Consider the following 71,338-nt stretch of genomic DNA (forward strand, 5'->3'; position numbering starts at 1 on the left):
AACTTCCTAATTTTCAACATCTACCTCTCTTCTTCATTTCTCTACATTATTTGTTGTCGCCTCCCTCTAGCTCTTTCATCGTCGTCATTGCCTCCCTCCAACTTCAACTGTCACTGTCGCCACCTCTATCTCTTCCTTAGCAGCTAATGCCTCTAACCCCATCCCCATTGTCGCTGCCTCCGACTTTCAACCTTCATCGTCCATCATCGTCAGGTGCTCACATCTCCTCCATCTCTGTGTGTGAATATATATATATATATAACACATATATATTATATTAATGTATTTTTTAATAATTGTGTATAATTTATTAATATATAATTGTTATAATTTTATCATTTTGATGTCAATTTATAATTTATTTTTATTAAAAATAGTATTTTTGATGATAGATTTTCGGAGGTGGTAGCCGCACGTTCCCTTCTTGCCTCTCTGAATGTACCTGCAATGGAGACGGGGCTCGTTCCCCCGGTCGATCTCCGATGATTAAGTTAGTCCTTTGATCCAGGGTTCCTTGTCCCTTTTAAACTATGTTCTCTTGAAAAAGATAAGAAGAATCCCCCACCTTTTTCTCTTACCTTTTCTCGGGATAGGGATCATGAGGGATCTTCGGGATCTTCCTTCCGCCTTCTTCGGGACTTCCCGATAAGGGTTTCGCGATCGCCTCCGTCTCCGAGGAGTTCGGGATAACTGTTGCCTCCGTGATCTTCGGTGGGTTGGCCTGTTCCTGAGATCTCGGGGGTTTCTCTATTGAGTGCTTATCTGATTGACGCGGCGATGCTTGTCTGTCGTGTATCTTTTGACCGCCATTAGGTATCCGTCTTGGTGTAATTATGGGACCGAGGGTGTTCTCCTCATCACTTGCCCCCCCACTCCTTGAGCCCTTCAGCTTGAAGGGCCCGAGGAGTAGTAAGGCTCCTGAGGCTCTTCCCTTTAACTTCTTTTTTCTTCTTTTTTTTTTTTTTTTTTTGCGCGTCTGGCAGACGCGAAAATCAATCAGTTTTGACGGCGGTATCCCTTCCCTATGCGCTGTCCGAGGCCTTTTCGTCTTTCGAGCTCTGTCAGTGCGGGATGATCAATGCTCATTATTGCTCGTCCTTTTGGTCTCTTATTCCCGCAGTTTGAACTTTTAAAATGGGAACCCTTCAGTCCCTCTACTTCTCTTTCCGTACGACTTTCCTTCAGTTTTAGCTTTTCTTGTGCCGGCAAGCGTTTTCCACCTCTTCCGCCTCTCTTTCTTCTAGCCCTTTACCATGGCGATAATTGGTTCTGGGAGGTTTAATCCCGCCGGCGCAGAGCTTATTGAGTGGGAAAAACATCCTGTTGCGTCGATTCCATGTCAATGGATGAGCCAAGCGGAATGCCAACAGTTCAGAGAAAAGTACAACGTCCCCGAAGAGTGGGAGGTAGAGTTCAACAGCCATCTACGAGCATGTCATCCCGTCGCCGGCCGCCTTTGCATTTATAAGTGTGCTTTTGACAGGGGCTTTCGGCTTCCTCCCCGAAGAAGAGTGATGACCTTACTTCAACATCTTACTATCGCTCCCGCCCAGCTGTCTCCCTTCGGATGACGATACTTGATGGGGTTCCTCCTTATTTGTCATTCTGGCAAAATTAAGCCAACTGGGGACCTCTTCGATTATTTCTTCACGACCAACCGCGACCCCGGAGGGTGGATCTCCATCTCCCCTCGGATCGTGAAAGATAGCCGTCTCCTCGCCTGCAAGGGATACTCCAATCTTGAGATTTCTGCCTCGACTCTCATGCAATCCGGCGGGTCGAAAGATTCTGATGATTGGAAGGAGCGTTTTGTCTTCGTCCGCCCCAGGCCATCCGGCTCTTCTCAAGAGATCTGGTCTGTCAGCAACGAGTGGACTCTGGACACTAAGCACAAGCGTCCGAGTGTCGAGACCATTGAAGATTTCGCCTGCCGACTTATGAAGAACAGTCGGAACTGGGAAGAAGGATGGCTCTCCAATCCCAGCCTTTCCCAAGCGGGTTTGGACGGCGAGAACTGTGAGCTCTTTTTCCTTCATCTTTTTCTTTTACTCTCTCTTCTTCCTTTGTCTGTATTTGATTTTCGTTGTTATCTCTTTCTTAGTTGAAGAGGTCTGGGGGATATCTTATTCTGCTATCACCAAAGGAATGATTTTGGACTTCCCTGGGAGTAAGGGCCCTTCGGCACCTTCCGGCAACCAGAGGGTGTTGGAGAGGACTGCGCCTCCCGAGCGAATTCCAAAGAGCAAGAAGAATAATAAGAAGAACTCATTACCGTCCAGGTCGCGAAGAGCGGTGGAAGAAGACCCTGGGACCTTCCAAGAGGCTTCCAAGAGGAGCGTTGCTGGGGGTTCGGGGGACCCATCTTCCCAGCTTCTCCCTTCTCAAACCAGAGACTCTCCGACCGCGCGGCGAGAAGCCTCCACCATGCCTGCGCCCTTGCCGATCTCTCACGAAGACGATTCGGCGACCATCGCACAGGTGCTTGCTGTAGCTCGCGCAGAGGCCCAGAAAAGGCAAACCATGGCAGGTACGGAGTCCAGTGCTACGCCTCCAAGCATGCCTATCAGTTCAATTTTTAAATGAATTTTAACGCCATTGGCACCAGCGGGGCGTTCGGAGCTGACGGGAGAGGCTTCGTTGGAGGAGGCTTCAGTGTTGTCGACGAAGGAGATTTTAGCACGCCGGACGAAGCGTCGCAGGATGGAGGCAGCCTCCCCAGCTGCTACTCCCTCCGAGCCTTCGGCTCCTGAAGCCACCAATGCTCCTTCAACCGCTTTAGTCTTACCGGAGACTCTACGAACTCCGAACGAAATCGACCATTGCGCCGAAATTCTAAGGGTGCGACCGTACTCCTTCCTCTTTTGATTTTTCGCTTTTTCTATGCGAGTAGGTCTTAATCTATACTCTGTTTTTACTTCCTCAGAACCTTACAGAGTTCCAAGGTCTGGTCTCTCGACGAGAATCCGAACTTCAAACCCGGATCATCTCCCTGGAGTCTGAGGTCGAAAGGCTTCGGGGGTTGGAATCTCTTTCTTCCCAACTGTCGAGTCTCGAGCACCGTGTTCATATTTTAACTAAGTCTGTGGAGCTGGCGCAAGAAGATGCCCGACTTGCCAACGAAGCCGAAGCTCAAGTTCGCGAGGATTTGGAGTTGGTCCAGAAGAACATGCTTGAGGCTAATCAGGCCAATTCCCGACTTGGGGAGGAGCTGGATTCTACTAAGGTTGTTAATCGCCAGCTTCAGGAGGATATAAAAAGACTTACTCTAGAGCTGAAGGAAGCCAAGAAGGGACAGGTCGAAGCGTTGGAGTCTTATTCCCGATGCAAAGAAGACCTTCGTGCCGCTCATGCCCAACTTCAGTCTGCCCTCAAGGATGCCCAAGTGGCTTTTCAGAATGGTCGCGAGGATTTCCGTTGCTCTGAAGCTTATGCCGCGGAATTAGAAGGAGTTCTTCGGGGTGGGTTTGAGCATATGAGAAAACTCATCAAAGAGCGCTTCCCGAATCTGGATGTAGACTCCATCCCCTTCGATGTTGTCGCCGCCTTGTCTTCTTTAGAGTAGACATTTTTTGTATTAAAACCTGTTGTCGTAATAATAAAAGTGTTTAGATTTTTCATACAATTTTCTTTCGAAAAACAAGAAAAAGAAGGCCGCTTGGGATCAGGCTTGATTCTTCCTTTTTTACCACCCCTGCTCATCGCAAGACTTGGTCTTAGTCGCTTGCTCAAAAGGGTTCGGCTTCGGCCCCCCAAGGATCGCGCCTGATCCTCGCAATCTTAAGCCTTTCGAGGATCATATCTGATTCCTTGCCTTTTCCGGGGGTTCGGACCCTCCAAGGATCACATCTGATCCTTTGCTTTTGTCGGAGGTTCGGGCCTCCCGAGGATCATATTTGATCCTTTGTTTTTGTTGGGGGTTCGGGCCCCCCGAGGATCATATCTGATCCTTTGCTTTTGTCGGGGGTTCGGGCCCCCCGAGGATCATATCTGATCCTTTGTTTTTGTCGGGGGTTCGGGCCCCCCGAGGATCATATCTGATCCTTTGCTTTCGTCGGGGGTTCGGGCCCCCCGAGGATCATATTTGACCCTTTGTTATAGTTGAGGGGTCTAGCCCCGTTGAAGGTATGTCAATTCTTTCCCTTTGCGCTGATGTGCCTTCCCAGATCTTTGGAAATGATGAGTTTTTACGCATAGGAGAAAAAAAATGAATTTATTCCTGGATAGCATACGCAAAGCAACAAAAAGAAAAGATGCCAAGACATATAATGTAAAATTATTACTAACAGATCATATGAAGATAATAAAGAGTTATCACTGATAGAACTTCCTCAAGTTCTGCACGTTCCATGCGTTTTTCACCGTTGTACCCTCGAGGGTCTGTAGTTTGTATGCCCCCGGGCTGAGGACTTCTGTTACTTTGTAAGGACCTTCCCAATTTGGTGTTAACTTATCTGTCTCTCGGGCTCCCTGAACGTCTGCTCGCCTTAATACCAAATCTCCTGGTAGAAAGTTTCGTGCTCTTACTCGTCGATTGTAGTATCTCTCTATGCGCTGATTATAAGCAGCTTGTCGAATCCTCGCCTGATCACGAAATTCATCAAGGAAGTCTAGGTTGTCCCTCAAACTCTGCTTTCAGGGTCGAATAGCTCTACTCGTAGCGTAGGCACTCCAATTTCAACTGGGATTAATGCTTCCGAGCCGTAGCATAGACTGAAAGGAGTCTCTCCCGTGGAGACCTTCGCCGTAGTTCGGTAAGACCACAGAATGCTCGATAGTTCTTCTACCCAGCTACCCTTCGCCTTATCTATTCTTGTTTTTAAACCACGCAACAGAGTTCTGTTAGCGAGTTCAATTTGGCCATTAGCTTGTGGGTGAGCTACCGAGGTGAATTGTTGCTTGATTCCCAACTCCTGACACTATTCCCGAACGGACCGATCAGAGAATTGAGTGCCGTTGTCTGAGATCAGCACCCGAGGGACTCCGAAGCGACAGACTAAATTCTTCCATAGAAATTGTTTCACCCGCCGAGAAGTAATAGAGGCCACTGCTTCAGCTTTGACCCACTTTGTGAAGTAATCGATAGCAGCCATGATATACTTGACCTGTCCAGCTGCTAGGGGAAAAGGCCCCAGGATGTCTATACCCCATTGAGCGAAGGGGCATGGTGTAGCGAGATGGGTTAGTGCGACTGCCGGCACATGGACCAAATTAGACGTTTTCTGGCACCGATCGCAAGTTCTGACTAGCTGCTCGGAATCTCGTACCATCGTTGGCCAATAATACCCCTGCCGCAGGGCCTTTTGACTAAGCGCCCGAGCCCCGATGTGGTTTCCACATATTCCTTCATGAATCTCCCGTAGGATATAGTCTGCTTCGCGAGGTCGGATACATTTGAGCAGTGGTTGTGAAAAAGACCTTCTGTATAGTTCCCCACCGACTAACACGAAATTTCGGGCTTTTCGTTTGACCTCCCGTGCCTCCGAGTCGTCTTCGGGGAGCTTTTCCTCTCTCAAATATGACAACAGGGGGTCCATCCAGCTAGGCTCGTCATCGATACAAAATTGGTCCGCGACTTCTTCGATACTCTTTTGTGGAAGAGATTCGATCCGAATTTCCCGAGAGCTTGTAGGGAAAGAGGAAGAGGCGATTCGGGACAGCAAGTCCGCCTCTGTATTCATGGCCCGAGGGACGTATTCCACCTTTACGTGTTGGAAACGCGCCATTAGCTCTTTGGCTAGGGTCAAGTATTGCGCCATGTGACTTTCCCGGGCTTCATATTCTCCATTCACCTGCTGCACTACTAAGTTAGAATCTGAACTCACCTCAACGTTTTGAGCTCCCAACTGTTCAGCCAACCTCAGCCCAGCCAATAAGGCCTCATATTCTTCTTCATTGTTAGATGCTCGGAATTCAAAATGTAGCGCATAAGGCCATATTTGCCCTTCGGGACTTTTTATCATTAATCCTGCTCCACCGCCGCCCGAGGTCGAGCTTCCGTCTACCGCCACTAACCATGGTCTCTGATTTTCTTCGAAACCTTCGGGAGCTCCTATCCCTTCGGCAATGAAGTCTGCTAACGACTGCGCCTTAATGGCCGGCCGCGGCCTATACTCAATGTCGAAGGCGGTGAGCTTTACTGCCCACTTCAACATTCGGCCTGAAAGCTCCGGCTTGCTAAGAACCTGCTTCAAAGGTTGGTTAGTAAGCACTATAATCGTATGAGCTTGAAAGTAGGGTCGGAGTTTCCTCGCCGATGTTATTAAGGCGAAAGCTAGTTTTTCCATAGGAAGATACCGAACCTCGGCTCCCGATAATCGTTTACTCGCATAATAAACGGGCCTCTGGATCTTATTTTCTTCTCGAATCAATACCGAGCTTACGGCCTCATTGGCCACCGCCAGATATATGTATAATGGTTCTCCGGGCTTCGGCTTGGTAAGAACCGGAGGCGTGGCTAGGTGCTCCTTCAGCTTTTCGAAAGCTCGCTGGCATTCAGAATTCCATTCGAAGTTATTTGCTTTCGATAAGACCTTGTAGAAAGGAAGACCTTTTTCTGCCAAACGAGAAAGGAATCTGCCAAGGGCTGTCATCCTACCCGTAAGGCTCTGTATCTCTTTCACATTCCTCGGGGCCGGCATATCCATGATAGCTTTGACCTTCGCAGGGTTTACCTCGATCCCTCGGTGGTGTACTATGTAGCCCAGGAACTTTCCTGCAGAAACGTCGAAGGCACATTTGACAGGATTAAGTTTCATATGGAACTTACGAAGGGTTTTGAAGCATTCCTCCAGATCCTCTGGATGACACTCGGCTACCATACTTTTTACCAGCATGTCGTCGACGTATGCCTCCATATTTCTCCCGAGTTGTTGGTGAAAAAGCTTATTTACCAAGCGCTGGTAAGTGGCTCCTGCGTTCTTTAACCCGAAAGGCATTACGGTGTAGCAGTAGGTTGCCTTGTTGGTGATGAATGCCGTCTTCTCCTGGTCCTCCGGGTGCAATGGAATCTGGTGATATCCCTGAAAAGCATCTAGGAAACTCATGAGCGAACATCCAGCAGTTCCATCAATTAGGGCGTCAATCCTCGGGAATGGGTAGCTATCCTTTGGGCAGGTTTTGTTAAGATCGGTGAAATCGATGCAAAGTCTCCACTTGCTCTGCCCTTTGGGAACCAGCACGACATTCGCTAACCAATCTGGATAATCCACCTCCCGAATGTGGCGCGCAGCTGCTAACTTTGCGATCTCCTCCTCGATTGCCCGTGCCCTATCGGGGGCGAAGCTTCGCTTCTTCTGCCTGACAGGCTGAAAACCTGATCGGATCCCCAGCCTGTGTGTCATTACTTCTGGATTTACTCCTGGCATATCCCGGGCTGTCCATGCGAAGATATCCGCATACTGTCTAAGGAGTGATATTATTTGACTCCTTAGCGGATCTTTTAACTCCATACTCACTCTTACGCATCGACTAGGGCAATTTTCTTCCAGAGGTACTTCTTCCAATTCATCCACCGGCTCCGCTGTTTTAGGATCTTCAGGTCCTTCTAGTAGAAAACTGACCTCCTTCGGGGGGTCAGCATCCTTCTGCAACCCTGCTTCTTTACTCTTCGCCATGCCTATAGAGGCCATGTAACATTCACGGGCTAAGCGCAAATCTCCCCGCACCTCGCCCGTCCCCCTATCCGTGGGAAACTTCATCATCATATGATATGTGCTTGGGATGGCTCGAAGGGCATTGAGACCCGATCTTCCCAGAATCATGTTGTAAGCCGAAGGCACGTCCGCTACCAGGATGTCTAGCATAACACGAGAAGTTCGGGAACCTCTCCCTACCGTCAATGGGAGTTGAATAATCCCTTCTGAATATACGGCTTCACCATCAAATCCCACCAAAGGGACCCTTGCTGCCCTTAACTGTGTCATTTCATACCCCATGCCTAAGAAGGCTTGCCGATACAAGATTTCCGAAGAGCTTCCTGGATCCACAAGGATCCGTCGAAGTTCCCATTTCCCGAGTTCAGCTGTTATCACCAGTGGGTCATTTTGAGTCGGGTATCCCGAGAGGTCGCTATCTGAAAAAGAGATTGGATCCACGTTCCTTGATCTTTTCAGCCGGGTCGCATTACTTTTTTCGTCCTTCATGACTGGGACCTCCCCTGCCGCGAGTGTGTGGAATATCGGAGGCTGAGGATGATCATCTTCTCTTCGATGTGATCTCTCCCGCTGGGCCCGATTTCGATCCTCCGTGCGGTCTCTCTTGGGGGGGCTTCTTGATCGCGACCGTCGATCCTTTCTCCCCTGAGAATCACCTGTCTCAGCCATGTAGCTCCTCAGGAAACCCCGATTGATAAGTTCTTGAATCTCCTCCTTTAATTGGTGACACTCCTCAGTGTCATGACCATGATCTCGGTGGAATCGGCAATATTTACTTCTGTTCCTTTTGTCAGATGGTGCCTTCATCGGTCGAGGCTTTTTCAAATAATCTTTTCCCTCAATAGTAGCCAGGATTTCTGCCCTCGGGGCGTTTAGAGGAGTGAAACCCCCCGAATCCCACCAAGGGCGATGTTTTTCCCTTCGGTCGTCACTCCTCCTTTCCTCGGGATGCTTCTTTTTATCCTTCTTTTCCACATGCTCCGCCCTCTTAGCCTGTATGACCTCTTCGGCATTTATGTACTTCGTGGCCCGGCCCAATATGTCCGTGAATGCACTCGGAGGCGTTCTGGAATGCCACCATAGCTACGTTGTGGTCAAAGTTCTCAATACTCAAGGCCTCCATATTAAATCGTGAAACGAAATCCTTCAAGGGCTCTCCTTGGTTTTGCTTCATACTCACCAAGGCCATGGTGGACCTTCGGTGTCTTCGGAGAGGTGCAAAGTGCGCCAGAAAGCTGCTCCGGAGTTGCACAAAACTTACGATGGAATGATGAGTCAGGTTTGAATACCACGCCCGTGCGTGCCCCTCCAGTGTGGCCAAGAAAACTCTACACCACATCGCGTCTGAGGCGTCCTGTACCATCATATGCGAGGTAAAGAGATCCAGGTGATCCATCGGGTCGGAGGTCCCTGCGTAAGGCTTAATGGCCGGGATACGGAGACGTTCCGGTGGTATGGCCGCCATGATTTTTGGGCTAAGGGGTTGATTTATCCTTGGTCCCTGAGCCTCTCCGGTCCTCGGCTTTAGGGTGGCCATCTCCTCCTCCAACTGTCGCAATCTCCTTTCCTGCCATTGCTGCATAAACGACAAGTCAAGAGACTCGGCCGCCTCGCCATCATCTTGTCCCGGCCTCTGCGGATTCTCGTCCCGTCGATAAGATTCCTCTTCTCTTGGGGGCTCGCGTCTTTCTTCCGCCCGAGAGTGCTGGGCTTGCTGATGCTGGCCATCTAGAAAACCCATGAGTAACTCCGTCAATCGTTGCACTTGACCCTCCAGGAGTGCTATCCGATCAGGGGGAGGCGGAGGGCCCTCCGGACTCCGAGCCCTCCCCGGCGGGCTTCGGGGAGGGTTCTGCTGACTCGGTTCTGGAACGGGGTTGCTCCCCACGGCCCTAGACGGCTGTCTTCTGGTTGCCATTCACGGTTGAGGGAAAGGCAAGATTGTCCGCTGCACTGGAGAGACAGAAGGGAAGAATGTGGGCCCCACGGTGGGCGCCAATTGATGATGGATTTTCGGAGGTGGTAGCCGCACGTTCCCTTCTTGCCTCTCTGAATGTACCTGCAATGGAGACGGGGCTCGTTCCCCCGGTCGATCTCCGATGATTAAGTTAGTCCTTTGATCCAGGGTTCCTTGTCCCTTTTAAACTATGTTCTCTTGAAAAAGATAAGAAGAATCCCCCATCTTTTTCTCTTACCTTTTCTCGGGATAGGGATCATGAGGGATCTTCGGGATCTTCCTTCCGCCTTCTTCGGGACTTCCCGATAAGGGTTTCGCGATCGCCTCTGTCTCCGAGGAGTTCGGGATAACTGTTGCCTCCGTGATCTTCGGTGGGTTGGCCTGTTCCTGAGGTCTCGGGGGTTTCTCTATTGAGTGCTTATCTGATTGACGCGGCGATGCTTGTCTGCCGTGTATCTTTTGACCGCCATTAGGTATCCGTCTTGGTGTAATTATGAGACCGAGGATGTTCTCCTCATCAATTTTATAAATTTTATTTGTATTATTAACCAATATATCAATTTTAGTTTGTTTTGTTAAGTTTTGATATCTTATCAATTTTTTAAAATCAACCATATGAATGATATCTTAAAAAATATTTATTTAAATATATTATCAATTTAAGTACTATGTAGTTTTTATTATTTACACGGAATGGCTTATAAGCCTTTGAAAAAAAGGATAACCCAACAAGCCTTAGGGGGGGAGGGGGGGTTTGTGTTAGCCACAGCCAGCAGCACGTTGACCAGAGAGTGCTTGTCTATGGTATACCGATCACGCGTATGACAATTACAAAAATTGACAAAAACTGATGGATCACTTGCACTAAACCACTCATCAAATTGGATTTTATTTGCCGAGTCTCATTTTCACACCCACCGCCCAAATTGGGAGGCCCAGGCCCACTACAAGTCATGCGGTTAAATTCATGGGCCCATTATATTAATTGTTGTTGGGCCATATTTTTTCAAGACCAGACAGCCCCCCCCCCCCCCCCCCCCCCCACTCCCCAACGTGCACCACATGATGATTATTTGTCAATTACTGACCACCAAATTTGACAGTTATTTCCCTCTAGAAAGAAAATATTGAATTTGCTTCTGTAAGCTTATATTCTTGTTGGTTAGTACAGACTTATTGTAAATTTTGTTTTAAGTTCATGGCATGACGCTTAGTTACTGTTAATTGTATATATATTTGAGTGGTTGCAAGCTTTGTTTATTATTAATTTTTAACTTAATTTGATGATTGCTTTATTAATTTTTAAATTTTATTTTCAAATGTACAATCACCTAAATTTGACGATTATAGTAATTTGAATGGTTTATTGAAAGAATGGGTGGCGGTGGAGTATATATATCCTATTAAACTATTGAATCCATGGATGAAATAAGTCAAATATAGACTTATCGTTTTAGACGTGTTAAATAGGCGACCCATTTTAGCATGTTATTATTTTAAAAAATAAAAATAAAACATTTATTTATAAAAAAAATAAAAAACTGTTTATTAATTTCAAAATAATTTTTTAATGGTATAAATTACATTAATATCTAACTGGGGCCCAATGCACCACCTCCCAAACTCTTGCAAGCTCAAGGCTTTTGCCTCTATATCAATCATTGGTTGAATTTCTGTTGAGATTTTATATGGAACATGTCATTAGGGTATGATTCATGTGTCAGGTTTGTACTATTGAACTATTTTGAGAACCAAATATTTTTAATAATCAAAGTATAATGCGCATGGTAATTCTAGATTTTCAAATGTATTTTATATTGATTGCTTGAAAATAGTCCACATCACTCTCAAATGAATCCATGTGTCTTTCTTAAATTAATCCGTTTGTCGCACTAAGATTGGTTAATGAATATTTTGATAACTCTCGTTAATATCATATAAAATTAAGTTAAATTCAAGAAATTTCAAACCCAAACACTTTTTGTTGAACTTTTTAACTGTTATATTCAAGTAAAAGTAGAGACACTAATCAATCACCACCAACATTTTTTTTATAAGAAAGTAGGAGAGGAGAGAATAATAGGTCATTTGGTAAGTGAGATAAATTAGTGATAGAATAAAATTAATAATGTGATAAAATAGTGATAAGATTATATAATGTTATACTTTATTTGATATGTGAAAGTATTGATTGGGGTTATTATATCCCTTGTATAGTATGATACTAAATTATGGTAACAAATTTACCATTCTTCCCTTTATTCTATTCCCACACAAAATCAACAACTATCTGACCATTTCAAAATAGCATAACTCTGATTTACTTGGTATCAATTTACTAAAAAAAAGTTATACGACTTCTTATATGAGATTTTACATACAGATAAATTTATTTAGAATTTTATAGATAAAAAAATAATATATACGCCTCAATTTCATAAAACTCTCACCCTTAATGCATTTAAAAAATTATTAACAAATAGTTTGATAAAAATCTTAGAATACTTTATAATTTTATGTTGATTATTTCATAAATTAATTTAAAAAATATTTTAACTTTATATTGCTCATTTTAACAAACGTTACCTAATGGATAGGATAAATTAAACCCAAAGTGCATAATAAGATAAACTAGTCCCATAAATAGGAGATAAAATATAATCTCAAAATTATTTAATCCCATATTGTTAAATTTCCAAATACGAGTGTATAAAAAATTATAAAAAATAAACTTTTTAATTACAAGTAAGCTACAACGTATTACCTATGGCTGCAATCCATTTTTTGCTGCTGCCTTGCGGCTTGCCAGCTCGCCGCTTGCAGTCATAGTCCATGCAAATCATGGGCTACCGCAAGGGATTACAAAAGCAGCCCCTGCATCTGCATGCGCGTTTACAAGGTTTATGGCTCGTGCTAGGCAAGGCATCACACTAACTACTTGACAATTACACTAACTTGCGTTGTCTTCTTGTCTTTACTTGGCAATTACATATATAATTAAAGATTTTAAAGGCTTTCTCACTCAGATCTCTAAGTCCTTGGAATGAGCAAAGGAGAGAGGATGAGATTGAACAACAATGGATTTAGGTGTGAAACAATTCATCACCAAATGCACCCACAACCCACACAACACAACAAGACAGGACAGAAGAGGAAAAGAAAGCTCAACAAAATCTATCCACATTGGTTGGAAATTGTCATTCTTGAATGGACACCCAATCCAATAAACATTCTGTTTTTTAATTTGCTAATCAAATTAATTATATTAACAAATTTTGAATTTATACCTTCTAAATATTACCTAATTTGTGATTAATTTTGCTAACTATATTAACTTTTTATTTTATTTAAAAATTTATCTAAAAAAGTAAAAAGAAAAGCTATAATCAAACATCACTTAATAAACCATTCATTTAATAATAATTATTTTTTTTTGTTTTTTTTTATTTTACACGTGCATAACACTAATCATTCCTTTAATCATGCTATAATCAATCTTATGCTTAGGCACACTAGAATTAGAGGTTTCTTTATGCCTACAATTACATTTTAAACATACAATTAATAAAATTTCTCAAACTTAAAGACTTAAAAATTAATCTGCCTAAACACAAGAGGTTTTCCATATTTCAAATTAATAAATTGTTGTCTAAGTAAAAATAAATTGATAATTATACTAACAAATTTTACTATTTTCAATTTAAATTATATTTATTTTTTATAATTTGAATTATGACATTTAAAACATTTCATAACTCCAACTAGACAAAATAAATGCAATCTAGACTGAAAGTAATTTTATTTATATATTTAAATTATTATTATTTTTCTTATTTACCAGATCAAACATAAATAAATACAATTAAATGACAAACCTAATTAATTTATGACAAGAGAAAAATATGTGAAAAGAAATAAAATACTTTTTACATATACATAATACAGACACGCGCGCGCGCGCGCACATACATATATAAATATCTGCCGATTCTATTAAGATTTTTCCTGCCAGCGGTCCTTTCCATCTATCGAACGCTCTCGCAAGTCTTCTCCAGTCTCCGTCTCTCTCTTCTCTCCGTTTTCCGGCAGTGCAATCACCGGCCCAGAAAATGAGGGAAATTTTGCACATCCAGGGGGGCCAATGCGGGAACCAGATCGGGGCCAAGTTCTGGGAGGTGATCTGTGACGAGCACGGCATTGACCATAGCGGCCGGTACGCCGGCGACTCCGACCTCCAGCTCGAGCGCATCAACGTCTACTACAACGAGGCCAGCGGCGGCCGCTATGTACCTCGCGCCGTCCTCATGGACCTCGAGCCCGGGACTATGGACTCCGTCCGCTCCGGCCCCTTCGGCCAGATCTTCCGCCCCGACAATTTCGTCTTCGGCCAATCCGGAGCCGGCAACAACTGGGCCAAAGGCCACTACACCGAGGGTGCCGAACTCATCGATTCCGTTCTCGATGTCGTTCGCAAGGAGGCCGAGAACTGTGATTGCCTGCAAGGTACTTTTTTCTTCAAGTCCACTTCTTAGATCTGTTGGAAATTGTTGGAGGAAACTCTGATACGCCTGTTAGGATTGGATAGCATCTATAGTGTGTACGCGGCCAGATAAACAGAGTTCCCAAAGTGTGTTTGACTGGTTATCTAAAATAGTCCAGATTGGGACGATTTTCAGCATGTTGGGGGTTTGTAGTTTCACTGTAAGAAAAACTTTGTTTGATAGATTATCTCCTTGCCGAGGAACTGTGGAAGTAGGCATTGAGGCCAAACCATATGGTAATTTTTTGTGTTTTCTTTTCTCTTGATTTTTATTTGCGATGAATGCAATCCTATCCTATCAAAGGGTAATATCATAGCAAGTGGTATTAGAGCTACCTAAAAGAACTAGAAGTCTGCCTTTTTTGGGTTTCTCTTTGTTTTAATTTTTAATTTTTGGTTTTTATTACACAAATTGGAGGTTCTGTAGTTTGATATAATTTAGGGTTTGATTGGTTCGTGGCTCTGGTTTTGGGTTTATTATGTTAAGATCTGGTTGTCATAGCAGGTTTTGGTTTGTATCATGGCTAATTCTCTTTATTTTGGAATTGTAAATATGCAATGCTGATTTCCTTTTTCTGGGCCAGTTTTTTTTTGGGTTGGGTTGAGTTGTGTGGTAAGCTACAGTTGGGATCTTATCTTGCATTGCATGTCATGGATCTGATCTAGCATTATATGAACATTAGGGACTTCTTGCTCTCTGTTGTTTGTTTTCACGTTAACATTAAAGCTAATTGTTGAAGAGACTGCTTTTTGTTTGCTGCTGGTGGAAATTGGGCTTCTTGGGTTTGTTTTGAACTCTCCCAGTGCCATTAGTGGAATGAAGTGGTTTGTGTTGCTTTGTGGGTATTTTCAGTTAATTTGGACTGACATGCTCTGTATTGAGTTTTTTTACGTGATGTTACGTTGGATTGCTTTTCATTTGAGATTAAACTATTCTTTTCTTCTCTTCATTCCATCAAAATTCTATTTGAGAACTGACAAAGGGTATTTTGCTTGGGAGCTTTATTCCCTTGGGAGAATGTTCTGCAGATGTTTTATTTGTATATTTGTATCATTACTTTCAAGTATTATTCCTATATTTTCAGTTGCACTGATTTGCATTTATTTACAGGATTTCAAGTTTGTCATTCTCTTGGGGGAGGCACCGGCTCTGGTATGGGCACCCTTCTCATTTCCAAGATCAGGGAGGAGTACCCAGATCGCATGATGTTGACATTTTCGGTCTTTCCCTCTCCCAAAGTATCTGACACTGTTGTTGAGCCTTATAATGCTACCCTCTCTGTCCATCAGCTTGTCGAGAATGCTGATGAATGTATGGTTCTTGATAATGAAGCTCTCTACGACATCTGCTTCCGAACTCTCAAGCTTTCAACTCCTACTTGTAAGTGCTTGATTTTTCTCCTCCGCTTGCGCGAGTTTGTTTTATCCATTTTCTTTGACACTCACTGTCAACTTCGCTGGACAAGTGGATGCATTCAATTTCTTCCATAATATTCTTTTTCCTGATAAATAGTGAAAATTGAACAGTAAACTGAAAATGATCAGATTAATTATGTGGCGTACCTGACAGTCGGCATTTCAAAGTACTTATGTATTTCGTTTTTTTTTAAAAAAATCTTTTATCTGCATAAATAGAGGTTGGCTGGTAAGTTAAAGATTGCTCAATACTTGTTGAAGTGTTTAATTCTCATAGTCATACCTTAAATTGGGTTGCTAATAAGTAGTTGTATTGAGTCTCTCGTTATTAGTTCTATTTTAGTCAGGTTGCATATCTCTCTATCTACATGTATGATTAGGAAGACATCTAATATAATCAAAAATACATTTCTATTATTATATTAAATAGCTCTCTTTTGTCCTTTGCTTTTCTGTGATTTCTAAGTTCTTACCATTCTTCTACTGGATGGTGCCTGTAATCATTCTAACTAATACATTCTAAATTTTACTTTATTCAGTTGGCGATCTCAACCACTTGATCTCTGCTACCATGAGCGGTGTCACATGCTGTCTCCGGTTCCCTGGACAGCTTAACTCGGACCTTAGGAAACTCGCAGTTAACCTTATTCCGTTCCCTCGTCTCCACTTCTTCATGGTTGGGTTTGCACCCTTGACCTCCAGAGGCTCCCAGCAGTATCGGGCCCTCACTGTCCCTGAACTGACCCAGCAGATGTGGGATGCCAAGAACATGATGTGTGCCGCTGACCCACGACATGGCCGCTACTTGACTGCCTCTGCCATGTTCCGCGGAAAGATGAGCACCAAGGAAGTTGATGAACAGATGATCAATGTCCAGAACAAGAACTCCTCTTACTTTGTGGAATGGATACCCCACAATGTCAAGTCTAGCGTGTGTGACATCCCCCCCAAGGGCTTGAAAATGTCGTCCACTTTCGTTGGAAACTCAACCTCCATTCAGGAGATGTTCAGGCGCGTGAGCGAGCAATTCACCGCCATGTTCAGGCGGAAGGCTTTCTTGCACTGGTACACCGGCGAGGGAATGGATGAGATGGAGTTTACCGAGGCCGAGAGTAACATGAACGATCTCGTGGCCGAGTATCAGCAATACCAGGATGCAACTGCTGAGGACGAAGAATACGAGGAGGAAGAAGAAGAGGAGGTTGGTGCTTGACAATGCTTTTGATGCATGGATTGCCGGTTTCTGGTAATTTTTTGTTGGCTCTGTTTGGGTTGTTTATTGTGTCTATTATGGTGGGTGGGGATCATTTAGATTGGTGTAGCTGATGTATGTGAATGTACAAGTTATGGGTCTTCTTCCAATGTGAGATGGGTTTCGTTCAGTGCCTTTTGTTGTTCGATGTAAACAGTTGAATATTTGCTGTACCAAGTGGTAGCTTGATGTTCTGGCTTTGGAGCTGTGTGTGTGTACGAAAGATGTTCTTGTTAAATACAGGATGCTTAGGTTATCAAGTGCTGTAATCAGCTTGACCTCTTAACCAACCAAAGCGTCATCAAATGGCTGCATCATTTTCCCAGTGGTTTAGAAGACAGACAAGAAATGGAAACAAATGACCCTTCTTCCGTGCTTAGTCAACTTCCTTGTTTCATTACTCAAATATTGTTAAGTAGTAGTCATTAGAAAACTTATTTTAGCGATAGAACTACAATATGCAGCAGCCCACAGTTGAGTAAATGAGCAAGTTTTATGGAATCTCGGGATGCCCCGATGTTTTGGTTTCAAGTTGTGTGTTGAAACAAGCATTTTTAAGTGGGAAGTTTCATGCAGTAGATCCTTAATATATATATTATACATATATATGTGCGTGTGTATGACGTTTAAAAGCTAATTAATATATATATATACATATGTATATGTGTATTAGGTAACTAGCTAGAAGAATACAATAATATTGTCGCTATAATTTGGATGATAAAGGACAAATCGTGATATATCAGTGTCATTTTGATGAGTCGTGAATTCGAACCTTAACCTTTTCGATCAATATTTTTTATTTTATTTCTTTCAACAAAATCAAAGAGTTAAACATTGGGTTCTCACAAGGAAGGGACATCTCAAGAATATAAAAATATTTGACTTTAGATATATATATATATATATATAGATGGAGAATTAAAATTTAGATAATTAATTTAAATAAAATTAAAACTTATAATTATTAATTATTTTTATTTAAAATAATTTATTCGTTACATAATCTATAGGTAAAATTCTCATATAAACTCTTCATTTTTGCTAACTTAATCTAGAGACACTTGTTCATCTAAGCTTTTAAGTTATGAGCATAAAATTTAACTGCCTTAGCCCAAGAACAATTATTCTGTGCCTTTTGAGATATAAATTGATGCCTTAAATAATCATTTATAATAAAATTATTCGTGTGAATATATTTAATAGAGTTTGTATTATTATTTATAAATTTATTTTTACCACAATCTTAAATAAATAAAACTAATTTTAATTTTCGACTGTACTAATATTTTGTAGTCTGAATTATATTTTTTTAAAATTTTCCTTAATAAAATTTATAAAAATAAAAAAAATATTTTATAACTTAAACTATAAAAAAAATAAATACAATCTAAATTGTTAATAAATAACCTAATCTCGAATACATAATAACAACGTGTAATTAAAAAGGTGCAATATACTTCTTCCTCACCCTGGCCTAAGCGGTGGCGAACATCAAAGTCAGGAGGACGAAACCTCCTTAAGCTGCGATATCACCACGTGTAGGTGCAGTTGCTACGGCCTAAGCGGTGGCGAACATCAAAGTCAGGAGGACGAAACCTGCTTAAGCTGCGATATCACCACGTGTAGGTGCAGTTGCTACCTGCGATGCATTGACATTTGTCCCTGCATATCCTCGACACTTGTTTCTTCTTTCCTGCGCCATGACTTTATATAATGGAAGCCAACAGCCCAACGGGGACACCGAATTATTTGTCCTTCAGTCTTCAGAGGGAATTATCATTTATCAGCAACATGTCTTCAAAAATGGGCGCCTCTGAAATCCTTCGAATGAAAGTATGGCTCTTGCTCCAACACCCTACTGTTCTTTTAGCTTGTTCTTAAAGATTAATCTGCTTTTGTTTTTTGGGTTTCAAGTGCCAATCTCCTAGTGGGTTTCCAGCGGCTTTGGGGATAGTGTGTACTGTTGTTTCTGACGAACTCGTCATTGTATTTGGATTAGTGATTTACGCCCTGTCCTCGTCTGCTTCACCTTCTTGTTCTTCAACTGAACAGAATCAACAGATCAATTATGTGGTACAGTTGTTTGATGAAATACTTCACAAAGAATTGGAATAAGTATGTATCCTCTTGGAGCAAGCTTAGTCAGAAGACAGAAAGACAGAAAGAAAGAAAGAAAGAAATGAATTAGAAGCAAGATGAGCTTTCTTCTCACCAGTAAGGAGAAATCATTAGAAGATGGGAGGGGTAAAGAGAATATCGAATTCACTGTGTTTGTTTAAAAAAGTTCAATCAACTTGGTTCTAATTAATTCATTTAATTGTCTAAGGCTCAAGGACTCATTTGCGTCTTTAGGCTTGTTAAATGGGAGGCGACATCATGGGTCATTTAACCGTTCAACAACAAAGGAAGAAGATGAGGATAGGGTTTGATTATTGTGATTTGTGAGTGATCCAGAAGGTAGAAAAATTCACATTGGATTTGGTTCCTTGTGTTGACAAGTTGGAATGGATATGCATTTCATTATTCAAATAACTAGTTCAAATTTTATGGTTGGTACTTTCTTGTTCGAGGTTTACCATATCAGCACATATGTTCTTTAGGTTGCAGAGGAGGTCGAAATTGAAAAATGAGGCAAACTCCCTTAAAATAAAGGTGAGCAATCTTCCCTTGTTCTTGTCTTGGGCTCGTATGCATGTATGTATGCATGTCGGTTTCCTCTTGTGATATTTTTGTGAGGTTACTTCTGTTAGAAAATAGGATAGAAATACGAGAGATGCTAATGCTAGACAAAGCTTTGAAATGAGTGTTGCGAAGTTAACGTTTTCCAAATCTGGCAGTTAAATAAATTTGCTAACAACTATCTTTCTATCACATGGCAAATGAATCTTTGTAAAAAAATAAGCACATGTAACGTTTAAAAGATTGTACCTGGGACTGGCCTTAAAATATTTGATAACTCTTTGCTCCAACTCTTGAGATTCCATGAAGCTGGTTCATATGGGGTAAGAACAAGTCATACAGAAGATCAATGAATGTAATGCTATCAATTAATTAAATTAGCATTATAAATATCCAGAAAACAGAAAGGGACTCTTAGTTGTTTAATTGATAATACTACGTTCATTGATCTTTTGTGTGACTTGTTCGTACCCATATGAACCTACTTCTTGGGATCTCCACAGTTGGCACAAACCCCTTTTCAAATCTTTTTCATTATGCCAGTTAGAATCTTTTAAAAATAAATTTCCTATCTTGAATAGTTAAATGTTACTACATGTGATTGAAAATTGTCTTATTTTTGACAAAGATTCATTTGCCATGTGATAGAAAGATAGTTCTTAGGAAATTTACTTTAATTGCCAGATTTGGTAACTTTCATTCTGTAACACCCATTTCAATGCTTTGTCTAGCATTTGTCCTTTCTTTGCGTATTGCTCCTCTCTAGTTTCTAATTTTAAGGAACACCTTGAGCATCCAATTAAGCTTGTGCATTGTGAGTGCACACTTGCACTCACATGATTGTTGTATCATGGAGAGTAAGCCATCACAAACTTGCTACATTTGGGTTTCCTACTTCAACGGCCGATCTACTCTCAAGGACAGTGACTACCTCTATTCAATTGCTTCTCAATTTCTATCCTATTTTCTAGCAACTTTATGGAGGCAATAGTTGGTAATCTCCACCCCAAATTTGATGTGGCGTGAACTATCAGTAAATCTATTACAATTGTGAGAAATAAGAATATAGATATCTATTCCTGTGATAAAGAGATCTTACTGAGTTGTTCATGTTGTTGCTTAAAAAGAAGAGAGAGCGGTTTCCAACTTACAGAACATTCTTGATAAAATGGTTTCCAACTTACTGTTAATCTTACTGAGTTGTTAGAAAGATTTGGTGGGGAGATAAATGGCGACAACTGACAACAGTTAGGCCAATTAAGAAAGAGGTTTGGATATCCTTACCAAAAAAATAAAAGAAAAACAAAGAACAAAGATGTTTTGATAATATAAAAAAATAAATAAAACAGAATGAAGTATGAAAGTGGCCAGTCATCCCTCTCATTGTTGTTTGAGAATTTGTTTTTTGCTTTTAGGGAGATGTGACATTGTTGAATGGGAATATTGCCATATAAATTTATTAAGATGCTATTTAATGAGTTTGACAATTCTTGTTTCTATTGGCAGAGGAAATCAAGTACAGAAAAGGATGTAGGCTCCCTTCGACAGAAGGTATACAATAATAGCCTCATTTGCTGATTGTTTTTCATTTATCTTGCTTAAACGTATGGAGGCATTTTGGAGGATTTTTCATCTGTCATGCTTCTCTATTGAAATTTCTGCTATAAACCCTATATCCTTTTTCCTCTTTCCTTGTGCTTCTGCATTCTTACAAAGTTTCATCTATTGCCCAGTAGACACATTTATGTTAAAAATACATGGTTCACTATCTGTGTGATTTGCAGTCTTGTTCATCTTCCTTCACTTGTCAAATCCCACACTATAAATCTGCTTCTGCAGAATTTGCCCTTATAATTCCTGTTCTTCTCAATCTCTGCCCAAGATAGGTTTTGGTGTCGGATAGCATCAAGGATAGATATAAAGATTACAGGTGGCCTCACACAAAATACTGTTCCACCATCAGATGCTTTCAGAAATAAGAATAGAATATAGAAAGTCGTTGGGAAAACTTGGAACTGAGCAACTAGTGAGATAATCAATAAACACTCAATACCACAAACCCAAGCAAGATAAATAACAATACACATGAGAGCCAAGTTCTTTGCTATGTGAGGAAAACAAGGACAAATAAATTCACTCTCTTAGAGTTAAACCAAACCCAATCCCTTAACCCCTTATACACACACTCAAATCCCAGTAGAACACTCTCTCAAATCCTCTAGACTCTGCATGATGATTTCTATGTCAACCAGGATTACGACCATGATGACATTGATGATGTTGACAAGGTTGACTACAGTGATGATGATAATGCAGGAGATACAGAAAAGCATGATAAGAAGCATTCACATTGCCGTGTCACCCATGGATTTCATTTGGTTGAAGGAAAAATGAATCATAGAATGGAAGATTACGTAGTGGCAGAAAATAGGCGAGCCAATGGCTATAAGCTGGGACTCTATGCCATTTTTGATGGCCACTCTGGTTGCAGTGTTGCAGAGTACTTGCAAAGCCATCTATTTGACAGAATATTGAACAAGGTGTCACATATTTTTTTCTTTTTCCTAAGCCTTTATGTTGGTTTTCTACTAGGCTTATTTTTATAATGTCATCCTGTTTTCCAATTGCTCTACGAGTAGCCTGATTTCTGGACACAACCAAAAGCTGCAATCAGGAGGGCTTACAGAGATACCGATAATGAGATCCTGGAGAAAGTTGTTGGCTCACGAGGAGGATCAACAGCAGTCACAGCTATTTTAATTAATCAGGAAAAGCTAATTGTTGCTAATGTTGGGGACTCCCGAGCAGTCATATGCAGAAGTGGTTCAGCAAAACAAATAACTGTTGATCATGATCCACAGAAAGAGAAGAAGCTGATAGAGAGTAGAGGAGGATTTGTGTCACAGAAGCCAGGTACTTTGAATGATATTGTCTTCTTTTCATTGAGAAAGTAAATTTTTACTACTTTCCGCTGAATCTACATTATTCCCATTTCTACATGGGGTTTGTTTTTAATAATGGAATGAGGGATTTTTATTAGAATCACAAGATGCCATCCAAAATAGAAACCAATTCAGTATATATAACAGCCGTGTACTTTATCCAAAGCTGCAAGCATCAAATGACTGCACATAGAGTGAAGGAAGTAAATATTTTCTACCTATAACACTAGTATGCCTTTTCTGGAACGGCAACTATCAAATGGCTAGAGCAAAGGAATATCTAATTCTGAATGACAGAGAAATATAAAATAACAGTTACATTGATCATTGCATGTTTACTGGATTGTATATGGTCCTTTCAAAAGTAGGAACAAAATGTGGCTCTTGATCATGGTACTCTCCAATTTTCTATGTCCAATGATTTTTTTTTTTTTTAAATTTTCCTTATGTTTCTATTTTGCGGAGTAAATTTAGAAACATAGTTGAGGACATGTTTAGAATTTTGAACAGCAGTTTCCTATACAAGGACGTAAGAATAATCTCAAAACTGTATTAAAATAAAATTATGTTCTGAAACAAAAGTCATTTGAATGCTGTCGTCAAAGAGACATTAACAAACCATCTTTTTTCTCAAGTGTCATGCATTTTTAAGTCACCCACAAAAATTAATGATTTTGAACTTCATAGAAAAATATATATCCAAAACCATGTATAGAATAAAATCATCTTTGACATGAGATTATATTGTGTATTGTTGTAAAATCTTTTTACTAGATAACCGTCTCTTGTATGCTTCAACTTGTTACAAGATTGTATTCGAGTATTGTCTGAAAGGTTCTGAACTTTAAGTCACCTGAGAAAGCGATTTTAGCCTTTTACCATCTGCGCTGAACTTGGAAGATGCTGAAAGCTTTGGTAAGGTTTCTGTTTTGGCAAAAAACTTGCTAGAGTTTTATGTATCCTCTATTTTCATTCTTGCACAATCATTCATTCCTCAACAGTTGTAGGAAAGTGAAGTAACATTCCAAATGCATGGCTGTCTAGCAAGTTTTTGGGATAATCCTCAAAAGTACGCAACGGATGCAGGTAATATTCCACGAGTCGATGGGCAGCTTGCAATGACAAGGGCATTTGGGGATGAGAGACTGAAGGAACACATAACTGCAGAACCGGATATAGTTTTAGTGACCATAGATACAGATACCGAATTCATAATATTGGCAAGCGATGGCCTCTGGAAGGTAAGGGCGTGAGGCTTAGGTTTTGAGTTATATATTTTTTTGGTGAATTGTGCCTTATTAATGCTATGTAATTAGTAACTAAAACATACAATAACAATACAAATGATATCTTCCACACCCATAAACCTAATCACCTATACATTTTATATACACACAAAATCACTACTCTCCCATTATTTAAAACCAAAAGAAATGAAAGACAAACAACCCATAAATTATGAGTCATTTGCCCCCTATTAGACTCCAGAATTTGGGGGATAATTTGTCCCTCATTTCCTACACTCCCCCTCAAGCTGGAGAATATATATCAGTCATTCCCAACTTGCTAATACAAATATTGTAGTTTGATTTTTGAAGAACTTTGATTAGAACATCAGCTTCTTGGGACTTGATAGGAATGTAGGACAAGGCAATAATCTCGTTCTCAATTTAGTTCTTGATGAAATTTCTGTCAATCCTCACATGCTTCATTCGATCATGTTGAACTGGATTATGGACTACACTAATAGCTGATTTACTGTTACTAAACAACTTCATAAGCCCTATTATTGGTATGTTTTAAGTCTGCTATCAACCTTTGTATCCAAATGAGTTCACATGTTCCTTGAGCTATGGCTCTATACACTGCTTCTGTACTGCTTCAAGCAACCACAGATTGTTTTTTACTTCTTCATGTCACTAGATTACCCCAAACTTTTATGCAATACTCGGTTGTTGACTTGCTATCATCAATAGCTCTTGCCCAGTCTGCATCTGAAAAACCAACGACATCCCTGACTTTAGTCTTTTTAAACAATAACCCTTTGCCAGGACTTCCCTTTAAATACCTCAGGATCTGGTTTGCTTCCTCCATGTGTCTTTTTGTGGGAGCATGCATGAACTGGCTTACTATGCTCACACTAAAGGCAATATCAAGTCTCGTGAGAGATAGGTATATAAGTTTTCCAACCAAACGTTGATAGCTCTTTTTATTCACTGGAGGATCACTATTTGACACTTTGTGTTTCTAGTTATGTTCCAAAGGTGTACTAGATGGTTTACACCCAAGTTTACATGTCTCTTTAAGTAAGTCAAGTGTGCACTTTATTTGTGAAATGAAGATCCCTTTGTGACTCCTTGCAACCTCCATTCCAAGAAAGTATCTAAGTTCCCCAAGATCTTTTACCATGAATTCTGCTTAAAGTCTTTCTTTGAGATTTCCAATCTCCATTTCATTATCACCTGTGATCACCATATCATCTACATATATAATGAGTATTGCTTGTTTTCCTGACTTATTCTTCTTCACAAACAAGGTGTGATCAGCTTGCCCCTGGTTGTATCCAAGATTCTTTATAACATTGTTGAATTGTGTAAACCAAGCTCCAGGTGATTGTTTTAAACCATAAATGGCCCTTTTTAGCTTACATACTTTGTCTAAATCATCTCCCTTTGCTTCAAATCCAGGAGGAACTTTCATATATACTTCTTCTTTTAATATGCCATTGAGAAAAACATTCTTAATGTTTAGCTAGTACAGTTTCCAATCTAAATTAGCAGCAATAGTCAATAAAATTCGGATTGAGTTAAGTTTGGCGACTGGTGCAAAAGTTTCTTCATAATCAATTCCATAAGTTTGAGAAAATCCTTGTGCTACTAGTATTGTCTTATACCGTTCTATGGTTCTATCTGGTTTATACTTCACTGAAAAGATTCATTATTGCCAACAGTTTTATTCCCTTCTGGTAGCTTCACCATTTCTCAAGTTTCATTATCATTCAATGCCTTCATCTCTTCTAGCATAACTTCCTTTCAATTTCGATCTTGAAGCGCCTCATGAACATTTCTAGGAATATGAATCTCATCAATCTTTGCAACAAAGGCTTTGAAATTCCCTGATAATTTAATATATGCAACATAATCTGATATAGGATACTTTGAAATTTCTCATACAAGGCCTTACCCCCTTCCTTATGGCAATTGGAAGATCAATGTTATTGGTAGGTTCTTTTTCTTCTCGACATGGTTCATTTTCCTCATCATTTTCTTGATTATCTGTAGTAATTGGATCTGCCATCAATTCATACTCTTGAGTTTGCATTGGAGCTTGTGGTCTCCTAGAGTAAACCAGAATTGGTTTTGGGTCTATAGTGTTAGATTCTCTCCCTTGATGTACATCATCATCGTTTTTGGACACAAAATCGGATTTGGAAAGGAAAACTTGAGGGAATTGAATCAGATTGAGAAGGAAACGTTGAGGAGATCAAATGAAAGGGCTCAAAGAAATTAGATTCCCCATGTTTGTCTTCTTGAGAATTAATCCTCCCCCTGGAGAGAAACTTGGGGGTAGAAGGTATGATCTTCAACAAAGGAAATATCACATGATATCAGGAACCTTTTTGTAAAAGGATGATAGCACTTATAGCCCTTTTGTGTGGAGGAGTAACTAAGAAAGACACATTTCAGAGCTTTAGGATCAAACTTGCTTCTGTTGGGTTGATTATGAACAAATACCATACATCCAAACACACGAGATTCAAGAGAATTATGAAACTGAGAGGATGGAAAGGCAGATAACAATGCACTGAGAGGTGTTCGATATTGAAGAACTTTGGAGAGAACATGATTAATAAGGAAGGCCGATGTAAGAATGGCTTTACCCCAAAAAGAGTGTGGAACATGACTAGCAAACATGATGGATCTTGCAACTTCCATAAGTGGCAATGTTTTCTTTCAACAACCCCATTTTGTTGAGGAGTATATGCACATGAACTTTGGTGGAGTATTCCATATTCTTGGAGATATTCATTGAGTTCATAGGAGAAATACTCTCTATCATTATCTGTTCGAAGAATATGGATAGATGACTGAAAAACATTTGTGACAAACTTGTGGAATTTTTTAAAAATTTCAGTCACTTCGGACTTTTCTCTTATCAAGTAAATCCAATATACTCAGGTGTGGTCATCAATAACGGTAACACACCATCGGTCCCCGGTTAAGTTTAACACTCATGATGGTCTCTACCATCACTATGAATTAAGTGGAATGGAGTTGAAGGTTTGTATGTGTGAGGTGGATAAAATGCACGGGTTTGCTTGGCAAGAGTATAAGAATCACATTGAAATGATGAAAGATCTTTATTAGTGAACAACTGAGGATATAGACACTTTAGATAAGAGAAACTGGGATGACCTAATCTATGATGCCACAACAGAATATTGAAATTAAAAACTAAGGAAAAAACAGTAGGTAACTTTGGTCTTGAAGGAGAACCAACACCAGATAAGTAATATAGGCCATTTCACTCCTCAGCATTCCCAATCGTCCTCTTCGAAGACAAACCCTGAAATTTACAACAGGAAGGGAAAAATGTTACTGAACAATTCAAATCCTTGGTTAGTTTACTCACTGAAAGTAAATTGCATTGCAGATTTGAGACATGAAGAACTGAATTCAACTTCAACCCATTGAGTTCTATATCTTCTCTCTCTGTTGCTGTGCATATGGACCCATCTGCTACAGTAATACCAACACTCTCCTTGCATGGTTGATAGTTACTGAATCCTGTATTGGAGCTTCTCATTTGATCAGATGCACCTATGTTTACTATCCAAGTATCATGTGAGTCTTTGTATGACAATAAAGAAAATATACCTTTACGTGATGGAAGCACTGCAGAGTTAGTAGGGACAGTTTTGGAGGCATCAGTAACTGAGGGAGTCATCAGTTTTCGAAGGATTTCCATTTGTTCTGTTGTAAATGGTTGGGAGGCCACACCAGTTGTTGTCTTAGCCACATAGACATTTTTTATCCTTTGGCTTCGTGGTTTCCAATCTGGAGGTTTGCCATGAATATACTAACACATGTCTTTGGTATGGTTGAGCTTTTTATAGTGCTCACGCCACAACCGTTTGTCGTTTCCAGAAGTTCCTTTTGGATTATATCCTTTATTTTGGTTTGTAGCTAAAGCAGATCCCTAAACTGCTATCTTGGTGGATGAGTTCTATACTGGAGAAGACATTACTTTCCCCCTTGTTTCCTCACGCCTGACTTCAGCAGACACCACTTTCATGTTAGGTAAAGGCTTTGTGTCAAAAATATGTTATCGAACGCCATCAAGGTCTTGATTCAGGCCTTGTAAGAAATCAAATATTCTATCTCTTTCTACCATCTTATTGTATAGGATTCTATCTTCCGAACACTTCCATTCAATATTGTGGCACAAATCGATTTGTTACTAAAGTTCTGAGAGTGTATTAAAGAACTCAGTGACAAATAATGTTCCTTGTCGAGTGTTTTAAATCCTAGAGTGAATTTCAAAATTTTGAGATATATCCTCCAGATCTGAGTATATTTCTTGTACTGCATCCCATATTTCTTTTACTGTTTCGTAGAATAGATACAGGTATTCAATCATTTACTCCATCGAGTTTATCAACTGTGCTGTCACAATTGAGTTTTCTACTTGTCAGGCACTATAGGTGTTAGAATTTGATGGAGGTGCTATCATTGCTTCTGTCAAATATCCCATCTTTCCTCTTCCCTTGATCACAAATAATACTGAATTGATATCACTCTCTAAAATTGCTCTCATTCAATTTATGAGATGTGATTTGTATTGAGGGATTTTCAAACTGATCGGGTACTAAGAACAATCGTGGTGTGGAGACAGTCGAGATACTTGATGATTCTAATGTGGATAAAGTGGAGTTGGTCATTTGATCAACAATAATGGCTGACTGATATTCACTTCGGTGACAATGATATGTTGCAAACCATATTTGAATTTGAATAGTAATAGTCTCACCAAAAAATCGAAAAAAGGATGAGGATGGAACATGCAGCAGACAGTGGATGAGAATCACTGGTGCACCGAAAGAGGTGGTAGCTGACGACAGAAAATAGCGGTGTGGCGGACGGTGGTGGTGGACGACGGCTAGTGGTAGCGAACGGTGGCGGATGGCAACAAAACCTTAGGGATCTAGAAGGACTTGGGACAAAGGCGGATGTAGAAATTTATGTAGGGGGAGGCTGAATTTTTTTTTAACATGTAAAATTATACATTACAGATTTTGGGGTGGGCTATAATTTTTTTAAGATTGATTTATTATTAAAAAATAATTGTTTATATTAAAAATTATTGTTTAATATAAAAAAATAATTTTAATATAAAAAATTAATTTTTTAATATAAAATTAATTTTAATTGTAAGCTGCCCTGGACTGAAGCGTAGATCCGCCCCTGACTTAGAAAGATGAGTTCAATGGTGGTGACGGCGTTGTAATCGAAGCACCAAAGCGAGAGATTGAAGCAAAAGAAGTTTCAACGTACTATTTTAAAAGGTGGTGCATGGTGGCTGGACTTGGCGGGCTGACCGATCTGAGGTCGGCAATGACGATTGCAGTGGTTACGCGAACAAAAAATGGCCGGACATGGCACGGTGGCGCGGCTACTGAAGGCGGTGGCGCTTGGTGATGCTGTTGAAGGCAGCGGCGCTTGGTGGTTACTGATGCTGGTGTACGTGGGAGACCCTTTCCCTTCTCTGCTCCCGGCACTTGATGACAGTGGCGGACTCGACTGCGGCAAATCGGAGGCTGCTACTGCAACTTTCGTCTGGTATGACTGGAAGGTCTAGTATGACTGGAAGCACTGGTCATGCGGCTGTGGATGTCTCTGATATCATAGAACATATAATAACAATACAAATGATATCTTCCACACCCATAAACCTAATCACCTATACATCTTATATACACACAAAATCACTACTCTCCCATTATTTAAAACCAAAAGAAATGAAAGACAAACAACCCATAAATTATGAGTCATTTGCCCCCCATTAGACCCCAGAATTTGGGGGATAATTTGTCCCCCATTTTCTACAGTAACTATGAATTTTGACCCAAAACTTGGATTTGCTGTTATTTTCATTTTTCACCCTGTTAGTGAGATTGAGCTTCTTTTGAATCTTTCTAAAGTCTGATTTGATAATTAACACATTGGGTTGAGCAATCGCTCTAAATGTTCATTGTCATGGAGAGAAATTACAGAAGGAATATGGATATCCAGCAATCTCCTTCAGTCCATGCATGACCCAAAACTTGAATTTGGAAGTTCATGATTGATTATGATTGCAGTGTGATGGTATTTTTTTGACTTGTTTTTGCAGGTGATGTCAAATCAAGAAGCAGCAGATTGCATCATTGATTTAGCCGATGCTCAAGAAGCATCGGAGAAGTTGATTAGAGAGGCACTAGCCAGGAACAGCCGTGACGATATCTCCTGCATTGTGGTGATGTTTCAGTAACCGGTTGCCAGTGTAGTTATGGAGTAACAAAACTTTGGGCTCGTATATTTGCAAGTAATATATACCGTGCCACAACGAAGTATAGCAGCATCATGCTCCTAGAAGTTGAGATGACTGTTAAGAGTAGTTGAGGTCTCATCACTGACAAGTGAGCTACTTCTTGACTTTTTCTGCATGTTTAGTCTTGCATTTTGTTTGAAGCCCATGCTCAAATTATAATGTTGCTGTTAGTGAGATGTCTTGCTTTACTGCAAAAACTACAGCATATTTCTTTTTAAGTTCAGAAGATGTCCAAAACCAGCTGGAACTTCTTGTTCCTGTTCTAATCCACAATTTGGATATGGAGAAATGGGATCAAGTTTCAACTCAAGAACAGTCTACATCAATGCTATTTTGATGCCATGTATCAGCATGCATGAAAAGATTTTAAAATTTAAACTACTACTCTGAAGATTGAACGTATTAGTTTACAGATGAGGGGTAACAGTAAGGTTGTTTTTCTGTAACTACAGGTTTGAAATGTAAAAATAGTCTTCTTTTTTTTTTTTTTTTTTGTGAAACAAAAATAATAATGCACACAAAAATTACCCTCCTCCCACCCTTGTAAAGTGAAGAGCCTGGTGGATTGAGCCATACCCAGTCAGAGTTCAATCAAGGGTGTAGGTTGTCTGTGCTGCAATTTCACAAAGATTGAAGTTCATTGAACCAGGTGGAAATGCAGTTCACTTCACTCCTGTTCTCATTCCTCTTCAATCATTACGTTTAGAAACCTGAAACCTTCAGGTTGAAACACTTTGGCCTGCCACAAACTAAATAAAAGTAATTCTTGAACATTTTCATTGAGTTCCACCCCAGAATACACGGCCAATGCTCAGACAAGGAGTCACATAAATTGTTTGAAATTACACGTGCCTTGTAAATTCCGAAAGGGCAGCATATTTTTATGCTCATTAAACATTAGACAACGAGTCTACAATGTATATCCAAACATTACAGCAGCTTGGATGCAGAATTTGGTGGGAATTAGTTGATAAAGGCAGCCCCAAAAATGATGACTCATATATGGAATCATGTGCTACTAGGAACTTGTTTTGCATCAATGTCCCGAAGTCTGAGGGTTACAGCTCTCTTAAAGGTTCCAAGCCCTTCAACTAATGCCATGGTGGCCGCGTATCGGCCAAGTGTCCGAAGGCCTTCCTCTCATTGACTGCACAGCGTAAGTTGAAAGGACATGGTTGTTCCATTTGCACAATCCCCTATGCTATCTGCTGTCCATGCCCCTGAAAACGCAGAACCTGCAAGAAAATCAACATCATTCTCTTCAAGCGAATTAATTAAGATGAAAAATGAAGGAGATAAGCATGTGAAAAAAAGTAACTCATACGATCAATTCAACAAACCAAGTTTTCTCTGATCTTTGCTCCGTCATTTGGTGTGGAGCAAGAAAGAAGGAAAGGAAATAGAAAGGAGGAGCATCAGAAGCAGGCAAAAGAGTTTACCTTTCCCAAACCCGCACTTTACATCAATGCCTTGTGAAAGAACTTAAGGCTACAGGGGACAAATCCTCAATCACTCAACATTACTTGGGCCGACTTCAAGGCAAATAATACCCCCCACATATTTAGCCACCTTTTGTTCTTCAAGCACCATGCTCAAGTCTAATTGTTCTGTAGCATTGTGACACGTACACTGTAGCCAGTCATGATGGAAAAGAAAAGTTTTAGCACCTCTCGTTAATTCCACGGCATTTAACATAATGCATGAGGCTAGATAAATCTTACTTCACACGTTTAGTTCTTAACTACCCAATATTTCGTTTCATAAAACAAAACTAGTCTTAAAGCCATAGAGCCATTCTTGTAAAACTTCTCTTTTAGCTTAGAAACTGGACGACCACTTTACTCTTTTAGCAAGTTTCATATGATACCTAGAAACCTAAATTAATTAAACAAAGATTCCTCCTTGTTTAGAACTGAACTGCGAGGGTTAAAACAAATGAAGCTGATAAATGATCATTTAAAAGCGCCATGGCTTCAGATCCGAGAAATAATTTCTTTGATGTTCAGATTTTTGTGAAGCACGAGCTGTTATTAATACCTTCAGCTAGGAAAATAATCAAAGCCATAAATAGGAAGAGGAGAGGACAAGAGAGAGCCAACTGGATAAGGCTGGTTTAAGTACCACATTAACCACACTCAATTCATTACCACATAAAACCTTTTTCCTTTTTGCTTGTTCAGAGAAAAAGAAAACCATTTTTGGACTCCAATAAGTTTAAGAACCCATGGTGATAGTGTGATTGTAATGGCATCTTCATCTTTCAAAGAAAGATAACAAGGTTTATAGTTTTTATGAGAAAGCAGCAAGATAAAAAATTATTCAAGTTAAACTGATAGCAACTCAAATTGAGGAGTAGATGCATGAACAAAAATTGGTTTACACACTGTTGACAACAAAAACTTACTAGGTTTGAGTTAGCTACATTCTGATGCGTAGTCGGAAGGAGGAGCATAACTATTCTAACAATTGGGTCAGAAACCTTCTTGTTTTGCCTTAGTGATATTCTCATCAGTAGTTGGAAGGAGGAACTTAACTATTCTAAAATAGCCCAATTTTGAATCCTGTTGTCTCTAATCTTTAGTTGAGAGGAGGGACTCAACTGTTGTACAAGCAAAAATGTACAAGAGAGTTTCATTTGAAAAAGATAAAACTTTGTTTCCATGTATAAGCTCTCTTGTACAAGCAAAAATGTATGTAATGAATAGAAAAAAGTTCATTTTCCTACACTTTCTCCCGTGTTTTTCTTCTCTTCCTTCTTCCTCGTATGTTATTGTCAAATAGTAATAACCCAAAATTTTATCACCACCATTCCCTCGTCCCAAGTCTAACAGAGTTTTCTAAGAGGAGTGGCAATTAGGCACACAACTTAGGAACATGACAATAATCCCTTACCAGGTTAGGTGCATTTGGATTAGGTATAAACGGTTTCATAAAAAATTTAAGTTTTATTGCGTTTATACACGACTGGAATGTCTAAAAATAAAAAAAATCCTAACAAGCTAATCTGATACTTTAACTTCCTCCTCATCGAATTTGATTCGATCTATAATGATTTCAGTTCACTTTAGAATTAAAAAATGACTAAAATGATTACAAATTCAATAAATTTCATACAAAATTACTTGAAAGTTTTTCTAGATAATGCCTATATCCTTGCTAGCAATTAAATAAATAGTGAATTCCAAAAGATTAAATAGTCACTGACACACGCCGGAACAACTAGCGAAAGAGAAACTTAAATCGTCGATTGATTAGAGAGAGAAAGAAAAAGAATTTGAACCATTTCTCGATTTGTGTGTATCATCCTTGTGCGGGGCCATGCTAATCTTCTCTATTTCGTTCAATTTGATCGGATGTCCCCAAAGGGACAAACATATTTTGCTAGGTTAAATTATATATAGCTTGCATTATTTTCTTTTGTTAGCAAAGTGGGACAAGAACAAGGAGAGCCCAAATGCACCATCCTTTGGTTTAGTACAAATTATATATTTATAATGATATATAAATAAAAAAAAAAGGTGCAAAAATAATATAATTTATTAAAGATCTATCATATATGTTGTTTTCTGGTTCAAAGTATCAACAAGAAAACTTGTTTTTCTTGTGCTTAAAATGGGTTCCTATCATAACCCGGACTGCTCAAGCATTGCCTTCTGTTCTGCATGTAAAGTCTAGCATTTTGTTTGAAGCCCACGTAATGTTCATATTATGATGTTGCTCTTAGTGTGACGTCTTCTTGCTCTACTGCAATGTGAAACGCAGCATATTTCATTTCAGGTCCATGGGAAATAGGATGTCCAAACCCAACTGAACCTCTTGTTGCTGTTCTAATCCAGAATTTGGAAATGGAGAAATTGGATCAAGTTTAACCCAACAACGGTCATTAACATCAATGCCATTCCGATGAGGGACTATGTATCCGCATGCCTGAAAAGATTGTAAAATCGAAGCTATTTTTCTAATGAATGAATATGAGTTTTATAGATAAGGAGCATTAATAATCATAAAGGTAAAATTGTTAAAGATAACCAATCCTCCAACTGAAATAAAGATAATCAAGAGGCGCCATTTTGTGCCCCTTGCTATTTCACCTCAGACACGCATTTGTGTACCCAAAAATAGAAGTTAGCTTGTGGTTTAGAGAGAGAAGCTCTCACTGGGTGGGGGAAACCCCACCCGGCCGCCTCATTGCGTGACTGGTTCGGGGTCTTTCTTCGCTGCATCTTCTTGAATCTATTCAGGAGTTGCAGGTTGCTGGGATTTGCAGTCCTTAGCAGTGGTCTTCGCTATTCGTAGCTGTGCGTTTGCCTCGTCTCTTAGCAACGGGATTTTGTTTCGTTCTCATATGATGCCGTTCGGCTCGTGTTTCACGACGGGGGTAGTGGAGGTCTGTCAGATCTCAGCTGTTTCTTTCCGTTTTGCGCATGCTGGTCATCGCGTTTGTGCTCTGCTGCACCTGTGGAGCGGTGTTCTCTGATGGGTGATTTTCTTTCCCCATTTGCTTTGTTCAGATCTGGTTTGCCGAGATCTGGATGGGTTCGCGCATGGGTTGCTGAAATCTTACCATGTCGCATCTGAGTTGCAGCGATCTGGGATCTGATGCTGCTTGCTGGTTTTTGTGCTGGTTCTTGCCCAGATCTAGAGCTGGGTTCAAATCGGTGCAAGAGTATAGCAGATTTGGGTTGCGCTTTTTCTCAGATTCATTATTTGATTTTGTGAGATTTCGATGCTGGATCTGAAAATGTCGCGTTCATTTGTTCCGTTCGCATCTGGGTTACTTTGTTTCAGTTTTCCTTTTAAATTTGGGGTTCCGCCGAATTTAAGGATTATTGATTTCGCTGTACCTGAGGATGTATTTCAAGCTATATTTTCTGTGCGCGATGGGCTCTGAATCTGTTCGGCCTGTTCCATATCGTTGCATGAGTATAGCAGGTTGCTTTTCCGTTTTTGAGCTCTGCTTGCTGGATGATTTTTCCGATTGGGGTTTTCGATTGAAGGCTGATTGCGGTATTGAGGGGTCGCGATTGGTCATTTCGGATGGGATCCACTCGATTGGGATGCGAAGGCGAGTTGGTAGTTCTGTTTCGGTGGTTGCTCGCTGGTTGGATTCTCTAATGGTTGTTCCGATTGGGGTCGGATCGTGAGGTGGATTTCTGCTTGACAAGTCCCTCGTTGCGGAATGGGGCTTCTTCTTGGGGGTTCCGGTTGGGATTTTCTGCTAGCTTTGGCTGTCCGCAGGTTGGCTCTCTTTGTTTGAGGCCGATCTGTGTGTTGGGTCTTCTGCTAGATGGCCGCTTGCTGGTTGGATTTTTCTGATTGAATTCCTATCTTTTGTCCGCGGTGTGGGTTCTCTGATTGTGGTCTTTGCGTTGCGTGATGGGCTTCCTTAATTGGGGTCCGTTTGGGGTCTTCTTCTAGCAAGGTTTGACCGCAGGTTGTTCGCTGGTTGGATTCTCTAATGGTTGTTCCGATTGGGGTCGGATCGTGAGGTGGATTTCTGCTTGACGAGTCCCTCGTTGCGGAATGGGGCTTCTTCTTGGGGGTTCCGGTTGGGATTTTCTGCTAGCTTTGGCTGTCCGCAGGTTGGCTCTCTTTGTTTGAGGCCGATCTGTGTGTTGGGTCTTCTGCTAGATGGCCGCTTGCTGGTTGGATTTTTCTGATTGCATTCCTATCTTTTGTCCGTGGTGTGGGTTCTCTGATTGTGGTCTTTGCGTTGCGTGATGGGCTTCCTTAATTGGGGTCCGTTTGGGGTCTTCTTCTAGCAAGGTTTGATCGCAGGTTGTTCGCTGGTTGGATTCTCTAATGGTTGTTCCGATTGGGGTCGGATCGTGAGGTGGATTTCTGCTTGACGAATCCCTCGTTGCGGAATGGGGCTTCTTCTTGGGGGTTTCGGTTGGGATTTTCTGCTAGCTTTGGCTGTCCGCAGGTTGGTTCTCTTTGTTTGAGGCCGATCTGTGTGTTGGGTCTTCTGCTAGATGGCCGCTTGCTGGTTGGATTTTTCTGATTGAATTCCTATCTTTTGTCCGCGGTGTGGGTTCTCTGATTGTGGTCTTTGCGTTGCGTGATGGGCTTCCTTAATTGGGGTCCGTTTGGGGTCTTCTTCTAGCAAGGTTTGATCGCAGGTTGTTCGCTGGTTGGATTCTCTAATGGTTGTTCCGATTGGGGTCGGATCGTGAGGTGGATTTCTGCTTGACGAGTCCCTCGTTGCGGAATGGGGCTTCTTCTTGGGGGTTTCGGTTGGGATTTTCTGCTAGCTTTGGCTGTCCGCAGGTTGGCTCTCTTTGTTTGAGGCCGATCTGTGTGTTGGGTCTTCTGCTAGATGGCCGCTTGCTGGTTGGATTTTTCTGATTGAATTCCTATCTTTTGTCTGCGGTGTGGGTTCTCTGATTGTGGTCTTTGCATTGCGTGATGGGCTTCCTTAATTGGGGTCCGTTTGGGGTCTTCTTCTAGCAAGGTTTGATCGCAGGTTGTTCGCTGGTTGGATTCTCTAATGGTTGTTCCGATTGGGGTCGGATCGTGAGGTGGATTTCTGCTTGACGAGTCCCTCGTTGCGGAATGGGGCTTCTTCTTGGGGGTTCCGGTTGGGATTTTCTGCTAGCTTTGGCTGTCCGCAGGTTGGCTCTCTTTGTTTGAGGCCGATCTGTGTGTTGGGTCTTCTGCTAGATGGCCGCTTGCTGGTTGGATTTTTCTGATTGAATTCCTATCTTTTGTCCGCGGTGTGGGTTCTCTGATTGTGGTCTTTGCATTGCGTGATGGGCTTCCTTAATTGGGGTCCGTTTGGGGTCTTCTTCTAGCAAGGTTTGATCGCAGGTTGTTCGCTGGTTGGATTCTCTAATGGTTGTTCCGATTGGGGTCGGATCGTGAGGTGGATTTCTGCTTGACAAGTCCCTCGTTGCGGAATGGGGCTTCTTCTTTGGGGTTCCGGTTGGGATTTTCTGCTAGCTTTGGCTGTCCGCAGGTTGGCTCTCTTTGTTTGAGGCCGATCTGTGTGTTGGGTCTTCTGCTAGATGGCCGCTTGCTGGTTGGATTTTTCTGATTGAATTCCTATCTTTTGTCCGCGGTGTGGGTTCTCTGATTGTGGTCTTTGCGTTGCGTGATGGGCTTCCTTAATTGGGGTCCGTTTGGGGTCTTCTTCTAGCAAGGTTTGACCGCAGGTTGTTCGCTGGTTGGATTCTCTAATGGTTGTTCCGATTGGGGTCCGATCGTGAGGTGGATTTCTGCTTGACGAGTCCCTCGTTGCGGAATGGGGCTTCTTCTTGGGGGTTCCGGTTGGGATTTTCTGCTAGCTTTGGCTGTCCGCAGGTTGGCTCTCTTTGTTTGAGGCCGATCTGTGTGTTGGGTCTTCTGCTAGATGGCCGCTTGCTGGTTGGATTTTTCTGATTGAATTCCTATCTTTTGTCCGCGGTGTGGGTTCTCTGATTGTGGTCTTTGCGTTGCGTGATGGGCTTCCTTAATTGGGGTCCGTTTGAGGTCTTCTTCTAGCAAGGTTTGACCGCAGGTTGTTCGCTGGTTGGATTCTCTAATGGTTGTTCCGATTGGGGTCGGATCGTGAGGTGGATTTCTGCTTGACGAGTCCCTCGTTGCGGAATGGGGCTTCTTCTTGGGGGTTCCGGTTGGGATTTTCTGCTAGCTTTGGCTGTCCGCAGGTTGGCTCTCTTTGTTTGAGGCCGATCTGTGTGTTGGGTCTTCTGCTAGATGGCCGCTTGCTGGTTGGATTTTTCTGATTGAATTCCTATCTTTTGTCCGCAGTGTGGGTTCTCTGATTGTGGTCTTTGCGTTGCGTGATGGGCTTCCTTAATTGGGGTCCGTTTGGGGTCTTCTTCTAGCAAGGTTTGATCGCAGGTTGTTTCTCTTCCTGATTGGAATTTTCAGTTGGGTCTGTCCATGGATGGGGGGGGTCCGTTTGGGCAGGTTCGGTTGGGGCTCATCATCGATTGGGGTCTGCCTGCGTGTTGGGAATTCCAATCAATGGCTGTTGGCTGTTTGCTGCGTCCATGAATTGTTGGTTTTTCTGCTCTTTATTGCTGCTGGTTCATGCGTGGGGTGGTGGTTAATGTGATCTTTAGCTGGATCTGGCATTTCCTGCTTTGATCGTCTTTTTTCCTTACGCGTGATGGATTCGGAAGCTGTTCGGTGTGAAATTTCAATGGATTCTTGTGTGGAAGCAGGTTGGATTTTCCGTATTGGTATCTGCTCGGTTGATGGACTTTCAAGTCTCCTTCTGGGTTGCAGGACGCTCGCTTGTGTCCATGGTAACTGCTGTTTTGTGCAAAGCTTCCGATGGTGGACGAGTTGAGGCTCACAGGCTGTGTTCTCTGGTCTGGGGTTCTCTCGAAATGGGTCTGTTCTCGGAGAGCTGGATCCGATTGATCAGTCCGGTTCGGGGGATCCTGGATTGGGTTCTGTCCGTGTGTTGCGGGGGTTTCTGCTCGATCGTTGCTCGCGGGTTGGGATCCTTGATTTGGGTATCCGATTGATGTGGGTTTTCTGATTGGGCTTCCAGAATTGTTGCGTGATGACCAGATCTGGATCGCGCTGGTGCTCCAAGTCAACTAGCTGGTCTCCTGCAGATAATTTCGTGGTGGGTTTCATTGTGTCTTGCAGGCCATTGGCTTCTGCGTTGGGTCTTTTCATTGTTTCATCCTGGGTATGCCCAGTGATATCTTGTACACTTTTTGATCTATACACATATTTACCTTTGATAAAAATAACAAATAAAAAAATAGAAGTAATGCTTCAATATTTTCCTCAATTTCCAGTCCAGTAGACACCATCAAAAGCTCATGCAAGACAAGACTGACATGAATTCCGTTTGAAATTACACATGCCTTGCAAATACGCATTAAACAGTCTTTATGCTCATTAAACCTTAAGACAATGAGTACAATACCTATGCAACATTATTAGCGTCCTCAATATTACAGCTACTTGGATGCAGAATTTGGTGGGAATGAGTTGATAAAGGCAGCCCCAAAAGTGATGACTCACACATGGAATCATGTACGGTTAGGAACTTGTTTTTGCTTCAATGTCCTGGAGCCTTAGGGTTACAGCTCTCTTGTGGGCTTCCAGACCTTCGACTTCTGCCATGATGGCCACATACGGGCCAAGTGCCTGCAGACCTTCCTCTGTCAATGACTGCACCGTCATGTATTTCAGGAAAGAGTCTAGAGATACCCCTCCATACATTCGGGCATATCCGTAAGTTGGAAGGACATGGTTTGTTCCACTTGCATAATCCCCTACACTCTCTGGTGTCCATGCCCCTAAAAATACAGAACCTGCAGGACAATCCACCACAGATCTAATTCATCGTTCTCTTCAAGCAAATAAATTAATTAAAGATGTAATTGATGAATATAGGCATGTGCAACAGTAACTCATACCATCAATTTATTTGGCAAAAAAAAAAAACCATGCCATCAATTTAACTAACTGGGTTTTCTCTGATTGTTGGTCAATCGTTTGGGGTGGAGGAAGAAGGAAAGGAAGAAGAAAAAAGCAGCAGAAGAAGAAGGCAAAAGAGTTGCTCTTCTCAAACCTGTAGTATGCAATTAACATAATGCATGAGGCTAGATAAATCATACATTGCACATTTGGTGCTCAAGTACCCAACATTTTGTGCCATAAAACAGGGCTAGTCTTAGAGCCATTTCATGAAACTTCCCTTTTAGTTTAGAAACTGGTAAACCATTTTACTCTTTTAGTTCCATAGACCTAAATTTAATTATGAAAACAAAGATTCCTCCTTGTTTAGAAGTGAACTGCAGGGATAAAAGCACTGTGCCATGAGGCTAAATGAAGCCGATAAAAGATCATTTCAAAGCCATGGCTTCAGATTTAAGAAATAATTTCTTTGATGCTTACATTCAGATTTTGTGAAGCGCAAGCTGCTACTAATACCTTCAACTAGGAAAATAATCAGAGCAAGAAATAGGAAGAGGAGAGGACAAGAGAGAGCCTACTGTATAAGGCTTGTTTAAGCACTACACTTAACAGCCAAAGATTAACACTCAATTTATTACTAAAGAAAACCTTTTTTTTTTTGCTTGTCCAGAGAAAAAAAAAAAAAAAAAACCATTTTTTGACTTCAAGAGAAACATTTAATTTTCACACAAGACTAAGTAATGGGGTGCATATCCCAAAATGAAGTGACTTTGGTACAATACAACCCATTTATGTGGATACAAAGAAATACGCATTAAGGGGTGTTTAAGCTTGAGAGGAGGAGAAAAGAAGATAAAAAGTTTTCCTGCTTTTTGGTTTCCGTTGAAAGGAAAGAAGATGGAATACGTTTTTTGTAATTTCATTTCTTCTCTCTTTTTTTTTTTTGTTATTTGGTTCACTTTCTCTTCTTTTCTCTTTCTCATCCCCCAAGTTGACAATAAGTTTTAACTGATGAATACTACCTGAGCAACTATACAGGACCTCCCTCGTTATATTTCTTCCTTTCTTTTTTCCAGAGAACCAAGCAGTATTAAAAAGATTTGGGCATCTACGAAGACCACTTGATCACAAACCCATAATGCATAACTTAATGCAATCGATAGTTAAAAATATTTTCACCCCCTGGAGTATGAATTTGGTTAAGATTAAAGAAGCACTTCTGATGAAAACAATCCTTCAAATCAATAGCCGTGCTTGGTAAACAATGATGATTCCAATCCAATTAAATTGCCAGGAGAAATGAGATAAATCACCAGAAAAAGGCAATAAAAGACCACTAGAACTTCTCAGCAAAAAAAATAAAGACCAGTAGAACTAAACCTGCATTGTCAATAAAATTCTCCCAATTCTCTGCATCTTTCACATTGATGATCAGATGTTCAGGTGCATATAAGTTTGAAAAGGAGACTGCCTGAAAGTCCCAACAAAAAGGGGATTAGATATGAGTTCCTGAACTATAAGATTAAAGAGGTGATAAAAGTTTTTCTTCTAATTGTCTTCTTTCATTCCCCGATTTGTTTGTGACAGAAGCAAAAGACATACAACACTACTAATAGACTGGAAAACAAGAAAACAAAAATATCTATTCTATTAAATATGCAAACACCATATTTGGTGTGCAAAGCCCTGTCAAACTTTCCATTCCTAAAATACCCTCCAATATCTTTCTTAAAAAACAAAAATTAACTATGTTAACAAGATTTGAACTTATAACCTCTCTAAATTACAACAAATTTGAGAACAATTTTACCACTGCACGACAACTTATTTTATTTAAAATATTGCCTAAAAAAATAAAAACTAAACTACAACTGTCAAACACAACCCAATGAATCTCCATTTGAAATTTTTTATTTTTTTTATTTGCAAATGCATAACATGGGCCACTCCTCTAGTATGCTGTATATATCAAAGTCACTAATCAGAGTGCAAATCAGTGTAATCACAGTGAAAAACCTGCAATGGGAGGATTGAAGATCTAGAATGGGAATGAGATTCCATGTTCTTTTAATTCCATCAATCAGTTGCATCCAATTAGAGATGGCAAATGGGCCGGCCCGCCACCAAGTGGCCCGCGGGCCAAGCGGGCAGGGCCAAATCGGCCCGCTTAAAAATGGGCCAGCAGATTGCTGGCCCTAGCCCGGCCCGCCCAATTTTTTTTTTTTTTTTTTGGTTTGATACCATAATTTCTGGAGGGCGAGAGTGAGGGGCGCGAGCGAGGGCGAGATAGAGGGCGAGGGCTAGGGCCAGGGCGAGAGCGAGGGGCGCGGGCCAGGGCGAGGGCGAGACAAAGGGCGAGAGTGAGGGGCGAGACAGAGGGTGAGCGAGGGGCGCGGGCGAGGGGCCCGGGTGAGGGCGAGGATGACAGAGGGCGAGGGTGAGGCAGAGGGTGAGGGCGACAGAGGGCGAGGATGACAGAGGGAGAGACGAGGGTGAGGGTGAGGGCGAGGGCGAGGGCGAGACGAGGGTGAGGGCGAGGCAGAGGGTTAGGGCGAGGGCGAGAGGCGAGGCTGAGGGTGGGGGGTGGGGGGTTTTGTGGGCAATTAACGGGCCAGCGGGACGGGCCCATTTTGCCATCTCTACATCCAATACATGGAACCCCTCTTACCTTGGCAGAATGAGAAGTCAATCTGTTACAAAAGGTAAAACATATTGGCATCCAAAATACCAAACCCTTGCCAAAACAGGAAGTTCAGACAGATTTGAGCACCAACCACAACAGGGCTCAAATGCTCTCAGAAAATTTGAAACAATTATCTGAAATCAGTCCGTTCGCATTTAGATGGGTTGACTTGAATTATTTAAACCCATTCTAAGAGGCCAGTTTTGCAACAGGCGCTTCAACTTAACCAAGTGGATTCAACCCTATTCTAATGGGTTTCTTCTGCAACAGTGGATTCAACTCCAATTTTAGCCCCAAAAATGTAATTTCAAAATGCCAGTGTGTTATTATGCTGCAGTTTACAAAAAGACGGCAGAGAAAATGTTAGGAGGTTAAAAGAACACTAGACCCTACTTATTTTATCTTCATGGGAAAAAAAAAAAAACTGTTTGGAAGAGAAAGAGTAATTCCATTGAATGACAGGATCTAGAAAACAGAATTCGATATTGAATTAGTGGCTCTGATACACCATTTCATAATCAGAACACTTCTATGCTCAATAAAGTAAGGACAAGAAGATGCTCGTGATGGTGCGTAAGCCCCCCCCCCCCCCCCAAAAAAAAAAAAAAAAAAAAAAAGTAAGGACAAGAAGTAAACAAAATCCGTTACTAAGAACAGCATTGACAAAATTGTGAACCCAAAGTCAAAGAGAATTCACTTCATTGTGAAGCAAAAGTTGTCAATATTGAATTATTTGCAAAAAATAAGATGTCCACATTGAAACCATCTTATCTGAAGGTTAACAAATTAATTATCATTGAAAACCAAGCTAAAGAAGTTCATCAGGGGTTTCTTAGTTGTTTCACTTATTTGGTTTGCAATGAACTTGCTGACTTCTGGTCTTCAAAGATGCTCTTTATTGGTGAAATTGCAGTGCATAAGATATTAAGATGTAGGCATATACAAATATGATACTACAATACATGGTCCTGGAGCTGCAAAGTTGCTTATCTAACAAAGAGAAAGAAGTCTTAACCTCGATCATATCACTAGCGACCACGGTAAAACTATGGCTCAGTGCTTTCAAAGCATACTCTCCACGTGGAAGGCTTTGACATTGCTTACTAATTTCCTCCTCTATGGCCCCTAGCTTGACACCATCACCAGCAATGACAAGAACAACCTGACTATCAGGACCATGCTCAGCCTGAAAATTTATGAGGTATTAACAAAAGAATTAGCTTAGCAATATACAGAAAAATATAGCAGGAAAAGAGTTGGAAAATATAACACAAGCTTGGCACTGAGATGGAGAGTAGGAACCAAATGTATGAAGTTTGCTGGTTAAGTTGAGGTGACAGAGCAAAGATCGCAGTTAGAAATTCACTGAACATAAACTGTACAATTTCACATGATGTACTTAAGAATCCATGGTGATAGTGTAATTGTAAAGGCACATTCATCTTGAAAGAAAGATAACAAGGTTTATAATTTTTATGAGAAAATAAAAACTATTCAAGCTATACTAATAACAACTGAAATTGAGGAGTAGATACATGAACAATCACTAAGGGGGGTGAGCTATAGACTTCCATGTGGTTTAAATGCTATTAACAGAATTCTCATTTGTAGTTGGAATATGGGACTTAACTGCCCCCTAAAATTAGATCAGAAACCTTCTCAGTTTGCCTTAGAGACATTCTCATCTGTAGTCGGGAGGAGGAACTTAACCATTCTAAATTAACCCAAATTTTTTTGTATCCAATCACCACTATTCCCCTTGACCTAATAGAGTTTTCTGAGGGTGGGTGGGAGTGGCAATTAGGGAAACAAATTGTGAACATGAGAAAATTCCATATGAAGTTAGTGGATTGTCAGGTGGCCTCGCCCAAACCTAATGCAAAACTAATCGTGTTGGGGTCAGATTGACCTGCTAAACCTGAAAATGACAAGCATTGAGACCCATTTATTAAACGGAGTTAACAGACTTATATAATCCAACTCATTTAACCCATTTAACTCAAACATGGCACCCACTGGTCTTATTTATTAAATGTGTTAATCATGTCAACCTTGATTCATTAAACCCATTTAACACCTATGTTTTATTTTTATTGTAATTTAAAAATTATAACCTAAATTTTATTAAAATTAGAGAAATCCTAGTCCTTTCTTAGAGAAAACACTCTTAAGATTTGGTATGATCACTGATATTTAGGATTGTTTTTTTTGTTGTTCTATTTAGATGGTGTTCTTCTATTTAATATATATACTCAAATTTAGATACTAAAATAATTTTTTGCAACACTAATTATTTTAATTCTAATTATAATTATTTAACTGTCAACCCAGCCCAATTTATTTATGAAACATGTTTGTGGGGCCTGTTGTGTTAACCCAACCTGACACAACCAATTTATTAAATTGGCTATTCAGGTTGTGTTGCGTCACCCACTTAATAAATGAGTCATGTTGAATGAAGGTATTTAACAAGATAAATTAATTAGGTTGTTTTCAGGTAACCTACTTACATCTATATTTCTAGATCAACATGAACCAAATATGACTCATGAACACAAATTTGCAGTCTTAGTTGGGGTGCCTTTTTCTTTTCTTTTCCTTCTTTTGTGTGTGTATTTAGTGTTGGGGGGTTTTGGTGGTGGTGGTTGGGGGGGCGCAGGTTTCATTCAATAGCCAAAATGAGACGGACTAATTGGGAGGAGGTTACTCAATAAAGAACCAACAAGGACCAAAGAGCAGTTAAATACTAAAGGTTGAAGGTCTTGCAAAAAGAATTCAAGCATTACAAGTTGATCGGTGGCAACAAGTTCTGAAGTAATTTGCCCAATAAATGAACTAAAAGAAACACTCCAAATTCACTGAAAAACTTCACATCTGCAAAGAATTGGCATGGATATAGATTTATGGTATTGCAAGCATAAAAGGCCAACCAGATTAGGCAAGTTTCACTTACAACAGAGCAAAAATTTAACCTTTTCATGTCACACCTTTGATTTAAACTAGAATTGTCTACATGTCCACTCCCAGTTGGTTCCAGAATCTTCTAACCTGGAGAGCTCAGCATACTAAATGTTTCCAAAATAAAGTAGATAAAAAGAATAAGAAAATGCAGTAGTAGGCTCTAATTATGTAACTATCTACCCAACTGACTGCGTGCAAAGAAATTCAATACAGAAATCCAGAGAGGAAGTCCATATATCTACCTCACACTTTATAGAGCGATAATACCAGTACCTAACCACATGTCACTTGAAGCAATTAAAGAAAAAGCTTATTTAGTTAGTACTATTATAAGTTTTAAGTAGAAGCAGGCTTGTCAATGACAGAAAGCCCATGACTTAAAAGGCAAACCACTCAAAGAGACAGCACCAAGACCGAAATCAACCTCATGCCCCTTGAACTATCAAAGAAGGATCTCACTGGCAACTTGATGAACTTTAAATACAAGTAGACAGTAATTCCATATTTAAACATCGAACGTCACCAAGCAGGTTAACTGAACATAGATTTCTTGTGCCCAGTTGAATACATTATGAGTACCAATATCAGGAAAAAGAGAAATACTACAGCCCTATTACATTAAGCAAAGGCTGTCAAATAAAAAATGAAGCATCTGAAACAGAGCAAACACCTGAGAAAGCAGATCAGCAGCAACATGAATAGGACTAGCATGCTTGTCAGCAATGACCAGAACTTCTGATGGTCCAGCAGGCATGTCGATTGAGACCATGGCCTCACTATTCTGTTCATGAAATCAGCAACAGAGAAGAAGCTGGTGTTAAGCAATGAAAGGAACCTCTCTTCTCCTTACATGAAACTGCAGCTCTCATAAAAAGTACAAACAAGTTCCTGTAGTTAATAAAGAGAAAAAGTATACTTGGAGGATCATTTTTGCTGCTGTGACATATTGATTCCCCGGACCCAAAATCTTCTCAACCTGAAGATATAGACCAAAAAAGATCTGAGAATCACATCATACAAAAATTGTTAGGAGAGAGAAATTCATTTTCGTTTGTGTTCACTCAAACATTAATTGTCTGGTAACCCTTCTATTGCCCCCCCCCCCCCCCCTAAAAAAAAAAAAAAAAACTTTAACGGACTAGGCAGCTTGCAGCTGCTATCTTTCTAAAAGTAGTCGAAAATTCATTACCTGATATTACACAAGAGAGCTGTTAAAAATAATCAATACAACTCACTTGGCTTATTGGATTAGCCAATTATTTGATGGTGTCCATACTACTTGTTTGTCAACCATCAAAAAAAGGGTGCCTCCTAGTGCACAAGGCTCCTTGCTTTGCAATGGTCGAGGGATAATCTTTTTTGTATGCATCCTACCCTTGTTTTGCAAATAATTTGTTTCCACAATTCAAATCCATGACTTTCTAGTCATAAAGGAGCAGCCCTACTATTGCTACCAAGGCTCTCCCTCTTGTCAGTGATGAGCAGTAAAAAGGGAGATGTGGTTCAAAGGGAAGATCCTTGTGAAAGCCTAAGAAAGAGGTGGGAGCCAAAAGAGAACCATATGGCAGATGATGCCTTGAGAGGGCCAATAAGTGACAGATAGCGCCTCCAAAAGACTTGGCTCAGGAGTATGGGATTACATAATTTTGTTTAAGAAAGAATAGGGGCAATAGGGTCTAGAAAACTTGCTTGAATTCTAAAATAAATTTTTTTGTAAGAAAATAAGATAAGGAAAGACGCCATTGAGCTCTAAGAAGACAATGCATCAGTCAACTGACTAGGAAGAAGAATACAACCATTGAATTTTAAGGCTCTTCTCAAACTAGCTACCTACCCACAACAATCTTTGCCTTTAGTCAACAAAGTCTCCACTGTATGTCTAAGAAGACTCTCCAGGAGACCATTTTAATTCACTCAACTACAGTAGTTTCATTAAGGTTGATAACTGTAGCATAACAAAATACAATGGAGGCCAATAAGATTGAAAAATAATGGAGAGAGGTGAAAATCAAAGGGAAATGGTCTTGAAGATCAAGTTGGCTTTAATTTAACCTTCAGAATGACTACTTCTAATTTGTTGATTTCTGAATATTATCATAGATTGATTATAGTGACATTTACTCAGTGGATAAGTGGAACAATCTTTTCCGAATTACATGTTGATTTTAGTGTGACTTGACCACTAAGATTTCGAGGGAGTAAATTTTAGTTAGTGATCTTACATTTTTTATTATGTAAACTATTAATATAATGCATATACCTCCATACATGACATATAAATGTGCAGACATGTTCTCTTTATGTTGTTCTACACTTCTGAAAATTGTTTTGGTGCCGTATCCTTGTCATCGGCCTGGGCATTTCTCAAGACAGAAACATGAAAATCCAGCAATGCATCTTGAACCCTACCCCCCCCCAAGCAGGGTGTACAGATTGTGAATTTAGTTTCTTGTAGGGAATCAACATATTTTGCTAAATTTCATATTTACTTTTGTTTTCCATTATGCAAAAATGGTTAAAAGTAAATAAATACCATAATATCAAAGACAATGAACAAACATTTTAGAGAAACATTCATTTCAAAGTTCAGAAGTATTCAATAGCCTCTCAGCTCATGAACAAAGACTCAATTAAGAAACCCCAAATGTAAAAGTTCACCCATTGACTCAAACCCATAATATAATATGTGAATGTTTCTTCCATCTGTCAGATTGATGAAAATTGAAAAAAAGGGCTTTAAAGATTTCTGAATGAAACATACCTTTTTACAAAAGCATGATGTTTGAAGTGAGCATACCGGGCACATAGCCAAAAGTAAGAATTTCAATCCTTGTATGCATAAAATATTAGAGAAAATAATTACCTTGGGGCAAGATGAAGTCCCCCAAGCCATGGCAGAAATGGCCTGAAAGGTTTAAAGAAATGAACAATAGGGAAACACAATTGCAAGTCCAAACATATAACATTTGACTAAAATCAGATACTCAAATGCATAACATCTGATTTCCAACATTTAATGCTCTTCAACCTGTGCTCCTCCAGCTTTAAGAATGTGAGTCACACCAGCTTTCTTGGCACAATAAAGTACCTCCTGCAAGTGCGGTTCTATTAGGTCCATATAGAGATCATGTATGAGGTTCATCAGTATTAAAACAATTACCTTGCAAATGCTACCATCCTGAGTTGGGGGAGTTGCAAGAACAACAGTTCTACACCCAGCAATCTGTGCAGGCTGGTGCCAATAAACCAACAATGATATTAATGGGAAAAAAAAAAATGAGCTAGCAATGCTACTATGCCATTACAAGAAACATACAACTGATAGCATCAGAGCTGTTGAAGGCAACACAGCAGTTCCACCGGGAACATAAAGACCTACAGAAGCAATGCACCTTGCTATCCGCTTGCATCTTACACCCTGATAGAATACAACACATAGGTATTCCCCGATCAGGGAAAATATATATATATATACACATATACATATACATATATAAATATATATATATATATAGAGAGAGAGAGAGAGAGAGAATATTCTCTATTGCTTACTTTCATGTTCTCAACAGCCTTCTCCACTGACTTTTGAGCAGCATGAAATGCATATATGTTGTTGTATGCCACATCAAATGCTTCTCTAACAGCTGGATCAAGCTGAAACAAGGAAAAGTAACAGAAGTGTGAAACCAACAAAAGTTTGAAATTGCAATGCAATCGCTCAAACTGTGGCTTTAAATGAATGCAAAAGAAAGATATTAAGACTCCAAATTACTGAACTGAAACTCCAAGGAAAATTCTTGCATCAAACAAATGAATGTGGAATCTTATCCAAAAAGCTGTATCCAGATGGGATATTCAGTACCTCTGGGTCTGGAAGGTCAGCAACAATTTCAACTATCTCACCTAGTTCTACTTTGTCAAACTGCTTAGTATAACTGTAAAAACAACATATACACCAACACAGATGAAACCCACAATAGCAGAACAAGAGAATTAAGAACACTAAAATCCCTACTCCAAGAACTTGAGAGAAACAGAATATAATTAAATTAATTAATCCAAGAAAGAAGCACCAACTCTTTAACAGCTGCATCACCTCTATAGCGGACATCATCAACAATGGGTTGAACCTGATGCAAACATCAATGAGGTAATCCACCATTTTCAATTAGCTTGATAAAGGATTAACCAAAGAACATCCAAATAAGAGGGAACTGAAGGACTCACTATGTTGAAAATAGAAGTGAAATCAACACGTGGACGAGCCTTGAGGCCCTTCACCTCATCCTGTGTAAGTTCTGATAGCGTATAACTCTTCATTTTGCACCTTATAATATTATACGTTGATCCTGCCACAAGAAAACAGAAACTACTTATGTACTCAACCAATGAGTAAAAAGACCATGCTTTGCGAACCTTAATAACAGCACTGCGGATGAATGAACTCCAGTATGTGAATTCAGAAACTCCCGATAATACGAAAAGAGACCACAAAGGACCAGATTGGAAAATCCTGAAGCTTATGCCAGACCCAACCCAATCCTATCCACATAAATAGGTCCGATACCGACTCAAATAAATCAAAAAGCCAGTACTGACTTTTGAACTATGAAATTTCTACAAGCAGCAGATATCAAGCCTTAATCCCACCATGTAAGTATACATAATGACAACAATGAAAGTTCCAATCCATTAAATTTAGCTCTCTCTTTGTGGGCAAGCTCAAAACAAATTTAGCAAGATAATCCATTAAATTTTATGCTTGGTTGAGTGAGCTTACATTTTGGAGATCACGGTATCAATTGGAAAAGAAAAATCAATGAAACATGTGAATTAGAGGAGGGTGAAAGAGAAAAAGAAAAGAACCGATACAGCGAACGAGTAAGATGGAATCAGTGCACTCAAATGACAAGTGAAGCAGACTGCACTAACTCTGGAGAAAGGGCTACTCCTCCCGGCGTTGCCGTATATGTCAGTCGATCGATGAACTCGGCGGCGGTCGACGGGTATGTTTGGGTGGCAGCTGGCCTCGTCTTTAAATGGGTAAAATACACTCAGCACCCGTTGGTTCCATATAAATACGAGCAACCCTCATCGTGTTTTGAAAATTACATTGTTTACCTCTGTTATCTAAATTTTGTACTAAATTACCTCTTGTTTTATTATTATTATTATGTTACATGGAATGCTCTTCTGATGTTTTATATATTTATACAAATTTTTTAACATTGCTTCAGTGAATATGATTTTTAAAATATGAATACTGCACAATTCAATTCAAATGAAATTTCACTTTAGCCTGCAAAGTTTAATCTTACCATTATAAAATGATTACGTTCATATTAATTAAATATAAACAATTATCATGCATTCAATTCATCAATGTATAATAATATATTATTAAATTTGTAATATCACATCAATACGATATATGATATGATTATTTTGTTAAATATTTTTCATAGATAATATTAATATATCAAACCCATGCTCTTTTAATAGGTATTAATTAGATGGATATATATACACATTAAAGTTTGATATGTGATATAAGAATACATAAAAAAATATATTTTTTCATTATCAGTTACACCTTATCTCAATACAAATACTTCAATAAAAACTGTAAATTACAGACAGATACCAACTGTGAAGGAACAATTTAATTGAATAAAAAAGATAGAAAAAAAAAGAAAGAAAGAAATTGAATTGATCTCTCCATGGCTAACCAGGAATCATCTTCCTCGAAGAATTTCTCCACATTGGAAAGAGGGGACCACTCTTCTTCTCACCATTGTCTTCCTCAAAATCACAAGGTTCGTCCTCATCAATTCTCTCTAGAGCCACCGTGTTGCTCCGCCTAATGCCACCAGGCGCCGCCGCCGGAGGGTCAGCCGCCCTTCTCTCAGACACAGCCCGCGACAGCCTCTCGCTTTTTTTAACACAGCCACCATATTTCGTATTACTCCCGGCGGCGAATTCTTTGGGGAAGTCGGCGCCTTGCATGGCCGCCGGATAGGCCATCATGCCGGTGCCGAAGCTGCCGACCATTCCGTCGATGGCGGACACACTCTTCATATAAAGATCCAGGGCCTTGCCCAGGATTTTGGAGGTCGACGCCATGCACTTCTTCAGCTTGGCCCTCTTGCTTTCTTTGCTTCTCATATTTGTTGCAGCTGCCGGCGATGGAGAGGAAGAAGCCATGGGTATATAACGGGCGATTCGGTTTGAAGATTGATTTGTTTTGTTTTGTAAAGATGCTCTTTTTGGTATGGATCCCAACTCTGAAACACTCGTATACAAGGAAGAAACTAATCGTTGGAACTTGGAATCAACCTTACCATCTCTGCCTATATTTATATGGTAATTGTAGAAGAAATCCTATTCTTAATTATAATGGTTTGGATTTGTGACCTATATTCCTTCTGGATTAAACTTAAAAGCTTCGTTGGCTTTGCTTTAACTTAAAGAGTTTTGCTATTTTGTTCAAGAGCTTCACTGAGGCTTACTGAAATGGGCCAAAAAATAGAACTGTCTCTCACCCAAATATAAATTTACCTCATTCCTTGCTGCACCCTCCCATCTCTTCTCTCCTTTCTCCATGCCGTCGTCTTCTTCACTGCCTCGCTTCGCACTGCATCGCGTCGACCACCACTGTAGCTATTAAATAGGATGCAGTGGTAGTGGCGCGAGACGAGGCGACGATAGCCATAAAAAAGGAAGATGAGAGATTGCAACAGAGAATGAGATAAATTTACATTTTAGTAAGGGACGTTTTTGTCTTTTTGACCCTTTTCGTTAAGTCTCTCTGTGAGACTCTCGAGTAAAATAATATTAACCTTTAACTTAAAAACACCTATACTCTAAGATATTTTATTTGTATAACATTTGAAAAAAAATAACACCATTTCAACCTTGATATTAGAGGCTTTATCTTATCACCAATTTTACTTTAACTAGTGTAATTTTAATATTTTAACTAGTTAAGAATTATTCTAACTTATTTTGAGATAGTACATAAAAAAAAAAAAATATAAAGAATTAGCTTATCAAAGATATTTAGTATTGTTGTATTGTGATATCTTCTTGTGAGTCTTATACTATATAAATTATTTTGCATTGTGAAAATAATATTTGCTAATTGAGTACATGACATGTTTATTATTGTTAAAAACAAATAATATGTGTGAATAATCCAACTTGCATAGCTTTAAATTTAAAGTAGCTTAATTTGTTTTTTTTTAGAAAAATTAATTGTGTTTTATCCAAACACTACTTTTTCTAAAATTTCGGATGCTAGAAAAGCTTGCAAGGGCTTCATGATTTATCAAAGTAGAATTTTTTTTTTTAACTCTCCTGGACTAAAATATATAAGCTAAGCCAAACAGGATCTAATTAATATTCTAAGTTATGAATTTACCATTATTATATTATATATACTTATAAACAAGAATTAAAATAGGTAATGTTGGACCATATGTTTGGTTCCATGTGCAGGGGATTCTCACATTTGGCCCCACAAAATGCACAACATTGAAGTCCTCGAGCCTTCGTCATTTGTTAACTAATAATAATAAAGGTTAGTTAAACTTCGATTCTCTCAGCTACCAAGCCATCCGTACGTGATAGAGAATAAGATTAAGATTAAACTGTTCTCAAAATGGACGAGATTCTTTTGTAATTTAATTGTGTTTATAAAAATTCCTATGATTTATATTTTTTATAAAGAGACTCCGTCTATTATATTTATTTTTACCACAAATAACACCAATTATCAATTCAATTCATTGTAGTTGAATTGATAATTAGATTCAGAACTTAATCATAGTTAAATTTAAACCTTTCCTAATAATCATAAGAAATAATTGGAAGAGTTAGGGGAGATAATAATAATTCTTAAAATCCTTGTCGTGGTTGTAGTCTTCATTTTCTTTTCTTCAAGAATTAATTTTTACCCAATTCTGAAATCCTAACCCACTCTGGTAAACTGATCACTTTATCCAATTTAAGACCAAATTTTAACCCAAGATTTTACCCAACTGATTACTGATTTCTATTTCTTTTAATTTCATTTAAGTTCTCTGTCTCCAAAAATTATTGAAGGTTTACAGTGATTTGAAGAACTATATAAAAATCAATAAGTCACAAAATGACCCTAAGGTTATTGAAAAATGAGGACCCTACGATTACAGGAATTACAAAAAGACTGATAAATTTATTGATAGGGTCTTACAGTTACAAGAATTTAAGAACACCCGGCTGTAGTAGTTACAAAAATATCATAGCAACACCCCTGAGTCACAGAAATTACAGAAAGGCTCTGGATCTTTCAAGAATCATAGAAAGACCCTTAGACTATATTCTGGAGATATAATAAAATGACATGACATTATTATGTGATTGTTTGTTTAGGTTAAATAATTATAAATATTTCAGGAATTATTAATTTTATACCAAAAATTAAGTAAGTGGTTAATCATTTCCATGGATGTTTACGTGAAAAATGTTGAGAAAATAGGTGAATCAGTTTGGTTATTTAGCCTAAACATCATATTTCTATTGGGTTTTATTATACTCATTTCCATGCATGTTTAAAAGTGGGTTTTATACTCACCCATTTTTTCTCCACAATTTGGCTAATTAGTTTCATTATTTTGATAGTGCAAACCTTAAGAATTTTTAGTGAAATATTATTTTAATTATTATATTATTTATAAACATTGATGATTTCTTTTGCTAATAAGGTAAACTGATCATGTAGTACTACTTATTTAGCTTTTGGTTATTTAGCCTAAACATCTCCTCACTGATCAAATCCATCCAATTTGAAATTTATTGAAGGAATATGAGGGGGCCAATTGGATGTTTTCAAAAATTTGGTTTTATCTTGAAGAAACATGCATAATTTTTTTTTTTTAAAAAATATTTTCTTTCCCTTTGAAAACTGTTGCGGAGAAAGAAGATCAGTAATGATAAACATTTATTATTTCAAGACTAATATTCAAAGAGAGAAATATTTATTTTTACGATAGAAAAATAATGTTTTGAGTTAAAAAATGAAAACGCACATGTAAAAAATCAAAAACTTCTAGAAATAGAAAACAACCATCAAACACAACATTTATAGTGGTTTGACCAAAATAGCTACATCCACTGCCTTGATTTCTCATTTAAGTATTTAAACAATTTAAATAGATTATTTTTAAAAGAATCAACTATATAACCTTTTCAAAACTTTTCGAGCCTTAGCTAGAACTTCAATTTTTACAAACTAAATTGAAACCCCAACTTTTCAAAGTTGAGTTAGAACCTCTGTTTTTATGGACAAAACAATAACCTTATATACTTTTTTATGAGTTGAGATAGAACCCTTACAATTTTTTTGTTAAATGAGAAATATAAAAAGAAAACTCGCAACAAAAAATATCCCTCAAAAAATAAGAAATAATGTTCATGATGAAGAAATATACAAGATAAGTAAAATGATAAGAATAAAACCTCTCTGCTCTCTTAAAAATGTCTGATTTTAGAAAAAATTGTATGAAACATAATCAAGTAGTAGTTTGAGTTTTTCTATAAGATAAAAAAATCACTTATTCAAACGGCCATATCATCAGCTCGACTTGGCTTCTAAAGAGTAGAATGAACTAATGCATGCCTTGACCAGCTTATAAAAGCTTTGAGTAGTTGAATTTGATATTCAATAACCAACAACTTAGTAGCTTTCTAATTTAACTAATAATAGTCAAATTAGTTTACAAATATAAATATGAAAAGATTAAGCATTTTACACAGCATATGTGAACATATTTTTCATTCTCTCTCTCTATATATATATGAGAAAGTAATTGGATCGCATTAAATGTACGAAAGAAAACTCAAACGATCACAAATGATCAAAATTGTGCTTTGTGTAACAACTAATTTTCCAACTACTCTAGTTAAAAGTAAGGTTACTTGATTGGATTAGCAAATACTTGAGTGAATTTAAGATACAATCAATTAAGCATAAGTTTTACTTGACTACATAAATCACTTAGTCAATTACTATTTTGAATATAGAAAATCACTATCTATTCAAATTAATTCACTCGACCAAATCACACATATACTTGATCGCATAATAACATTATTTAAATATCGAACTGCTTTCAATCGAATTAAAACATATCCCTTAGATAAAGGTACTTGATTAACCATTCATGATACTCGATTGATTCATGTCATCATTACTTGAGCATTAAATACTCGACAGTTGATTTAACAATGAGAGACATAGACCTGTTCTTTGTTCATTATAAAGTATTCGACTACCATATAAGCTTCAAAAACTTTGGTCAATTATATTGAAGTCCAGAGACTTTACACATTACAACCAATCTAATACCCGATTGCTCATTATTTTTAATCAATTAAAAATTTAAGCACGGAAGCTTTTAGCTTATTTTTTTCTCTCAACTGGATTATATGTTTACTTGATTGTTATTTTGATTAATCGAATACATTGTTAGTCCCTCGATTTAATATTGACAGAGAGATATATGAGTGCAATATGCACATATCCGATTTGTAGTTATGATATTTTGAGAAGTACTTGATTGTAGTAGACCCAATTGTCTATTTATTATATTGCTAACATATAGATATTTGAGTAATAATTTAAAAGTTGGTTTAACTTTGGCAATACATTCACTCAATTACTAAAAACCTTTACTTGAGTAAAATACATATATACTTGATTTAATACATATGAAGTTCAGTGGATATTGATTTGATATTAATTAAAGTTTTACTCTATTATTTTATTATCAACATCATCATCAAAATATTTCAAACATTGGCTCAACACAATTAATCTCTAAATTTTTCAAAATTTGCCGGAGCACCTTTTTAGAGGGGCAAAGTTTAGTGTCATTGCTAATTTAGGAGGTGCAATGGCTAATATTGTAAAATTTAAAGATTGATTGGGTAAATTTAAAGATTGACTCAGTACAATTAATCTCTAAATTTTTCAAAATTTGCCGCAACATCCTTTTAAAGGGGCAAAGTTTAGAGTGTCATTGAGCAAGAGGTGCTATGGCTAATATTGAAAAATTTAAAGATTGATTGGGTAAATTTTAAAATTCAAGGGTGTCCAGATTAAATAATCAAAGTTTAAGGGCTGTTGGTATTCCTAAGGTTTTAAAAAAATTATCACTTCTTCTCGACATTAAACTTTTTTATAATACCCATATTGCCCGTCCTTTTCCTTGCCCCCGCTCTATGTAAGGCAGCTCTATGTAAGTGACTTGATCGTTTTGTTTTCCTTTTCTGGTAGACTGTCATTCTCTACCAATGGCTATGCCACATCTTTTCTCTTATGCGACTTTCTTTCTCTCTCATTTACTCAATTTTATTTTCTTGCAAGATTCTTTCTCCACTTTTCATGTTTCTCTCTTATTTTTCTCCATTAATCTTTATTTTAGAGACTAAACCCTTTCCCTCACTCTTCATTCTCTATCAAAAGCGATAAGCGATAGTAACAACATCTTTCTCTCTTACTTTTTTCTTTTTATCCCTACTTAGCTCCCTTATCTTCCATTCTTTATTTCTCCATCTCTATCTTAGAACTAAACCCTTTTTCTCTTCCATTCTCTCTTACTCCATCGATAAGAATGGTGACGATATCATCTCGATTTCTTTTTCACACTCACTCTTTATCCTCTCTCTCTTTATATATCTCTCCTTTTCTTTAGCAATGGTTATTCACAAAAAAAGAGTTTTTTTTTTTTTTCATTTTAATTTTTGTTGGGTTTAAACCTAATAATGCTTGAGTTGTCTTTTTTTGAGTTATCAAATGGGCATGAACTCAAAGCTTCGCCATCTGAATCATCACCTAAACCAAAGCTCGATTCCCTGTACATTCTCTGCACCTTCAACATCTACCTCAATACCTTTATTATCATCCCCATGTTCAGAATCACTACTCTTACTATCAACTACTCCAATCAGTCCTCATCTTCTGAATCACTCAACCAAAATTCCTAATCACTTACCCTCAGTTCTTCCTCAACATTACCCTCTTTTCTCCCTCTAAATATGTATTTAAGTTGTCTATGTGAAATACCAGACCTCTTTTTCCTACCCCTAATATTTTGGATTCCTGTTTGTGTTTGAAGTTGGGCTTGGGGTATTTCGGGTTTGAGATTTGAGTTCTGGTTTCAAAAGGGTTCTAAAATTGGGTTCGAATTTTATATGGTGTCTCCACCTTCTCAATATCTCTCAACGATGAAGATAGGAGCATCCATCAGAGTATACATCTTCAACAAACTCGTCATTATACTCTATGCACTGTATGTTTCCTCACAGACATATGCAATGCGACAATAAAAACCCCCAACTTAATCAAAACCCTTAATTTAATCAAAACCCCAAATTTCAATCTACAAAAACCCTAACACACCCGTTTTAACAATCTTCAATACAATCAAGTTTAAAGTATTCAAATATGGTTAAAAATAAGAGAAATGAAGTCCATTATTTATTATTAACTCTCAATAGGATTCAGATTTACCTTAAATGTATATGGGTGCTCTTTCTATTTCTCTCTCTCTCTCTCTCTCTCAGGTTTCTATTTCTCACGTCGTGACTTGGTTTGTGGTGGTTGCAGTTCAATTTGACGGTTGAGTGGTTAGGGTTGTTGGGGATATTATAGCAATATTAATATTAACTGGCACAACAAAACAGTAAGCAATGGCCGATGAAGACGGCACGACCGCAACGAATTGAAAAATAATATAGATCAAGTCACACAAACGCGTTATCCTGAAGACAGATTCGCCTTGCACTGACAGCTAACAGAGTACGACGATAATCTTAACAGGATAAAACGATCTCACCGGCATAACAACAACCAAGAACAGTCGGATCTAGCAAAACCATAAGGTATTTCCTCTCTATTTGGACAATGAAAGAACACTAGAATTGGGTTGGGCTTTTGGTTTTCAGACTGGCAAAGGGACTCTAAAAATGTTCGCACAATGCAAAAGGACGGAGTTCGATTATATATAGTCGAACCTGACCACGGACGCAAACAACCCAATTAGTTTTCTTCCAGCAAATAAGTTCACCAATACTCACGTATTGTTTTGCATAATGAATTATATTTCACTATTAATAACTTCTTTCCAAAAATGAGTATCAGATGAAGAGATAGCTTCATTAAAGGTTTGAGGCTCATCTTATAACATGTAAACTACAAAATCTGGTCCAAAAGAGTTAGCTTTCTTGGCTCTTTCATTTCTTCTAGATTCACATTCAGTTTCTTGATCAACTTGATCTTTTCAAAAACACGCTTCATAATACTTTTTGGTACCACCATCATTGTGTCTTTCTTCCTTAAAAGGAAATATATTCTCAAAGAATTTAACTTCAATAGATTCCATAATTGTGTTGTTATTAATATCAAGAATTTTTTATTTTACAACTAAGAATCTATAGGTCGCACTATGCAAAACATAGTTTATAAAGACACAATTAATAGTTTTAGGTCTAACTTTTATCCTTTTTAGTAAAGCCACTTGTATCTTTGTTAAATACCCCCACACTTTCAGGATTTTGTAGGAGGGTTGTTTTTCATTCCACACTACACTTCATAAGGAGACTTATTAGTCTTCTTATGTGAAATTTTATTCAATATTAAATTTGCAGTAAACAAAACTTCCCCCTTAAGTTATGGGGTTATCTCGAACTATTTAGCATCAAATTAACCATGTCTTTCAATGTTTAATTCTTTCTTTTAGTTACACCATTTTGTTGTGGTGTATAAGGTGCTATCGTTTGATGGATTATATCATAAACCTCACAGAACTCAAAAAGAGACAATGATTCATATTCACCACTTCTATCTGATCTTAACACCTTTAATTTCTTTTCAAGTTAATTTTCAACTTCTGCCTTATATGTTTTAAAAACATCCAATGTCTCATCTTTACTATGTAGTAAATATATATAACAATATTTATTAGAATCATCAATAAATGTGACAAAGTATTTTTTTCCACCTCTAATAGGAGTGCTTTTCATGTCACAAATATCACTGTAAATTAAATCAAGTAATTCACCATTTCTTTCCACCGGTGGAAACGACTTTCTTGCAAACTTTGATTCAACACAAATTTTGCATTTATATTTCGTATCAATGTTAAAGTTAGGCAATAATCCTAAATTTACCATTCTCTGTAGAGAACAATAATTAACATACCTTAATATTGAATGCCAAACATCACAAGAGTCAATAATATAAACATAAGAGTTATTCTTATTATTATTTTTAAGAACTGGTTAATACATTGAGTTTAAACATTCCATCATGCAAATAGTCCCTTCTTACATACAAACCTTCATTAGTCAGAATAAATTTATCTGACTCAAATACAAGTTTGAATCCATTTTTGTTCAAAATAATTCCAGAAACTAATTTTTTCCAAATTTCAGGTACATGCAGACATTAATGAGGGTAAGTATTTTGTTAGAGGTCCATTTTAGCAGAGACATCGTCTTTTCCTTCCACAGTAGAAGCTGAAACATTTCTCATATATAGCTTCTCAATGCAATCTAACATTTCATAAGTGGTGAACAGAGACTTGTTCCCATAAATGTGTCTTGTGGTCCTTGTGTCAATCTACTAGCCCTTGTTATCAGTAACCATGCAAATGTCAAAAACAACTATAACAAGATTGTCATCTTCTATCACATAGGCTTGACTAAGCTTGTTTTTGCGCTAGTTGTTGCCAGAGCTTTGGCCCTTCTTGTGTCTACAATCAATAGCTCTATGGCCTGTCTTTCCACACACCCAACAACTATCTTAGATGCGTTTGTTAATAGCATTTGTAGGACCCAGGTGCCCACTCTTCTTCTTAGCTTGTTACTTTTTGGGTTAAGACCTTGGAACCTCAACAATGTTAGCTCTTGCTTCAAACTTGCGAGATATTTTATCTCCCTTTCTATTGTCCTCTTCAATACGAAGTCTAAGAGCTAGATCCTCCATAGACAACTCTTTTTGCTTGTGCTTGAGATAATTTTTAAAATATTTCCATGAAGATAGCAATTTCTCAATCACAATAGTGACTTGGAATGGTTCATTAATGACTATTCCTTCGTTGTGCAAATCACTAATAATAATTTGCAATTCTTCCATCTAGTTGACTACTAGTTTAGTATCAACCATTTTGAAATCTAAAAACTTCCTCACAAGAAATTTCTTAGTGCCAGTATCTTCCAACTTATATTTCTTATCTAAAACTTCCCAAAGTTACCTAGACGTCTGATAGGCATTGCAATAGACATTGTAGAGTGAATCCGTCAGCCCACTCAAAACATAATTCCGACATAGGAAGTCAAAATGCAGCCAGGCTTCTTTAGTGGCTTTAGTTTCGATAGTGATGTTTTCCTCGAGAGTAATCGGACAGTCCTCATTAAGGATATAAGCCAGGTTTAGGTAAGGTAAAACACCATTTTCTCTTGCCATCTTTTGAAATTTTCGTCATCAAACTATTGTGGCTTTTCAATATAGGGAGTCGCCTTGGCGACAATAAGCCCAACAATAGTGGCGACAACAGGCATGGTGGTCGGAGCTGCAACGGGGGCAACAAAGGAGGCTGAAGGCGCAACATCGACTTCGGAGGCCACCGCAGTTTAGAATATGTCTTCACATTATTGGGGATATTACAACAATATTAATATTAATTGGCACAACAAAACAGTAAGCAATGGCCGATGAAGACGGCACGATCGCAACGAATAGAAAAATAATACAGATCACGTCGCGCAAACACGTTGTCTTGAAGACAGATTCGCCCTGAACCGGCAACTAGCAGACTACAACGATAGTCTTAGCAAGATGAAACGATCTCACCAGCAAAACAACAGCCAATAACGACTAGAGCTTGCAGAATCGTAAGGTATTTGCTCTTTGTTTGGACAAGGAAAGAACACTGGAATTGGGTTGAACTTTTGATATTTTTCGATTGACAGAGGGACTTTCAAAATGTTCACACGATGCAGAAGAACAGAGTTTGATTATATATAGCCGAATTCGACCCGACCACGGACGCAGACAACTCGCCAGACAGGCCAAGAAAATTGATCATGAAAGCTAGAAAGATACTACGACACGTTGGAGAAAAATCCGAATGCTGCTGGGATTGCTACAGCCATTGCAAAAATATGAAACGCACGAAGAAATTTCGAAAAACGCGTGGAGAGATTTCCAGAAAGCTATTCGAATAAAAAAATATAATTTTAAATATTTTTTTAACAAAAAATATATTATTTTATTCTTTTTTATTTGATCCGATCCGACCGACCAACCGGACATATGGCGGCTTTGACGCGTGTGCATGATTATGGGTTCGCCTATTCACAAAATTTGGATGCCCCTTAGGGCCCAAACTCAAGTATATAATTTGGGCTATTTATACCCACATAAATCCTCTTCACCAAGCAATGTGGGACAACTAACACTCCCACGCACTCAGCACATATACACTCACACACAACAATCCCCCATATGAGTGTATATGTGCTGAGTGCGTGGGAGTGTTAGTTGTCCCACATTGCTTGGTGAAGAGGATTTATGTGGGTATAAATAGCCCAAATCATGTACTTGGGTTTGGATTTTAGGGGTACCCAAATTTTGTTAGCGAGCAAACCCATACTCACGTGTGCGCCGCTGCCGTCCTTCAAGCCGATTCGAATCTGATCGGATGGGATAAAAAAAATAAAATAATATATTTTTTGTTAAAAATTTATTTAAAATTATATATTATTTTTCTTTTTATCCGAACAGTTTTCCAAAAGACTCTCCATGCGTTTCTAAAATTTATTCGCGCGTCCCAAATTTCCATGGTGGCTATTGCGATTCCAATAGCGTCTGAATTTTTCTCCAACGTGTCACGTCATCTTTCCAACATTTGCGACCGATTTTTCTTGCTTGTCTGGCAAGTTTGTCTGCGTTCGTGGTTGGGTCAAGTTCGGCTATATATAATTGAACTTTGTCTTTCTACATCGTGCAAATATTCTAAGAGTCCATCTGCCAGTCAAAAAATACCAAAATCCTAACCCAATTCCAATGTTCTTTTCTTGTCCAAACAAAAAGTCAAATACCATTACGATTTTGATAGCTCTGACCATTCTTAGCTGTTGTTCTGCCGAAGAGATTGTTTTATCTTGCTTAGACTATCGCCATAGACTGTTAGCTACCAGTGCAAGGCAAATTTATCTTTAGAACAACATATTTGCATGACTCGATTTGTATCAATTTTCTACTCATTATAGTGGTGTTTTTTTCGACCATTACTACTTATTTTGTTATATCAATTAATATTAATATTATTGTAATATCCCCAGCAAGTGGGGGTGCTTAAGGGTTAGAAGGATAAGATCTTAGTAATTGTTGTGATAGGTCTTGGTTTTAAGGAGAGGACTTTGTTTGGTGTGGTGCACATTTTATAATTTATTTAATTATACATTTATTAAAAATTAAAAAATTTAAATACTGCCATTTTTAAAAGCTATTTTGACAGTGTTCTGAAAAAACTCCACACAACTTTTCTCAAAATGCTATTGGGAAATTCTATTTGCAACCATAATTTTTACTCTTCATAACTAGCGTAAAGTAAAATTTTAATTTTTACTATTTACAACCAGAGTAATTTCTTTTTGCAACCATCCATATTTCAAATATACCCTCCAAACACCCATCCCTCAAAAGATACCTTCACGCGCAGCAAACCCACTCTATTATTCAAATAACAGCAGCTATAACTAAATAGATATAAGATATTAGAAAATTATTAATATTTTTAAAAATTAAAATAATTTTTTAATATTATCAAATAACATACATCTATATAATTTATATTTAAAAATAATATAATTTATAATATCAATTACTAGTTCAATAACATAATTTACATACTACGAATGAATTAAATCAATGAATTCAAAAAAAATATAATATATATATATAATATATATGTATGGCTATGTAATATGAAATCATTCTCACAGTATTTGTAATATTATAATTATATATATATTAGTTATAATTATACATAATTATATTACATAAACTATTATATATATTATAATATATAAAAAATATATATATATATATATTCTCCTGAACCTGAGGTTCAGGAGAATTGAATTCTCCCGAATCTCAAGATTCGGGAGAATTCATATTCTCCGAATTTATAAATTTGGAGTTGTATGAACCTCCTGAATTTTGAGGTTCGGGAGTTGAGGGATGCCCCGAACAACGGGGTTCGGGGGCTAGGAGATACCTCGAATCTCGAGGTTCGAGGAACCCTAAATTGCTCGAATTCCAAGGTTTGGGACATCCCCCAACTCCCAAACTTTAGGGTTCGGGATTTCGGACAATTTTGGAGTTCAGAGGTTGAGGGATGCCTCGAACCCCGGGGTTTGGGGGCTGGGGGATGTCCCGAACTCAGAGATTCGAGGAACTCCAAATTGCCAGAACCCCAAGGTTCGGGGCATTTCCCAGGTCCCGAACCTTAGGATTCGAGGCTTGAAGCGGGTCCAAAAGATATTTTTTATTTTTTAATTAATCTTATTTTTTTTAATTCTTTTGTCGTGCATGTAAATTATGTGATTTAATTCATTCGTAGTGTAGGTAAATTATGTGATTTAACTAGTGATTGATGTTATAAATTATATTATTTTTAAAAATAAATTATATAGATGCATGTTATTTGATAATATTGAGAAATTATTTTAATTTTTAAAAATATTAATAATTTTCTACTGTCTTATATCGATCTACTATAATTGTTGCTATTTGAATAATAGAATAAAATAGCTGTGGCGATAGTGGGTGAAGAAGTGAGTGCACGCGCTTGAGGAGTAATGGTGAATGATTGATCGTAAACAATTTAAATGAAGGGTAAATATGAGTTTTCATCTGAAAATATTTTAGGAATATTAAAAGTGGGTTACGGAGAGCAAAAATGATGGTTACAAATAGAATTTCCCAATGTTATTACCAACTTATTTTGTTAATTAAATATTTTACAATTTTACCCTCAAACAACTATTTTATTTTTAATTTTATCTCTCTTTCATTCCTTTGTCTTCTCTCTGTCACCGCCTTTCTTTGTGTATATATATATTTTAATATATATTATATTAATATATTTTTAATAATTATATATAAATTATTAATATAAAAATTTTATTAGTTAAACATCAATTTATAATTTATTTTTATTAAAAAATATTATATTTATAAATTTTATTTATATTACCATTTTAATCTGATTTTATTAACTTTCGATAACTTATAACTTTTTCAAACAAAAAAACATAATTATATAAATAACAACTTATAACACATTTATCTTAATTCGTTATCAACTTAAATACTAATTAACTTTATACAACTTTTTAAGTAAAAAAAATCTTAAAATCCATCTTGAAAAACAGTAAGCCAAACAGCCTCCTAGTAGGTGCAGTGCTGCAGTGGCAGCGCTGGTAGAAGGTGGTGTTTTTGGTGTTCCAGTAATTCAAAACATATTTTGTTAAGCATACTATATAAAATAAAACTATAGTTGTACATTTTAAATATAAAAAGATTATAAAAATTATAATATAGAAGAATGAGAAAATACTCTGATATCTCATGGCCAGAATTTAAATCAACAAATCATTTTCATGGTTAAAATTAATTTTTAGAAGTACATAAAATTTTTCGTAAAGAATAAACATTTCAACTGCTATATCAATGATATGTCCCGTACTTAAAGAAACCCTATTGGTTACTTGAATTTTGTTTTCCAAAGCAAAAAAATAAGGCGGCGACATTTAACCAATAGGATTTCTTTTTGGAGGTTTGGACATTTTCAATTTTCTTAGCATACTTCTGAGTTAAATTTAAAATTTTTAAGTTTATGTACCACTTGTCAGCAATATCGACAGTGACAACTCCTTCAATATATAAAGATAGATAAATCATTGAGGGTATATCAAAATAAAAATATCATGCTATCAAAGCAGCAACCTGACTTTTGAGACAAACCTTGTGTTGATGTCAAAACAAAATCCCCAGAACCAAAGTCAGCGCGGGAAGAATTACTGGAAGCAGAAGGAAATACCAAAGATACCCCTTGTTGGCAAATACCTGCATCATAATCATAATCATCATCATACTACTAAACCAGGAATTTATTAATTCATTAGCCTGAAACAGATTTCTGCACCGATTTGCAAACAGAAAGGAGCTTGACCTGCAAGATCTCAGAATCACCACTTGTAAGGATACCCAGATGACCAAATCTTCCAAGATATAAATAGGAGAAAACAATAGGTGAGATGATCATGGGAAGTAGCTGTAGAACAAACATTTTCTGATCTGATCAAGCAATAATCAGGAAGGGTAACTAACGACGCTCCATAAGGAAGCAAGATACATCACACTCCAACATTAGTTATTTAGCATAACACTCTAGGCCAGCAAAGAACAATCAATCCACCAGCATCAACTCTGGAAAGAAAATCAGAACACGGAAAGTTACTTTCACATGAAAAATTGGAGGAAGCAAAGTCACAAAGGTTCATGCTCCAGGATCTTCATCGTAGGAAAACACCAAAAGATACTATAGGCGTACAACGAGAAAATAGTTCACCGCTGGCTTTTTAGATTGATTTCTTGCTCCTGCTTAGCATCTTGGTCCAATACACAAAAAGACCCTCCTACCACACACGACATTCTGAAGCGAACCATAATACCGTAAACTTATAAACCCAAGACAAAAATGAAAGAAGAAAGAAATCCAACAGAGGACGACATGGACAACAGGCTCTCAAATCCACGGCGGCATTCATATACAGAACCAAGTGACTGAACTGCAAATCAAGTAGGCAAGTTCCCATAGTTTTAGTATTAACACGAGATCAGTTCAGTTGGCATCCAGATGTATAAAGTTGCAACTCCATTTACAAATGCCAATAATAATACCCTAATAGGTGCGGAGCAGCTACCACCTTGGACTGTCACTCATAGGTCACATGCCAGCAAATGTTGTGCTCTGCTACTCTATTTGCTTGTAGGTCCTACATGGCCCAAATGGCCTTTGTGCTGGAATTATTTTTCCAGCGCGACACATGGCTGCTTCTGGGTGCACCACGTGACAGCAGGGGGAGAAGTTTGGTGGTGACATGTGGCAGCATGCGGAGAGGACATGTGGCAGCTGCGGAGAGGAGGCTTTCAGAAAGGAAAATCTCACAGGAAAAAGGTGGCGGTTCAGAAAGAAATGCAACGTGGTGGCTGCGGAAAGGAGGACTCTAAAAGAAATAAAATACAACCTTTTGGTGAGAAATAAAATATTGCTTCGGAAAGAAATAAGGCAGCCCTTTGAAAGAATGGGGAAATTGCACATTCTTCCGGAAAGAAATTACAGTCTCCTGGAAAGAAAAAATACACTGTTTCGGAAAGAAAATTCCAGACTTGGGAAGCATGCCAAAAGTCCTTTACTATTAAGCATTATTAATTATTTTCTTGCCATTTACTCATGATTTATTCACTAGAAATACATCCACTTGTATTTATTCACTAAAAATACTCTCAGGTGGACGTTTTTTGAAAAACCTATGGCACAACAATTTTTTCCCTTCAACTTGAAAGTCAAAGCAAAGAGTGATGTTGATGCTCGACAACCTACCCTACCAGGACCATGCAGTGGTCAATCTAGATGGAAAGGTAAACGAGCACAACATGCCCAAACAACTAAACAGGTAATCGAAGAAGTTGCAGAGTTGTAACTCATTCGCAGCAAGGTATCAAATGTCAGATGTCCCTCTAAAAACTAGCGCTTGGCGCTCTCGAAATGAAAATGATTTGCTCAACTCTAGGGGGCTAGGCCATGCTCTAACATTATGTTGAACTCTGCCTAGCCTATGGCTTTAACTTGGGCAACCTGGTGTGAACAACTTCGCTTTAGAACCACACAACAGTTAGAATGGGGGCATACCCAACCTAAACACCAATTTATCGAACAGTATGGCTATAAAGTTCCCATGTGTTTAAAACCCACCGAGATGGTCAGCCTAGAGATGGCCACACCATGACCCCCCGAAATAGCCCGATGAAAGGCTAAGGGACAATATAAGTAGCAAGAGCAATTTTGCCCTAGTTAGTCATTGTTGTCTTGACACCCTAGCTGGTAGTGTCTGATCTGAGGTACACAAGAAACTCCTCCTTACTTACTCGATTTTCGTCGGCTAGCATCTGGCTTCTCAATCATAGAGTTAGCGCTTGAAATTCTCAAGTCAAGCAGGCTGATATAGTTTAAGGTATACATGCTTAAAAAATGGAAAACTTTAGCTAGTGAATGGCATAATACTCTTGGAAAGGCTAAGGTATTGCACCAACCGATCTAGTTTTTACATTTTTAATCTCTTGACTAATATGGTTGGCAAATCTAAGGGAGCATGCATGAGCATTACCAGGTACCATTACTTGATGTGATTGTTTTTATGACTAGTACATGCATCCCTACTCATTCACAAGTGTGTAACGTGAAACACACAAATTAGCAACATATTTTGCAAGAAAACCAAAAATATTATAGACACAAGAAAAATTGTATTGCTCATTTCGTGTCTTTAAAACGGTTACATTTAAGAACAGAAAGTACATGCATAAAATGCAAAGAAAATCAAAGAGCAAAAACCCAATATGTTGATAGCCGAGGTGGGACTACTGGCCACTGGAAAGTCACTTCTCGTAGCCCCGATTAGAGTGTCCTTAAGGTTTTCCTTCGACTTACTTGAAATACTGTCTTCCACCTCCTAGACCACCCCTACGGCACCTAAAGAAATACTTTTCTCTCAAGTGCATACCAGGTCTGTGTCCTAGAGAGGTGGAGAATATTATTCCTCGTCCTCAAATCGAGGTACTCATTTGGATTTCAGGCATCAAGGTCATGTAGACGCTAGTTCGAGACCTTGAAAGAAATCACCTTAAGAAAAATCCACCCTCTTGGGATATGACTCACCGAGACGCTTCGATCCCAGAAAAACCTGGCTTAAATAAGGCCCAAGTCTAAATATAACGAAAACATTTGCATAAACTTCTCTGCACCTAAAAACAATCCTTGGAGAATTTGTTTCCCTTGAGCACTCAGCTATCTATGTTTGTGTCCGTGCCTGTGGCAAAAATCTTATTACAACCCTGACATTTCCAACTCCTTGATCCATGGGGGTTATTTTCCTGGCGTTGCGTCGCCAATAAGGCTTATACTTCTATTTATCATGCTTTAAAGGCACGCTTTTATCTTTCCCTAAAGGAAAATGCTATTGGTACATCATTATGTACACCTTGGGCTATACAATGATGTACCAATATCTAAAATGCCCTCACCCAATGTGCTAAGGCGCAGTGACGAGCAATAAGGCAAGGGGTATGTATGTCATTTATGTACCTTGTGTAGCCTAAGGTGTACATAAATGATGTACAAATAGCATGACCATTCCCTAAATGGATCATCATTTAGGATGCCTCAGGCTATGCCTCCAAATCTTTTGTCACCCATTAGACATGCTGAGCTTTGCCCCCTACTTGTCTTAACTTTAATAAAGGATCTCGTTTTTGTGTCAGCATGAGGCCATGAATCTTTGAAAAATAAGTTTGTCCATTAAGGCAGGAGGACGCGCAAGAAGTAATCTACTCTTCCCTTTGACTTAAAAGTCAAAGCAAAGGGTGAGGGGACTATTGTTGTACCATAAGTTTTTAAAAAAACATCCACTTGGGAGTATTTTTAGTGAATAAATATAACTGGGCGTATTTCTAGTGAGTAAATCTAAGTGGGTGTATTTTAAATGAGTAATTCCAACTGGGAGTATTTTTTTCAAAGAATAAATTATGAGTAAATGACTTCCAAAAACATGCAAAGCCACATGGGCCTTCTTGGTTAGGCCACGTGGCTGCCCTTAGTAAAATTATGCTGGGAAACCCCCTAGACATTATATAATGTCTTATAATTTTCAATGGGGAATAATCCCTCTCGGAAGTAATAGGATAAATCCCGAATAATAAATAATGTTTAGAGACATCCCCTGACCACCCAGAGCTTTGTCCAAATAAGCCACCTAGGGCCAAGAACTTGCTTCGGCAGCTCGCCATAAAGCCCACCTTATCCTGGAGAACTCCCTAGATTGTCTAGTCCTCCGATGGGGATTCCTCTTAAGCCCATCCAAGTGTTCATGACATGCATGCTCGTCCCCAACACTTGGTAAAAGTATTATATTAGACCCTTCTTTTCGGGAGAAGTATATTTTTATATTCATTAATTGCATCTGTTATTTATTGTAACTATTTTCCTACATGTACTGACTTAGGCATCGAAGGACATACACGAGTGAAGAATCCACGCGTGCCTTCTAACTTGTTCCTATAAGTGCAGTTATGTCCCGAACATATTGGAGGCTACTCCCGGATGGATCAATCCGCTATCGAAAATGCCCCTGAGGGCTTATTCAAGACCCCAACCAGATAATTAAAGACCAGAGCTACTCAACGTACATTTCCACAAGCAGACACTTGCTAGCTGTCCGCCTCGCTTTACTGCGACTCCAGCATTCCCACATCACAAATCTCAATTGTTATATTTTGGCAACAACAATTTGGCGCCGTCTGTTCTTATTTTTGCTTATCTAATGAACCGCACACCCTCCCCCCCACTCTCGATTTTAAGATTCCTTGGCAAGTTTCTCACAATTCTATCCACATTTTACTTCTTCGATCTTCTTGCCCACCCGAATCTTTGGTTACCTTGCATTTGCTCATGTTCACTACCGACTTATGTCACCTTTATTGAACATGAATGTTTCTTTGCAAATCACGGTCTTTAGGGGGAGCCTAGGCTTTCAGAAGACAATGATTGGATTAATTTCTTATCCTTACCCATTTCTGCCACCCAACAGCTTGACTCACCAACCTCTCCTAGAATCCACTCCTATTGAACCCCAAACAGTGGCCACCCATTGAATCTGTTTATTCAAGAATGAAGAGTATCATGACTTCATCGAAGCACACTCAACAATCCGAATCGAATCTCAAAATTGAGGTGAACATAAAGTTAGTACTTCTCATATTAATGAAAGTGATATTGTCCTTCCCATTACTCTTAGAAAAGGTAGTCGAGAATGTACATCAAAAGCTTTCTCGCCCACCTTAACTCCATTAAGATACCATAGACTGTGTTTGAGGCACTAGAAAGTGAGGAGTGAAAATGGATGCTTTGGAAAAAGAAAAAAAAATATGGGAGGTGGTTGATTTACCAAGAGGAAAAAAGACCAATTGGATGCAAATGGGTGATTTTTGTGAAATACAAGGTAGATGGATTTTTGGAGAGACATACAAGACCAAGCTAGTTGCAAAGGATTACACTCAAACATATGGTGTTGACTACCAAGACACATTTGCACCAATGGCCCAGACAAATACTACGAGGGTCTTGCTATCATTGACATCAAATTTTGACTAGAATTTGCACAAGTTTAACGTGATGGTTTGTTATCTAGGATTTGACACTGGGACAAACAAAAAGGTGTGTAGACTCAAAAAGGCATTCTATAGATTAAAATAGTCTCCTAAGCTTGGTTTGGTAGATTTACAAAAGTAATGATGTTAATGGGGTATAGACAAAGTCAAGGTGACCACATCTTGTTTGTGACACCGAGACAAACAAAAAGGTGTGTAGACTCAAAAAGACACTATAGATTAAAATAATCTCCTAGAGCTTGGTTTGATAGATTTACAAAAGTAATGTTGTCAATGGAGTATAGACAAAGTCAAGGCGACCACATCTTGTTTGTGAAACACACAGCGTCGAGAGGAGTGACTGCACTTCTATTTTATGTAGATGACATTTTTGTTACTAGAAATGATGAGATGGAAGAGAAAGTCCCAAGGGAATGCCTATCTAAGGAGTTTGAGATTAAGGATTTAGGGCAATTAAGGTACTTCTTGGGAATAGAAGTAGCTCAGTTGGTTGCTAAAGAGTACATACAAACTTATGGAATAGATTATTTGGAGACCTTTGCACCAATGGAAAAATGACAGCTGTTTAGATACTCCTATCACTCGCTACATGTTGTGGTTGGCAGTTAACAACTTGATGTAAAAAATGCCTTCCTCCATGGTGATTTAAACGAAAAAGTTTTTAGGGAGCCACCACCAGGGTTTGATAAAAAAGCCTTAGGATGGGTGTGCAAGC

The 71,338-nt window shown here is 38.7% G+C and overlaps 3 protein-coding genes, 1 long non-coding RNA gene and 1 other non-coding gene across 19 annotated transcripts; 3 read left to right on the forward strand and 2 right to left on the reverse strand.

Moving 5' to 3' along the window:
- The first annotated feature begins 13,603 nt into the window (after positions 1–13,603).
- On the forward strand, positions 13,604–17,017 carry LOC127795276 (tubulin beta chain). The gene is made up of 3 exons (XM_052326852.1): positions 13,604–14,112; positions 15,261–15,530; positions 16,105–17,017. The coding sequence occupies exons 1-3, from the start codon at positions 13,719–13,721 to the stop codon at positions 16,776–16,778; spliced, it is 1,338 nt and encodes a 445-aa protein (XP_052182812.1). The 5' UTR covers positions 13,604–13,718; the 3' UTR covers positions 16,779–17,017.
- A 1,334-nt stretch (positions 17,018–18,351) lies between these two features.
- LOC127795691 (probable protein phosphatase 2C 62) lies at positions 18,352–30,373 on the forward strand. 6 transcript variants are annotated; one of them, XM_052327527.1, is made up of 7 exons: positions 18,529–18,653; positions 18,735–19,472; positions 21,006–21,050; positions 21,752–22,039; positions 22,139–22,412; positions 23,528–23,682; positions 29,834–30,371. In XM_052327527.1, exons 2-7 carry the CDS (start codon positions 19,410–19,412, stop codon positions 29,969–29,971), a joined length of 963 nt encoding a protein of 320 aa, XP_052183487.1. In that variant the 5' UTR covers positions 18,529–18,653; positions 18,735–19,409; the 3' UTR covers positions 29,972–30,371. The 6 variants fall into 6 exon arrangements, with proteins under 6 accessions (XP_052183482.1, XP_052183487.1, XP_052183488.1 ...); XM_052327528.1 differs by having other exon boundaries at positions 18,537–18,653; positions 18,873–19,472; XM_052327525.1 differs by having other exon boundaries at positions 18,554–19,064; positions 19,147–19,472.
- A 2,926-nt stretch (positions 30,374–33,299) lies between these two features.
- On the reverse strand, positions 33,300–33,400 carry LOC127796098 (U6 spliceosomal RNA). Its single transcript, XR_008021929.1, has one exon. It is a non-coding gene; the product is annotated as a U6 spliceosomal RNA (small nuclear RNA).
- A 727-nt stretch (positions 33,401–34,127) lies between these two features.
- On the forward strand, positions 34,128–38,783 carry LOC127795885 (uncharacterized). 5 transcript variants are annotated; one of them, XR_008021883.1, is made up of 4 exons: positions 34,128–35,121; positions 35,466–35,613; positions 35,958–36,802; positions 37,502–38,783. It is a non-coding gene; the product is annotated as an uncharacterized LOC127795885 (long non-coding RNA). The 5 variants fall into 5 exon arrangements; XR_008021882.1 differs by having other exon boundaries at positions 34,129–35,121; positions 35,958–36,841; positions 37,530–38,783; XR_008021880.1 differs by lacking the exon at positions 37,502–38,783 and adding an exon at positions 37,241–37,495 and having other exon boundaries at positions 34,129–35,176; positions 35,521–35,613; positions 35,958–36,896.
- A 45-nt stretch (positions 38,784–38,828) lies between these two features.
- Positions 38,829–50,102, reverse strand: LOC127795884 (histidinol dehydrogenase, chloroplastic-like). 6 transcript variants are annotated; one of them, XM_052327849.1, is made up of 14 exons: positions 49,995–50,102; positions 49,290–49,411; positions 49,140–49,192; positions 48,925–48,997; positions 48,615–48,716; positions 48,379–48,480; positions 48,223–48,294; positions 48,091–48,153; positions 47,824–47,967; positions 45,979–46,038; positions 45,733–45,843; positions 43,117–43,287; positions 40,799–40,889; positions 38,829–39,312 (listed from the first exon to the last, which is right to left on the reverse strand). In XM_052327849.1, exons 2-14 carry the CDS (start codon positions 49,380–49,382, stop codon positions 39,038–39,040), a joined length of 1,410 nt encoding a protein of 469 aa, XP_052183809.1. In that variant the 5' UTR covers positions 49,383–49,411; positions 49,995–50,102; the 3' UTR covers positions 38,829–39,037. The 6 variants fall into 6 exon arrangements, with proteins under 6 accessions (XP_052183809.1, XP_052183812.1, XP_052183808.1 ...); XM_052327852.1 differs by having other exon boundaries at positions 47,926–47,967; positions 49,935–50,092; XM_052327848.1 differs by having other exon boundaries at positions 49,935–50,092.
- Positions 50,103–71,338: the final 21,236 nt, after the last annotated feature.

This window comes from Diospyros lotus, chromosome 2, assembly GCF_014633365.1.
Source record: "Diospyros lotus cultivar Yz01 chromosome 2, ASM1463336v1, whole genome shotgun sequence".
NCBI lineage: Eukaryota > Viridiplantae > Streptophyta > Magnoliopsida > Ericales > Ebenaceae > Diospyros > Diospyros lotus.

What these genes read in the sequence shown, in the direction of transcription:
- LOC127795276 (XM_052326852.1), top strand. Translation starts at nt 13,719, where the DNA reads ATGAGGGAAATTTTGCACATCCAGGGGGGCCAATGCGGGAACCAGATC. An exon ending in GAACTGTGATTGCCTGCAAG is followed by an intron (nt 14,113 to 15,260) that starts GTACTTTTTTCT and finishes ATTTATTTACAG; the next exon opens with GATTTCAAGTTTGTCATTCT. An exon ending in CAAGCTTTCAACTCCTACTT is followed by an intron (nt 15,531 to 16,104) that starts GTAAGTGCTTGA and finishes TACTTTATTCAG; the next exon opens with TTGGCGATCTCAACCACTTG.
- LOC127795691 (XM_052327522.1), top strand. Translation starts at nt 18,534, where the DNA reads ATGGAAGCCAACAGCCCAACGGGGACACCGAATTATTTGTCCTTCAGT. An exon ending in CTGAAATCCTTCGAATGAAA is followed by an intron (nt 18,654 to 21,005) that starts GTATGGCTCTTG and finishes TTCTATTGGCAG; the next exon opens with AGGAAATCAAGTACAGAAAA. An exon ending in TAGGCTCCCTTCGACAGAAG is followed by an intron (nt 21,051 to 21,751) that starts GTATACAATAAT and finishes TATGTCAACCAG; the next exon opens with GATTACGACCATGATGACAT.
- LOC127795884 (XM_052327849.1), bottom strand. Translation starts at nt 49,382, where the DNA reads ATGAAGAGTTATACGCTATCAGAACTTACACAGGATGAGGTGAAGGGC. An exon ending in GGTGATGCAGCTGTTAAAGA is followed by an intron (nt 48,998 to 49,139) that starts GTTGGTGCTTCT and finishes TTGTTTTTACAG; the next exon opens with TTATACTAAGCAGTTTGACA. An exon ending in TTAAAGCTGGAGGAGCACAG is followed by an intron (nt 47,968 to 48,090) that starts GTTGAAGAGCAT and finishes TAAACCTTTCAG; the next exon opens with GCCATTTCTGCCATGGCTTG.